The following is a 62383-nucleotide window of genomic DNA, read 5'->3' as shown; positions in this document are numbered from 1 at the left end:
TCCAGTAACAACCACCCTCACCACAGCCATTTGTGGAAAGGAGAGACAGCATCTACTGGGCGCCCTGCTCTGTGCTGGGCACCTGGTCAGGCCCTCCCACATCCACAGTCTCTGAGTCAGCAGCCACCAGCGCCTGGCCCCTCACCTCAGCAGGGAGGAAACTGAGCAAGTGAGGCCCCCACCCGGCCTGTGGGTGGTGAATCCCCACCCACCGCTCCTACTTCCTGGGGCTTCTGTTTACCAGTTACTCTAATTAGAAGATTAATAGAGGGGAAATAGGGGAGGGGTGGGGAGGCCCTTCCTTTTTCTGCTGTGAGTTCCTGGAATCTTCTCTTGACACAAAACATCAGGGAGGCAGGCCTGTGGATCATGACATGTTCCTCCCCACTGGAGGGAGGTGGCCTTCTGCTATTTTATCCTCCCCGGACCTTTAGCAGCTTCTGGGTGGACCCTCAGTTTTAGATTAAACAATCACCCTTCCTCTTCTCTGACTCAAGGCACTGAATGGGGTTGACCCATCTTGATTCCAAAAGGGAGGACATAACTCCGGTTTGGCCAATAATAGTCATTGTGATTGGGTTCAGGATGGATGAGCACGTGATCGAATTTGAGCCAGTGAGAATCAGCTCTAAAACTCTGGTTGGATCAATTCAGAAAGAACAGCTCTCTTTGAGCAGAGCTTAAGAAGCTCATAGGATGTTATTTTGGACCTTGCCATGAAAGCCACCCTGCAAACAAAATGGGTGCAGGAGAAAGCCGAGGCTGGAGACGGTGAGAATGGGCTCAAGCATCTTGTTATGCAGACGCCCCATTTGCTTTTTTTTTTTTTTTTGACAGAGTCTCACTCTATCACCCAGGCTGGGGTGCAATGGTGTAATCTCGGCTCGCTGCAACGTCTGCTTGCTGGGTTCAAGCAATTCTCCTGCCTCAGCCTCCCAAGTAGCCGGGATTACAAGCGTGCACCATCATGTCTGGCTAATTTTTGTACTTTTAGTAGCAATGGGGTTTCACTGTGTTGCCCAGGCTGGTCTCGAACTCGTGACCTCAGGTAATCTGCCCGCCTCAGCCTCCCAAAGTGTTGGGATTATAGGCGTCAGCCACCATGCCCCACTCCCATTCGCTTTTTATCACAGGAGCCAAACAACACTCTCTCCCTGTTTTTTTTTTTTTTTTTGGTTCTACTAAGACATTTTAAGATGAGTTTCTGTCATTTCCATTTGAAAAAGTCCTGAGTAGTTTACTCCCCGGAACCAACCAGAAGACACAAAGCAGCGCTCACCTTCCTGGAAATGGGCCCTTTACCCCCTCTTTTTTTTTCTCACCTCTAGTTTGGAAATTCTTTCTCTCTCCACTTCTGCCTGTCCCAGGCTTCATTGGCCAAGATCGTCCTCCATTGCTGGGTCTCAGTCTCCTCCTCCCTCCATAGATCTCCCCCTTTCTCAGATGAAAAGACCAACACCGAAAAGGCAACTGAAAAGGCAAGTTGATGTGCTCCGGCTTGCACAGAGCCCTGGAAGCAGAGCTGGGATTTGAATTCTGGGCTCCTGATTCTCTGTCCAGGGCTCTTCATTCTGGCAGAGCAGGAGATCAATTTCTTTTCTTTCTTTTTTTTTTTTAAATGACGCTTTTATACATAGCTATCCACATATGTACAAGCGGCTCTTAAGGCCAGAGAAGTTAATTCCAAATTTTAGAGCCATGGAGGCTCTACGGATCATAGAGTTTCAGCTAGTGATTAAATCTGAGGTAATAGCATCTGGAGGCTCAGCCTTAGCACTGAGGGGAGTTGGAGGGAAAAATTAAGCCGAGAGTAAAATCTTCCCGTTCTGAAAATAATAGTGGCATAACATAATACTCCTGGACTGTGGGAAACCAAATTGAGAGGGATATGATTAGAAGGAAACTTCTAGAATTCTACTAATTCCAGGTTCCTCAAATTGGTACAACTGGTGACAATCTCAGAGTCACCTGTCATCGCATCAAAGTTTGACAGAGAAGGATGACCCACAGGAGCAGCCTTGCTGTGCTTGAGGATTGTTGGACACTTGAAATGAGCGTCTGATCACTTCTTGGCTGAAGTCCGCCTGGGCCCCTTTGGTGAAGGCTAAGCTATCAGAGTCAACCACCACTCTTGCCCCACCCTGTTCAAATACCCTGCCGTCGGGGTTGATAACTGTATCCAGTGAACATCTGTATTGGAATCCGGAGCATCCACCTCCCTCCACCTGCAGCCTGAGGAATTCTGATCCTTTGGTGATTTCCAGAAGCCTCTGGACGCAGCTGTCTCTGAGGCGGATCTGCCCTTCGCAGGCCTCGGGGCTGGAGGACACGCCCAGAGTCCCAGGGAGGCCGCCAGGAGCCAGCCCCTCTGCCAGGGAGTGACCGCTCTCTGCCTCGCGGCCCTTAAGGACAACCTCCGGGCGGCAGCCATCTTCCTCCACCCAGGAGATCAATTTCTTTGTTGAAGTTCAACCTAAGGCTATAGCACTCATTCACTGAGGTTCCTAAGAAACCTCAGTCTATCCTAGGAAACCTCCTGCTGAGACCTGCCCCGCACTGACACCTGGTGGTAAGATATAAAAACACACCCTCCATGGTGGGATCAGATTGTGCGCCTGCTCCGCCCCCACCCCGCCCTCTCCTCGGTGGTGGGGTAGCGGGATGGTGGAAAGGGAACCGAGAGCTAGCTCCTAGAAGTTTAGGTATCTGGGATTGAGATTGGAGTGGGGCTACACCTCCTTCTCTGTTTTCAGTACCAGCCATAGCTCTGTGACTGTGCATCTAGTTTCTTTCCTCTTTGCAGACATTGGCCACTTGTGAAATTAATTGTATTCCCTCTTTGCATTGTCTTCCAGGACACCTGGAAGCAGTGTACAGTTCACTATTAGCAACTGGATAGAATCGTATGGCAGGAATTTAGAAGAGGAGCTTAATCTCTGAGTCCACATTCCTTCCCCTGGGCCTCATTTTCCTACCTTACTTTATATTTAGTTTTCTGATGATGTTCCGGACATCCTTCCAGCCACTTTTTTTTTTAATTTTTTTTATTTTTTGAGACGGAGTCTGGCTCTGTAGCCCAGGCTGGAGTGCAGTGGCGCGATCTCGGCTCACTGCAAGCTCCGCCTCCCGGGTTCACGCCATTCTCCTGCCTCAGCCTCTCCGAGTAGCTGGGACTACAGGCACCCGCCACCACGCCCGGCTAATTTTTTTTGTATTTTTAGTAGAGACGGGGTTTCACCGTGGTCTCGATCTCCTGACCTCGTGATCCGCCCGCCTCGGCCTCCCAAAGTGCTGGGATTACAAGCGTGAGCCACCGCGCCCGGCCCTTCCAGCCACTTTAACTCTCCTCTTTTTAAGGGACAGGAGGGACAAAGCAAGGTTATACATTCAGAAAGAGCTTGCTTACCTTCTGCAAGTCTCAGTTTCCTCCCCTATAAAGTGGGCACAAGAATCCCTGCCTTGGAGGGTTTTGTGTGTGTTTCAGGAGATGCTGGGTTAATATTAGTGTCCACCCTATTTCCCACGTCCCCAACCTCCAGGCTCTCTGCCACTTATGTGATGCAGGCTAGGATGCAAAGGAGATCAACAGCACAGATCACTTTTTCCCCAGCGCCATCTGTGCTCTGCAGGCCCAGTGGGTGCCCCTACTAGAGCCTTGTACCCTGAGCCCAGTCCCTACCTGCCTTCTGGAAGATGTTGGCTCCAGAATTCTCTGCCTCCCTCCTGTAGGCATTGTGGCATTCACAGCTGATTTGCAGAGAGCCCAGATGCATCTCATAAATAAGGAATGTACTGTTCTGCAGGACGGCTGTGGCGTGGCTGTGTGGGGGTGGGCAGGCTGGAGTAGACAGGAACAACGAGAGGCAGGGAGGACTGTACAGGGGCTGCTGACCAGGTGGAAGATGATGGGAGCCTCAGAAGGTGTCATGGGACAGGGTCAGGGAGAGGGCTGTATGCGGCCAGGATCTGGATGCAGATTGTTGGGACTGAAATTTGGCTCAGACCCCTTCTAGTTGTGTCTGTTTGTCTTCAGTTTCCTTGTCTATAAAATGGGGAGAGATTGTGTATCCCCGGCATCACTGGACTGTTAGTAGCTATTGCATTTATAGCATTTATCCCAGAACCTGAAACACAGTAAATGCTCAGTAAGTGTTATTATCTGCCCCAAACTGTCTTAGTGCTTTCCCCAAGAGCTTTGTGTTGTTTGCACTATGAGGAATAATGAGGGTGGTGTGGGAGTCGGCCTCTGTGTCTGCAGAGAGGACCACAGGCCACAGGAAGAGACAAGTAGATGGGATCAAGGTGACAGGAACAGATGTTCAGAGCAAGAGATGAAGACACCATCATCAACCCAGACAAGCCAGGTAAGTCCCTGAAAGGGGACTGCATTTCTGCAGCCATTTCAAGGTGGGCACTTGAGACATTTGATTGGCTTTTAAAGGAAAGACTGACCTTTAGAAGGCATAAGGAGCTGGGGTCCCTGGAGACCCTGGGATGACACTGTCAGCATGGCTGTATTGAAACAGAGACCTCAGGCAAGCCACCTTTCTTCTCTGAGTCTCTGTTCCATCTATAAGGTGGTTTCTGAGAAGCCCTCCAGAACCACAGCATTTGAAGCTTCAAGATTTAGTCATTCTTCTGGCAAACATACGTGGAAGGCCTCCTGTGTAGCAGACCCTTCACCATGCCCTGGAGATGCTGGGGTGCGACAATAAAGTAGGCTTCTCCTGTGATGAACCTCACGGGTTAGTTGTGGGGGTGATGGGGACGTGGGGGGTGGAGAGAGAGAGAGGGAGAGGGAGAGAGAGAGAGGGAGAGAGAGAGAGAGATTGGGTACAACAGAAAAGCAAACGGATATGTAATTCTAAACTGAAATCAGCCCAGAAGGAGAGGGGCCCCAGTCAATCCAGGGACCTAAAAGTCAGGGAAGTTTCCCTGGAGGCCATGAGGCTGGGCTGCTCCTGGAGGTGTGTGCCTGGGGTGGGAGCGTGCTGAAGGATGAGGGTGGAACCATGGGCTGGGGGCCAGCGAGGGCAGGGTAAGATTGCAAGGGAAGGTAAAGGTTGCTGTCCATCTTGAGACCAGAGGGGCTGTGAGCAGGGGAGTGATGAGGTCAGCTTTGCATTTCCAGAATCTTCAGGCTGCTGCAGCAAGGAGAACAGATTGGAAGGAAGCCCAGTAGGGGATGTTGGAGGCCGGGACCACGGTGGTGGCGGCTTGGTGGGAGGGGGAATGACTTGGCGAAATGCTCCAGAGCATCGATGGGGCTTGGAGTGCACTGGGTGTGGGGGCGTGGGAGAAGGAAGGGCGACTGCAAAACTGGAGGAAGGGTGCCTTTGTAAAGTCTCCTGCAGAGCTTGTCTTCCCCATCCCAATTCCTTCTAGCCCCATCTCTGGCTCTGTCAGCATCTGCCCATACAGGAAAAAAGATGAGACTCATCTCCTGTGGCTGAGAGGTGGCGGCAGGGGGGTGGGGAGGAGGGAAGGCAGCCGCTGTGCTGGCGGCTGTGGTCTGCACCTTTCTCTGAGCCGCAGCAGAAGCAGCAGCAGAAGCCGCTGCAGCAGAGAGAGGATGGCCAGGCTGCAGCACCTGCTGGGGCGACTGGGAGGGCGGGAGAGCAGGTGCAGGGCGTCTGGAGGGGGTCTGTTTGCAGATGGATGAGAGCAACACACACTCTGTCCCCCTTCTCTGTTGTCTGGACACAAAAGCCCAGACAAAGAAGCAGCAGGGATGGGGACACGGCCCTGCACGCACGTAGGCAAGCACACACACTGGAGACAAAAGAGAGGCAGAGGCGAGGTGCACGGAGTGGGGAGCCTGGGGGCAGGGGGAGGCTCCCTGCGACCTCAGGCAAGGTCTCCTGGCCTCCTGAGCCTTGCTGTGTGCACCATAAAATAAAGATGCTGGGGGAAACCAGTGGTCTTTGGACTTTGATAGTTTGATGGTTTTTTTTTTTTTTTTTTTTTTTTTTTGTCTTAATGGAAAATGGGTCATAGACTCCATAAAGTAGAGGATACATTTTCAGGTCCCGCCAATGGAGAAAAGACCTGATGATTTTTTTAAGTGCCACTAATGTAGTATAGCGTCTACACTACCCTGAATTATAGTCAAAGCAACAGCATCTGCTCAACAGAAAGAACAGCAACTGTGTCTGTGGACTGGACTTGATATGTGTGTGCACTGCAGACAGTGTTGGTGTCTGTTTAGCTTCTAAGATCCTTTATAATAACTAACCAGGTATAAGAACTCTAGGTCTTGTGGGGAGTCTCTAATGGCCTTGAGAGAGAAAGAGACAGAGAGTGAGAGGGAGAGAGCGAGAGAGTGAGACAGAGAGAGAGAGAGAGAGAGAGAGAGACTACCAGGCTGAAGTCAAATCACTTGCATGAGGCCCAAAAGCTGGGAGCAGGAACCACAGAATATTCACAGGAAGGAGGAAAAAATTCAGAAAAATAATAGTTCAAAGTCATATTTCATACGAATATGAGAGTGAGAGAGCGAGAGAGAGAGAGAGAGCGAGAGAGAGAGAGAGAGAGCATTTACTGAGCACTGAGACAAGGTCCATGTGTTTTCTGCACTCAGACCACTTAATTCTTTCAAAAGCCCTGCAAGTGAGGTTATGTAATTTCCATTCTACAGAAGAGGAAACCGAAGCCCAGAGGGTTGAAGTTCCCTGCCCAAAGTCACATGGTGGGTAAGGGGCAAGGGTGGGATTCAAATTTAGTTCTGTCTGACTCCTGAGTCCATGTATTTGCTGCCCACCCTGGCTGGGAGGAAGGCAGAGAAAGGAAACAAGACAGAGAGTCAGGTGGTAAAGACCCTGGCAGTCCCTGGTGGGTTCCTCCCCACTATTCCTGCAGACAGAAGGAGACCAGGCCCCGGGTGCTGCCCATCACCTCTCAAAGCCTGTTTCCTTGTGTGCCCAACGCAGACAACAGTGCCCAGCTCATGGAGGCTGTTGTGTCAATTGGATGAGGGCACATGCTTGGTCTGTGCAAGGGGCAGCCTGGAGGTGGCAAGAAGTTGATGTCCAGGCATCATCCTTCAACCATAAGAGATAAAAGTGGGTGGAGGGCAGGGCACGGTGGCTCATGCCTGTAATCCCAGCACTTTGGGACACTGAGGCGGGTGAATCACGATGTCAAGAGATTGAGACCATTCTGGCCAACAGGTGAAACCCCATCTCTACTAAAAATACAAAAATTAGCTGGGCGTGGTGGCATGTGCCTGTAGTCCCAGCTACTTGGAAGGCTGAGGCAGCAGAATCGCTTGAACCTGGGAGGCGGAAGTTGCAGTGAGCCAAGATCACACCACTGCACTCCAGCCTGGCAACACAGCAAGACTCCGTCTCAAAAAAAAAAAAAAAAACAACGGTGGGTGGAGGAGTTCCACGACATCCTCCACCTGGGGTAGAACATGTCAGGTGTGTCCGGCAGTCTCCCAGAAGACCTCAGCAGGACTGAGTTCTAGTCGCTAACAACTTGCTAATAGTTATGGAGTAAATTGTGCTCCCTCCATTCAAATTCTTATGTTGAATCCTTAACCCCCAATGTGACTACATTGGAAGATAGGGCCTCTAAAGAGGTAATTAAGGTAGAATGAGGTAGAAAGGGTGAGACCCTAATCTGACAGGACCGATGTCCTTATGAGAAGAGGGAGAGACACCTGGGTTATGTGTGCACAGAGAAAAGACCACATGAGGATACAGTGAGAAGCTGCCATCTGTGAATCGAAGAGAGAGGCCGCAGGAGAAGTTGACTCTGCTGCTACCTTGGTCTTGGACTTCCAGCCTCCTTAAGTTGTTTGTTAAGACACCTTAGTCTATGGTATTTTGTTATGACTGTCCTTGCTGGCAAGTATCCTCTTTAATGTACCTATTCCAGCTTTCTCTTCTTCCCTGTCTCCCTAACCTGCTCCCTTATCCAAGGCTTCCTGGTACCAATACCTCCGAAATAAGCAACTTACATTTGAATCCATGTCTCAGGATCTGTATCTGGGGTGATCCAGGCTTATATTCCCCATTTGTCCTTTATCTAGAGAGACTGCTGGCCTTCACACATTTAGGCGCCATGGGGGGCAGGACAGAGATAAGATTTTGGAGACCACTGAGCTCTAGTTGACCATGGCATTGATCCTGAGCCCATGCCCAGATGAACAGACCCTGGAGTGACCCAAACACGGCAGTGGGGTCATTGTTCAGCTGGCTGAGGGGTGGTGCATCCCTTCCTAGGGGAGTGAAGGATTCAGGATGATGTAGATGGGTTTTTAGAGAGGCTGAGGGCAGCTTCTGGAATCAGACAGCACTGGGTTTCTTTTTTTTTTTTTTTTTTTTTTTTTAAGACGGAGTCTCGCTCTGTTGCCCAGGCTGGAGTGCAGTGGCACAATCTCGGCTCACTGCAAGCTCCGCCTCCTGGGTTCAAGCCATTCTCCTGCCTCAGCCTCTCCGAGTAGCTGGGACTACAGGCGCCCGCCACCACGCCCGGCTAATTTTTTGTATTTTTAGTAGAGACGGGGTTTCACCGTGGTCTCGATCTCCTGACCTCGTGATCCGCCCGCCTCGGCCTCCCAAAGTGCTGGGATTACAAGCGTGAGCCACCGCGCCCGGCCTAGCACTGGGTTTCAATCTCAGGTTTACTACATTCTAGCTGGCTGACCTTGGATAAGTCACTTTCCCTCTCTAATCCTCGCTTTCCTTACCAGATGGAGATGACACCGATACTTCCTTAGAGGGCGCTAAGACAGAGTGTGGGTAAAGCACTTGGAAAGTCTGGTAAGTAAGTGGGCAAGGGGTCAAGTTCATTGCATCTGATGGTGATTACAGGGCCGGGGAGGGGGTGGCAGGGTAATAATTTTGTAGTTTCAGGGAATTGTTGAAAGGCACATTCCTTCTGGGCCATACCAAATGCAGCTCTCCTCTCCTCTGCTCTACAAACACTCACTGCTGAACTCAGGGAGCCCCATGCTCACCACAGGTAAAGATGGCCGCTTTGATGAGTCAAATGAGATTTTCTATCCGGGTAAAACCAGGAGCTGTTTGCTCAGGGAACAGCTGTCAGAAAAGAGACCCCCTGATCCCCTGATGGACCAGTCTCCATCAGTAACATGGCTGGAGGGAAGACAAAATTTGGCCTTTCCCAGAGCCCTTCCTCCAAGGGCTATGGGTGTGGCCCGGCAGACAAGTGGAGCTGGGAATATGGGAGGGTGTATGTGAGGAAGCCCACCTTGCTACTGACTCCATAATCCCTCTGACTAAGGCAAAGTGGGGGAATAGAAAAGGAAACGTGGAACAGAGGGGTATGTACCCAAAAGAACAGAAAAGAAGGATTCAAACAAATACTTGCACATGCATGTTCATAGCAGTGCTATTCACATTAGCCAAAGGGTGGAAACAACCCATATGCCCATCAATGGATGAATGGATGAATAAATTGTGTTCTGTTCATACAATGGAATATTATTCAGTCATAAAAGGAATAAAGTGCTGAGCCATGCTACAATGTGGATGAACCTCAAAAACATTATGCCAAGTGAAAGAAGCCAGCACAAAAGGTCATATATGACAATGGGCTGGAGGGGACACTGGGAAGTAACCGCTTAAGGGTGTGGGGTGTTATTTTGGGAGTGATGAAAATGTCTTGGAACTAGCTAGACCTGGTGGCAGCATAACATTGTGAATGTACTCAGTGCCACTGAATCATACACTTTAAATGGTTAGTTTTAGAGGATGCGACTTCCCTTTCTTTTCTGTTTGTTTCTTTCTCTTTTTGAGACAGAGTTTTGCTCTGTTCCCCATGCTGGAGTGCAGTGGTGCAATCAGAGCTCACTGCATCCTCTAATGCCTAGGGTCAAGTGATCCTCTTCGCTCAGCCGTCCATGTAGCTGGGACCACAGGCACACACTACCATGCCTGGCTAATATTTAAAAGGTCTCTGTAGAGATGCGGTGGAGCTGGGGGTCGGTCTCATTATGTTGCCCAGGCTGGTCTTGAGTTCCTAGACTCAAGCGATCTTCCCACCTCAACCTGCCAAAGCGCTGGAATTACAGGTGTGAAGCACTGTGCCCGACCTTAGATTATGTGAATTTCCTATCTCTCTCTCTCTTTATTTATGTATTTATGTATTTATTTTTTTTGAGACGGAGTCTGGCTCTGCCGCCCAGGCTGGAGTGCAGTGGCATGATCTCAGCTCACTGCAACCTCCAATTCCCGGGTTCAAGCAATTCTCCTGCCTCAGCCTCCTGAGTAGCTGGGATTACAGGCGCCTGCCACCACGCCCGGCTAATTTTTGTATTTTTAGTAGAGACGGGGATTTCACCATGTTGGTCAGGCTGGTCTCAAACTCCCGACCTCGTGATCTGCCCGCCTCAGCCTCCCAAAGTGCCGGGATTACAGGCATGAGCCACTGCGCCTGGCCCTCTCTCTCTTTTTTTAAAGAGGCACCCAGTGGGCTGATAACAGAATTGCAATGGGAACCCTGGCCTCCGGAGCCACTCTTGTTTCTCCAAAGGCTGTTCTAGGACTAAAGAGAAGAGAGGCTCAGGCTCCCCTTTCCTTGATATGTTGCCAGTGTCAGAATTCTCTTGGAAATCTGGGGTTTCAGAGTGGTATCATGCAGAGCAGGAATACTGACGTGTCTCTTTGGGGTACTCTTATCTGCTCATGGGCTCCTGGGGTCCAAGTTAGTCCTACACATGTTTCCTGGAAGGTGAGAACTCTTGGCCAGTTGTGGTGAGGATGATGTTTACCATCTCGGGGCATGCTCTTCCTAGCATATGTCCTAAGTCTACCCACAGGATAAGGTGAGAGTCACAGTTACATTGATGGGGAGGAGAGAAGGATGCCAGCTCTACTTCTCAAACCAGGCTTAAACTGCAAAGGATGTCCAACCCTCCGTAGAGCAATGGAAGATGCTAGGGAAGACTTTGCTCACCACAAAGGCACTCAACAAATGGGCAAAAGGAGGGCAAAGGACCAGCTGAATCCCCCAGGAGAGCTAGTCTGGTCTGCCCCATGATACAGAAATGTACCATGTCAGAGAACTGGGAGCAGAGGAGGCCCACACTGGTATTGGCATCTGCTGAACATGAGGGTCCACTCCCTCCTTGCGTTACTCAGTTCACGGCTTGTCCCGAGTCCATCTGAGTTAAACAGTCTATTTGCAGTGAGCCACAGTATCCTCTAATGGTCACCCCTTTTGCTCCCCTACACCACCTCCCCACTGCTTGCCTTGAAAAGATTTTGTAACAGCGAAACAGTAGAAGAACTAACATAACTAACTCAATTTTTGTTTAAGGGGCCTTTTTCCATTCCTGTACGTAGGCTAGAATAATTTTAGAGCACTGAGATAATATGCAGAAAAAAGCAATCATGTAGTTTTTAAAAACTAACTCTGGGATTAAAGGAGAAGTATGTAAATAATCTGTGTTTTGTTAAAGATTTATAAAAGCATTGTGACCTGACCAAGGGCAAAGAAGTTCTCAACCTTCTTGGACCCTCACTGGTGCCCAGGTGTCAGTGGTAATTAGTCATCTGTTTATCCCAATTCAACCCCCCTTCTCTTCCCCTCTGCTCTGTCACCCAGGTTGGAGTGTAGTGGTGCGATCTCAGGTCACTGCAACCTCCGCCTCCCAGGTTCAAGTGATTCTCCTGCCTCAGCCTCCTGAGTAGCTGGGATTACAGGTGCATGCCACCATGTCTGGCTAATCTTTGTATTTTTAGTAGAGACAGAGTTTCACCATATTGGCCAGACTGGTCTCGAACTCTTGACCTCAGGTGATCCACCCACCTCGGCCTCCCAAAGTGCTGGGATTACAGGTGTGAGCCACCACGCTCAGCCTCTTCCTCTTGATTTTAGCATAAAAACAGCATAACATTTGTACTGACTTAATATGACTTAATACAGTACTTTAGAACAATAAATAGTACATTAACTTATTGGTTTTACTAGCTCTTTAAGTAAACCTGATTTTCCTCCCATCAACCCATATCTCTGGTGTCTGGCTTTCAAGCAGTGAGCAGCCAAACCTAGGTTTGATTATAATATCTCTAGAACCAAAGACGCTTGGAGACAGGATCATAGATTCACTATTGCTCATCCTTAAGAGGCCCCAGGGAATAGGATGAAGTGTGAAAGTTTGGGGTGAACAGGTGGCTTCATTTTTTTCCAAGTAGATATTGGAAATGATAGACTGACACTCAGGAGAATTTGGGAATGGATTATGAAACAGGTGGCTTGGGAATACTTAAGAAAGGAAGTGGTGACCTCTATGTATCCCCTGTATTCAGTTAGAATGTGTTATGCCAAATTATATTTCCCTTTTTGTTTGTGTCTAGGGAGACTAGACTGGTGAATTAGGGGGAAGTCGTAGACCTGTGTGATGACAAAAGCTCAGGCAGGAGGATCCCTTGAGCCTAAGAGTTCAAGGCTGCAGTGAGCTACGATCCTTGTCACTGCACTCCAGCCTGGGCAACAGGGCAAGACCTTGTCTCAAAACATTTATTTATTTATTATTTTTAAATTTTTTTGAGACAGGGTCTTGCTCTGTTGCCCAGGCTGGAGTGAGTGGCGCAATCTCGGCTCACTGCAAGCTCCGCCTCCCGGGTTCATGCCATTCCCCTGCCTCAGCCTCTGGAGTAGCCGGGACTACAGGCGCCTGCCACCACACCCGGCTAATTTTTTGTATTTTTTTAGTAGAGACAGGGTTTCACCGTGTTAGCCAGGATGGTCTCGATCTCCTGACCTCGTGATCCACCCGCCTCGGCCTCCCAAAGTGCTGGGATTACAGGCGTGAGCCACCGTGCCCCGCCAAAACATTTTTAAAAAAGGACTTTTGTGATTACATTGGTCCCACCCTGATAGTGGGCTGCGTACTCTGGGCAATGCTGTGACCACACACTGCCTTGCCTTTTCTCTAACTCTTTCACATGGGTCTTACCACCTGGGCAAGACTGTTAACTCTGCCAGGGTAGGAGGCTGTGTCTAAAGCCTCCTTGGGACTCTCAAGCTTCCTGCAATGGTCTTGGGCTGGGCACATTGGAAATGTCTTATAGGTTTGTTGAACTGGATTTGTATTTTCTGAAGACCAGGGCTGGTCCCAGCAACAGATGTGTAGTCCAGAGAAAGCTGGGGAAGTTGGAATCTAAAAGGACAGGCTTAAATCTGCCTGAGTCCCTTACAGTGTCTGTGGGCAGCTCTTATTGCCTCTCTGAGCCTCTTTATGTGAACAATGAAGATGATAAACAATATTCACAGAAATGTGACAAAAGAGATGTTGTAGTTTAATAATATAAATGTCGTGAGTCCTTACTAGGTGCCAGGAACTGTGCTAAGCACACTTCCTTCATTTAGCCTGATGATGTGGATTCCATTATTATCTCTACTTTATGGACAAGTAACCGAGGAAGGGTGTGGAGCTTGCCTAAGGTCACATCTGGTCAGAGGCATGGGCAGAACTGAAATGTAAACCCAGAATAGTCTGGTTCTGAAGGTCGCTGGAATGTTCTAGCACAGTGGTTCTCCAGCTTGACTGTGCATCAGAATTCCTTGGTGGGCTTGCTGAAACATAGATGTCTGGGCCTTCCTTTCTTTCCCCAGGGCTCACTGCAGCTGGGACTACAGGCACACACCACCAGGCCTGGCTAATTTTTTTGTAGTTTTTGTGGAAATAAGGTTTTGCTTTGTTGCCCAGGCTGGTCTGGAACTCCTGGGCTCAAGCAAGCCTGTCCCCCAGGCTTCCCAAAGTTCTGGGGTTATAGGCAGGAGTGAGCCACCACACCCAGCCTGAATTGTATTTTTCTTTTCTTTCTTTTTTCTTTTCTTTCCTTTTTTCTTTTTTTTGAGATGGAGTTTCACTCTTGTTGCCCAGGCTGGAGTGCAATGGTATGATCTCGACTCACCGCAACCTCCGCCTCCCGGGTTCAAGCGATTCTCCTGCATCACCCTCCGGAGTAGCTGGGATTACAGGCATGTGCCACCACGCCTGGCTAATTTTGTAGTTTTAGTAGAGATGGGGTTTCTCCATGTTGGTCAGGCTGGTCTTGAACTCCTGACCTCAAGTGATCCACCCGCCTCAGCCTCCCAAAGTGCTGGGATTACAGGGGTGAGCCGCCGCGCCCGCCCCTGAACTGGATTTCTAACACGTTCTCAAGCAATGTGGATGCTGCAGCTCTAGAACCACTACTTCAGGACCACTTCCTAGCATCCCTACTCTAGAAAATAGTAGGTACTAAGAAGAGGGCAGTTAAATAAAAGACTAAGCCGGGCGCGGTGGCTAGCGCCTGTAGTCCCAGCTACTCCGAAGGCTGAGGCGGGGGCAGGAGGACTGCTTGAACCCAGGAGTTGGGGGATGCGGTGAGCTATGATTGTGCCGCTGCACTTCAGCCGGGGTGACAGAGTGAGGTCCCATCTCCAAAATAATAAGAATAAATAATAATAACAAATTAAAGATTAAACCTGTAAATGTTGTTAGGCCAAATGCTGTACACGCATGAAGTTAACAGTTATGGGTTCAAATCTGGACTCCACCATAACCATGTGCATAAAGAGGCATACACCTGAGGTCTTGCTGGTTAAACCCTTGGCACTATTCCAGGACAAGCGTCTTCTGTCCTCTTACTCCGGGGTTCAGGCTTCTGCGCCCCTGGTCCGCGGTCGCGCGCCGCCCCCGCGCCTCTCCAGCCCTGAGCTCTCTGCGGCCGAATGTGGCCGGGCAAGCGTTGCCATGACAGCGCGGCGGGTGGGGATGCGGGAGGCTGAGCGCGCCGGCCAGCTAGCCCCTTTGTGCGGCGGGGTTGGCGGAGTGCTCCCTCCAAGACCGGTTGCACCCCGCTTTCCTGGCCAGGACTCTGGGTGCGGGTAAGGAGGGGTTGGGTGTGGGGTTGTAGGGGCGCAAGGAGGCGGGAGGAGGGTGGAGGCGAGGGCCGGGGGTGGGACGCCTCCGCCCGCCAGCGGCTCCCGCATTAAAATTTCATGGGCGCTGCAGCAGCTACAAAGACGACGCCGGCTGCGCTCGCGGGACCAGAGGGAGGGAGGCTGCGGACGAGTGCGGGGAGGAGTTTGAGATGGGAGGCGCTTGCAGGGGCTCCCCCAGTTCTGCGCTGTGAGCCGGGGCACAAAGAGCCCTCTGCACTCGCGCCGCAGGACCGCGGACCCGAGGTAAGACGCCGCCCCATCCTAGCAGCCTTCCTTCCCAAATGTCCTTGTCCCCGAACGGGGAACAGCCTAATTCCCCAAGGCTGGGGTCGAGGGTAGGTCCCAGAGTCCCAGGGCTGGGTTCAGGGATGCAAACGCCGCCTGAAGTGTCCCGCATTGGATGGATGAAGAGGCTTTGCAGCCTGTAATTCTCAAACACAGCCAAGACTCTGGCTGGGATGGGGGGTGAGGTCAGGCAAGGGGAGGATGCTTTGGGAGTCCAGTGCGAATGGGGATCTTGCAATCATTATTATGACGGGGAACAAAGACCCTTTCCTTCTGACGACAGGAGACACAATTTGGGAGGTGGACCCGCAGACCTTCTCGGCCCACCAGGTTAGCAATTAACTGGCCAAGCCATGGGCAGAGCCCAGAGGGTCCCGGAAATGGAGGTGGGGGTGGGGTGGCGGGGCAGGGTCCTTGAGCTCCCCTTCCCTCATACTCAGCCCGCCCCCGCCCCAACCTTCCCAAGCCTGCCATTCCTTCACTTCTGGAACTCAAATCCCAGATGTCCGGCGTCAAATTTGGCTCCAAAAGGATGGAGAGGGCTGGTAGGTAACTCACCCTCGTTGAAAACAACAGTGACATCAGTTTATGGAGAGGTTACTCTACGCAGGGACGTGCTTGGTGCTTTGCAAGCGTTATCACAACAGTTCCACGAGGTGGTAAGAAACAACCCCATTTTAAAGATGAAGAAATGGAGATTCAGAGAGGGTTATCGACACATCCAAGGTCACACAGCCAGTGATTGTGAATCCAGATATGTAGGACTCTAAAGCCCATGTTGCATCTCCTAAAGGGTCTGGGGAGATCCCAGAACCCACCAGCTCGATTCTCCACCTCTCCTCGGCTCCAGGACACTCCCTGGAGAGGCTGGGAATTTGGGAAGAAGGGGCCAGACCTTTCCCCTCTTCCAGCGGAGGGCCCTGGGGTAGAGAAATTGTTTCTGGGATTGTGCAGGAAGAGGCCCCGGGGGCGCGCCCTGGATTCCCCACCCTCATCCCAGGCTCCGGATCCGAGGCTGCCCGGCGCCTGGGATTGCTGGCGCGCACACCCCACTGCAGTGCCGCCGCGGGGAAAACGCCCCCACCTGCTGCGGCGGGAGGGGAGGAAGTATGAGAGGGAGGACTGAGAGAGAACTTGAGGGAACGGCTTTATTTTTTCTCGGGGACAGGCTGGGACTGAGCACGGCTCAAAGCAAAACACTTGCTCTGGACTCAGTGCTTTGCAAAGCGCATTCCCATTTGGGAGCATCTGGGAGCGCCGCGATGGCCCAGGGAGGGAGGCGGGGGTAGACGCAAGGCAGGGATGAGTAATTCCACTTGACAGAGAGGGAAACCTGAGGACAGTGGTTCTCAGACTTTAGGGGCGTTGCTTCCAATACGCAGATGTCTGAGCCACGTGGCAAGGAGGATGAGTCAGCAGGTTTGGGGTGGGGCTGGGTATCTGATATTTACTCAGACCTCCTCATCCTCATCCTGCAGGTGGGCAGATCCTTGGTTGAGGGAAGAGTGCCCCCACCTCGCCCCTCACCCTTCTAGGCAGAATCATCCAGCAGCCTGGGCAACCATTTCCGGACACTTTGCCAGCTCCTAGCTTTGTGTGGCATTGAATTGATCCCACTCTAAGTTTGGTTAATTTCATGTTGAAAGCATTTTATGTAAACACCTTCCATGTCCCCCATGCCCGCCTATTTTACTATTTAGTGACCCTTGCCATTGAGAACTGTTCTGAAATCTACTCATTTTAAGCCTTAACTCCACTCCTTAACAGGGGAGAGTGGTGAAGCCTTCACAGTCCCCCAAAGCAACCATAACCCCTTACTGCCAGCTTTAGGAGAATCATTCTCTATGCTTGCATTAAAAATGAGAATTTTGGGCTGGGCACGGTGGCTAACACCTGCAATTCCAGCACTTTGGGAGGCTGGGGCGGGAGGATGGCTTGAACCCAGGAGTTCAAGCCTAGCCTGGGCAACATGGTGAGACCCCTGTCTCTAAAATAAATAAGTAAAAATAAATGAGAATTTTTATAATTTTTGCTGATTTTAAAAGACAAATTCAATAAGTTTAATAAAATGCATGATAACTATATAGGATTTAGAAAAGACAAAAGAAGAAGAAGAAAACTCCATTTTCTTCTTTTTTTTCTATTTCTTTCTTTCTTTCTTTTTTTTTTTTTTGAAACAGAGCCTTACTTTTTGCCCAGGCTGGAGTGCAGTGGTGTGATCTTGGCTCACTGTAACCTCCACCTCCTGGGTTGAAGTGATTCTCATGCCTCAGCCTCCCAAGTAGCTGGGACCACAGGCATGTGCCACCACGCCCAGCTAATTTTTGGATTTTTTGTAAAGCCGGGGTTTTGGCATGTTGGCCAGGCTGGTCTCAAACTCCTGGCCTCAAGTGATCTGCCCGCCTCAGCCTCCCAAAATGCTGGGATTACAGGCGTGAGCCACCACACCTGGCCTGAAAACTTCATTTTCATGTATTTCTCTCTGGTATATTTTCTATTATTGAAATTGGCTGGGCACGGTGGCTCACGCCTGTAATCCTAGCACTTTGGGAAGCTGAGATGGGTGGATCACCTGAGGTCAGGAGTTCGAGACCAGCCTGGTTAACATGGCGAAACCCTGTCTTATTAAAAATACAAAAATTAACTGGGCTTGGTGGCATGCGCCTATAGCCCAGCTTCTCTGGAGGCTGAGGCAGGAGGATCGCTTGAACCCAGGAGGCGGAGGTTGCAGTGGGCAGAGATTACACCACCGTACTCTAGCCTGGGTGATGGAGACTGTCTCAAAAAAAAAAAAAAAGAAGAAAAGAAATTGCATTATATGTATACTGCTTTTGAAAAGTTATATCGGATGTGTTTCTCCACGTTATTAAGACCTTTGCAGAAATCATTATGAGCGATTTCAGTGTTTCATGGAGGAGATAAACATGGTCTACTTCGTCAGTTCCCTATTGTTGGTCCTGCTAGTTGTTTCCAATTTTTCTTTTCTCCTGCGTCTTCATTTCAAGGTCCTTTCTCTGGCTGTGATCCATGCTTCTTCCCAGGGCAGGATTACACTCTTCGAATTTACTTATTCATCAAGGCAGTGCAGAGTGGTGGAAAGAGAAGCAGCTGAGAGTTACGCAGGTCCGTGTGCAAAGCCTTCTCTCCACCTGTGTCCACTTCAGTCAGGGAGTAATCTCCCTTTTCTGAACCTCAGTTTCCTCATCTATAAAGTGGCAATCACAATCCTGGTTTTAAAAAGCGGCCGTGAGGCTATGAACCAGTGCATGTTCGGTGCCCTGTAAGTGCTTAATAAAGCTAGTGAATGCTATTGTGCACTCACTGGGCGCCAGCTGAGTTCACTTACGTAGCACCTGAGTCTTGTATGGATACTTAGTGATTTGCTTGTATTTCTGTTGAGGCTGCTGGTTCGTCTCCTGGGTGATTATTAGCCTGTTTGAGCAGCAGTGTTTCTGGGACATTGGGTCCATTGTGCAGATTCAACGGGCTGGTGAATAACTTGTAGGCCAGTCCTTTGTTTCAAGAGGACCCCTTCCCTTGTCTCTGAGGCCTGACTCATCTGTCAGCTCGAGCTCCGAGGAACAATAGCCAGAGATTCTCAAGGGCAGAGGTGAAGTCTGGCTGAGAGTGACATCTGTCTCCCTATCCCATCCCATTCTGATCAGATCAGATGAGGCAGGTGTCCCCTTATCCCTTGTGGTGCCAGGTGGACCCCTCTGGAAGCTACCAGATGAGTCATGGAAGGGAGGCGGGTGCTGAGCTATTGTATACTCAAAGGTGTGGAGGAGATGGTGAGTAGTAACTAACCCCAACTACCACTTTGTTACCGTTTACCAAGGTTCTTGCTGAGCGCTGCCTCGTGGAGACTCCACGATAAGGCAGGGAATTAGGCATTGCAGGTGAGAAACAGGTTCAGAGAGGTGGAGTGATGAGCCCAGGGCCACACAGCGAATTAGCTGCGGAGTCAGGATGTCAGCCCGTATCTAGTTTGACTTTGAAACATGTGTTTGTAACTACTACACTCTGCCACTCTCCTAAAAGTGAACTCAATCATTTGCCTACAGACTGAAAGCAACCGGAATAAACTGAACAGAGATGATTTATCAATCATGGGCCAGTTTTCTCACAGTAATAGTAATGCAGATGGCCATCAAGTTTGCATTTTACATTTATCTTCCTTGGATCTTTTCTCATTTAATCCATATATATATGTATACATGGATCTGCTCTGTCACCCAGGCTGGAATGCAGTGGAGCAATCGCGGTTCACTGCAGCCTCTACCTCCTGGGTTAAAGCGGTCCTCCTGCTGCAGCCTCCCAAATAGTCACAGGCACAGGTACACATAACCACGCCCAGCTAATTTTTGAATTTTTGTAGAGGCAGAGCCTCGATCTGTTACCCAGGCTGATTGTGAACTCCTGGCCTCAAGCAGTTCTCCTGCCTCTGCTTCCCAAAATGCTGGGATTATAGCGTGAGCCACTGCGCCCAGTCCCTGCCCCTATTTGAACACAGCTTCTGCCTCTTTGGGGTCCAACAGGCCTGTTTAGAATCCCGGTTGCCTTATTTTCTAACTGAACCTCAGTTTCCTCATCTGTAAAGTGGGGATAATAAAACCCAGCTTGTTTTGCCATGTAGATAAAGACACTCCCAATTAGGATCTGTTCTTAATAAGTGTTAGTTTGCTCCCTTTCTCTTCTTCTTGGTTTTCTTTCCTCTCTCTCCACCACAGGGTTTCCCTTGTTTGAAGGAGATTTAAATTCCGAATTTCCTCTTTTGTGGACATTGTGTTTGAATTCATAAAGAAACAGCGCTTTATCCTCCTCTGCAGAAGCATCTGCTTCCCCTAGCATGTCTCCTGCGAGGCGCATGGCACATTTTCATTATTCCCTGGAGCTTCCGTTATCTCTGTGTGCTGGCTCATCCAAGGCAATTTGGGCCAACATCTCTTGTACGTCTCAGATCTCTGAGTAGTCATTTTATTCCAGAGTCAGGGAAAAAGACCAAAAACCCAGAGGGATTCTAAAATGCAACAAATGTATGTTTCCCTGGCAGCTGCCCATCCATTACTAAGAACAGTACATGCTGTTTAGGGGGAAAAATGAATATCTCATGGGTAGTGTTAATGAACTGTGTGGTCAGTGATAATAATGATGTGAGAAAATGGTAGAATTCAAGCTAAGTCTCATTCATCTTCTCATTTGATCCTCATGACAAGCCTGTGAGGTGGGCGCTATTATTATCCTTAATTTGTGGATGAGAAGACTGAGGCTCACTGTGGTAAAGGACTTGGTCAAGGTCACACAGTTTGCCGGTGGCAGAGCAGCACAGGAATCCATGCCATAAAACCCATTTAGGATGTATTGGTTGACACTGGCCTGAACAAAATACCTCCTTGTTTCCTGTTTTGCTTTTGATCTGCATCCGAGGAGATCAGTTTTGGGAAACGCTGTGATTTGAAACAGGACCTTAGCATCTATTCTCCACTGTACCCACAGGTATGTATTTATTCTCTCACTCCTGTCTCTTTTTCTCTTGACAGTTGGAGGCATCTGTCTACCCATGTGGTTCCAGACACGTTCATGTGGCCACCGTGACCTGGTCGGCATCACAGGAGTAACCAAGGTGATCCTCCCTCTCTTCCTGTGTCCACTGGGGATGGTAGAGACCAGCTTCATGCTTTGAGGTCAGATCCATCACGAAATCCGTATGTCCTGAGACCTCCTGAATCTTAGAGGTGGGAGAGACTTCTGATGACCCTCTGGGTTCCAGTTCCCCAATCATGGCTTTCCCAACTGACCTTGGCTTGCAGTGGGTGGTCTGTGTGGCCTAGTGAGAGCTGAGAAGATGAGGCCCTGGTGCCCACAACCGGTTCTTTGTGCGGCCTTTGATCTGGTACTTTTTAGTTCCAGTCCTCTTTCATCACATATAAATGAGTTTTGCAAAAATAACTTTATTGAGGTATAATTTACATACAAGGAAATGCACCCATTTAAAGCACACATTTCAATGTGTTTTGACAAATGTATACACCTGTGTAACCATTGCCACAATCAGGATGTAGAACATTTTCATCGTTCTAAAATGTTCCCCTGTATTCTTTCCCAGCCAATCCCCTCTCAGCCCCAGCCCCAGCCCCAGCCCCAGCCCCAGCCCCAGGAAACCACTGACCTGCTTTCTCAGAAGTAGATGATTGGATTCTTTTTTTTTTTTTTAATGTTCCATATATATATGGAAGCTTCTGTGTTCAGCTTTTTTTTTTTTTTTTTTTTTTTCTGAACGGAATGCTTTTGAGGCTCATCCTTTTTTTTTTTTTTTTTTTTTGAGACAAGATCTCACTCTGCTGTTTGGGCTGCAGTGCAGTGCAGCCATCTCGGCTCACTGCAACCTCCACCTGCCGGGGTTCAAGTGATTCTCCTGCCTCAGTCTCCCGAGTAGCTTGGATTACAGGTGTGCACCACCACATTCGGCTGATTTTAGTATTTTTAGAAGAGATGGGGCTTTGCCATGTTGGCCAGGCTGGTCTCGAACTCCTGACCTCAAGTGGTCGCCTCGGCCTCCCAAAGTGCTGGGACTATAGTTGTGAGCCACTGTGCCCAGCTGAGGCTCATGCTTCTTGTTGCATGTCTCAGTAGTTCAATTCCTGTCCTGTCCAATTTTATTGAGGCATAGTTTAAATGTCATATAACTCACCCATTCAATGATTTTTAATAAATGTACCAAGTTGTGCAACCTTCACCATAAATCAGTTTTGGAACAGTTCCGTTACTCCAGCAAGCTCTCTCATAACCATTTACTGTTCATCAACATCCCATCCCTAACCTCAGGAACCACCAGTCTATTTCTCGTCTCTGTGGATTCTCCTTTTCTGGATATTTTGTATAAATGAGATCATACAATATGTGTTCTGTTGAGCCTAGCTTCTTTCCCTCAGCATGATGTTTGTAAGGTTCATCCATGTTGTAGTATGTATTAATAGTTTGTTCCTTTTTATTGATGAGTAGATTCCGTTGTGTGGATAAGCCAGACTTTGCTTTTCCATTCATCAAGATAGGGGATTTTAATTTGATCAGTGCTGCCTAACTGTGGTATATACATATAATGCTACAGGATAAATATGGCTTATATTTCTGGAACATAAATATCACACACAGATTTACTTAAAGTTTAAATCATTGAGTGGTGAAAATAATTTTTGGAACATGTACTGTGTGCCAGGCACTGGCTAAGCTTTGAAAATCATTAACTTTGGACAGGCGTGGTGGCTCATGCCTGTAATCCCAGCACTTTGGAAGGCTGAGGCCAGCGGATTGCCTGAGGTTAGGAGTTCAAGACCAGTCTGGTCAACAATGGTGAAACCCCGTCTCTACTACTAAAAAAAAAAAAAAAGTTAGCAGGGCGTGGTGGCACGCATCTGTAATCTCAGCTACTTGGGAGGCTTAGGCAGGGGAATCACTTGAACCCAGGAGGCAGAGGTTGCAGCGAGCTGAGATCCTGCCACTGCACTCCAGCCTGGGTGACAGAGTGAGATCCTGTCTCCAGAAAGAAAAAGAAAGAAAGAAAGAAAGAAAGAAAGAAAGAAAGAAAGAAAGAAAGAAAATTAACTTTGAGTCACACATCGAGTACGTGGGGGTGAGAGAGCCACAGTTTCCTCCAGGTTTCTCTGGCCCCAAAGCCCATGCCTTCCTTTGTACCCTCTAAGACGGTGTCAGCTTCACCCAGGAACTAGCTAAAGGTCCCTTGAAACCTCCATCACCTTATTAATATCATGACTCTAGGTCCACAGAGCCAGGGGAAAGGGTCACTGTGGATCAAGCCAGGCTCCTCTGAGCAGCCCAGGGTCTATTTACAGACAGCAGCAAGTTCCTGGGACTGAGGAGAGAGAAGGGAATTTCCAGGTTCTTCAGGACGTTCACAACCACACTGGGAAGCATCCTTGCAGATAAGTATTTAAACTTACCAGCCCATAGTCTACCAGCCTGCCCTCTTCTGGTCTGTGCAGGGAAGTGTAGTATCTTAGAATACCAAAGTGGGAGGGGAAATGGGTGATGTAGCTCATTCTCTTTTCTACCTCTATGGAAGAAAGAAAGAGCCTGTCCCCATTTTGTGGGGTCCCAGAACGGGTGATTTTCACACTCCACATTTGACATTAGGGCTAGTATTTTATAAACATCACCGTCTGGAACTTTTGAAGGCTGAGTTAAATGACTTCATCTTGTGTACTTGTAGAACTGCTATTAGAAGGAGGCTGGGGACACCCGGATGATGTGAACCAGCTCTTCTCTTCTCAGTTTTAGCATTTTGTGATCATATTTATAAACCTTGGCTAGGGCTCCTTGGCCTTACAGTTAAGTGAAGACTTAACACTGTGACTTTAGATGTATTTTTCTCAGTGCAAGTGTCTGAGTTCATCTCCAGTTCTGGACTCGTGGCCCCCACTCCCAGGTGCTGACAGCAAGCTCTGAAGATGTGCTGAGAGGGCTCCCTGACTCTCCTGACTCAGGTCTGCCAGTTGATGAAGACAGCATAGTTGTTACCAAAAGCAAAACCTGGCAGATGGTCCTAGGTCAGGATTAGTGGTCATTCTCTGGTATTCTCCAGACTGGTGACACAGGGTGGTCTTAAAAGAGTCCTACTCCAGCCTCTGGCTCCCCGAATTTCCTCTGGTGCATGGGGCATCAGGAAAGGGCAGGGGAGAAGGAGGGGGAGCAGAAAAATAACGGAGGCTGGGCAGAACAGCCCCTTCCATTTCCCATCCATTGCTTCAAACAGTGGGTGATTATTGTGCACCTTGAGTGAATGTCAAGGCAGGAAGGGTCCCAGGGCCACCCAGTGTGGCAGGAGCAGAGCTGGGATCAGAATTCTGGATTCCTGACTCTCCGTTCAGCTGCAGTTCAGCTGTCACCAAGCTGCTGACTTTGTCCTACTTTCTCCCGGGTCGCATTCTGCTGTTGTTGGGAAACAGGGAGTGAGTGAAGGGAACCCGGGAACCCCTCTCCCCTCACCTTTTAAGGATGTTCTAGGGTGGAATAAAGGGAGGTTGAGGGTGCGGTGCCTGGGCCCAGCCTCCCTGGCTCCTGGTCCTTCTTTCTTCGGCAGGGAGTTCTGGCAAGGCCTGGGCCTGGGGAGGGGCCTGGGTGCAGTTTTCTCCTGCGGTGTGGTTGGCTCTTTTGTCTTCCAGGATGGGCCTGTGGGGTCTGTGTGGGAAAGGAAAGAGCTGGGAGCCTGGGCTGCCTGTGTGTCGGCTGGATGCTGCCAGGTAAGCCTGGGAGGGATGTGGGGAGGGAGGGAGGGAGGTTACATGGAGCTTGGTTTCATGGGGGTACGTTGTCCTCCCACCTGTGCCCCCTCCTCAGGCCCAGAATGCTCCTGCTCGTGAGAAGACGGCCAGGGAGCCAGGAGGCTGGAATGCTTGCCCTGTGTGGTCTTGGTGGGAGTGGGTGGGATGGAATCAAGACCACTGTGGGTGAGCTTGAGCAGAGAATTTAGCATTTCCTTCATTCAGCGCCGGCATGGACCAAGCAACTTCTCTGAGCCAGATGCTGGGGACGCAGAGGTGAACCCAGAGACGTGATCCCATCTGCTCAGATCTTCATGTCAGAACACGCTTTATTACAGTCTCGGCAAGGGGGTGAGCTCCTCGTCCTGGGAGCAGTGTGTGTGCGTGTGTATGTGTGTGCATGCATGTGCATGTGTGTGCATGTGCGTGTGTGTGCGTGTGTGGGGGTGTGTGTGTGTGCATGCATGCATGTGTGTGTTGGGGGTGGTGGTGTGCAGAGATCCTCCCAGTGGGAATGTTGTAAAATGAAGCCATCAAAGGCCTCTGAAGGTCCTTCCCACCCACTCAAACCCTTGCCCTGTCTTCACCCATGATGCTCCTGGAGCTTGCTATGGGCTCCCTTTACTGCTTTTCCTCTGGTCCCCTGAGCTAACCCTGCCTGGTGGGGTATTCTCAGCTTTCATTGCTTCCTCTTTTTAGGAAACTTTTTTTTTCCTTTTTCTCACAGACAGGATCTCACTCTGTTTCCCAGGCTAGAGTACAGTGTTATGATCACGGCTCACTGCAGCCTTGGCCTCCAGGGCTCAATACATCCTCCCACCTCAGCCTCCTGGGTAGCTGGGACTACAAGTGCATGCTACCATGACTGGCTTATTTTTTGTAGAGACAGAGTCTCATTATGTTGCCCAGGCTGGTCTCGAACTCCTGGGCTCAAGTGATCCTCCTTCCTCAGCCTCCCAAAGTGCTGGGATTACAGGTGGGAGTCACCATGCCTGGCCTAAGTTTCTTCTAAAAATTTTTGATGTCCAAAGCCCTCACTTCCACCCTGTGTGTGTGCTGGGGGCATGAGAGAGAGACTGGGGGGATCTCTGAACATGTGTCCCCTCAGATGCAGAATTAGGCTGGGGGGATGTGGGAAGTTGGGGATGGAGGCTGTGGCCTCATCCTCACTCCCTGTGTTTCCCTCCAGATGGCTCCATCTGGGCCGCATCTGCGACTCCTGGCCTGGCCTTCTCTTTGGACCTCGGTGACCCTGGATTCTGGCCACAGTGACTTAGTGGGCAGACTCCGGTGGTTTTCTAGCCCGCTGGGTGACTCCCTGAAGATCTCGTCCTCTTCACAGCTGTTGGGATGGAGCCTCCCGTGGATAGGAACTCTTCCTGGTTGATGCTCAGCAGACGACTGGATCTGGCTCTGGAGGACGGCTCCAGGGGTATGCGGGAGGCCTGGCAGCCCACTACTCCCTCCTCACCTGCTCGGGCCCTGCCTGCTGGGCCCTATTGTCTGGGTCTGGGGACCCTTTCCTGACCCCATGTGAACTTGATTCCTCCTCGCGTTTCTGCCGGTGACCAGACAGAGCCTGGCCTGGGCCAAGGCCACACTGACCACATTGTCCCCAAATCTGCGTCTCAAAGGACCCTACAGGATGGGGACAGGAACAGGGATGGGAGTCGGGGAGGGGCTGTCAGGCAGAGGGCAGATGCAGCTCCTCGGGTGGCGCTGGCTGGAGTCCTTTGTCTCCATTTGCTCAGTGTGTAATTGTCACTTTGTTGGTGGCTTCCTTGGTGGGGCTTTTCCATGCTTTTCCTCTCCCTGATGGTTACAAAGAGGAGACAGTCAGGATCTGGGAGGAGCTGGAGCCTTCCCCCTGTGCTGTTGAACTCTGGGAGGGGCAGCTAGAGGGGCTGAGAGTGCACCATCCTGAAAAGAGAGGGTCTTTAAGAGATAAGATCTAGGCTAGGGAAATTCACTTGACAGAGACAGGTGGCCCTGGGTTTTTTTCCTGCCATCCAAAGGGAACCAGTCTTACCCAAAGGCTTGAGGGGTCACCTTAGCCCAGTCTCAGGACACTCTTCTCTAATCAGATCGCTGCTTCTAGCTGCACTGCTCCTGGATTCTGTTCTTGGGGAACAGAAGGTGGCAGGACAGGCCCCACAATCTGCAATTCCAGCTCCCTCCAGAGGGGACAGTCCCAGGGTTTGCAAGAGAGCAGCTTGTGGCCTCCCTTAGGCAAGTTTAAAAGCCAGATGTCCTTTTTCCCAGAACGAGGAGTGGTGTGTACTATTCATCAGCTTGGGCTGCCACAGCACCATGCCACAGACTGGATGGCTTAAACATCAGGAATTTATTTTCTCCCAGTTCTGGAGGCTGGAAAGTCCGGATCAAGGTGTTAGAGCTGGTTTCTGGTGAGGCCTCTCTCCTTGGCCTGCAGGTGGCACCTTCTCGCTACGTCCTCACGTGGCCTTTTCTCTGGGGAGAGGGACAGAGAGCATGAGCAGGCTCTGGTGTCTCCTCTTCTTATAAAGACACTAATACCACCATATTAGGGCTTAACCCTATGACCTCATTTAACCTTAACCCCTTAAATGTCCCATCTCCAAAAACAGTCACATAGCAGGCTACTGCTTCAACATATGCATTTGGGGGAGGGGACACCATTCAGTCCTTAACAGGGTGGTCACCGCAAACATGGAAAGTCAGAACCATCTCCCCTTCAGAATTCCCGCCCCCACCCAGGGATGGGGAAGAGGAGCAGAGGTATGGGAAGCAGACACGGAGAGTGGCAGGTACCATGCTGGGGTGGCTCGGGAGTGCTTCGGAGGACATATGAAACTGTCAGGGCTCAGTGAAGGGAGGCGGAGCCCCTGGGAGAGCCGTGTCCTGAGAAGGGCCTGGGCTACAACCCTGGGCAAGTTACTTCACCTCTGAGCCTCCGCTGCTCTGTGAAATGGAAGGCATGTGCTCACCTGTCAGATGCAGGGAGGATTCTGTGAGATTGTGTGCCTAGCACAGTGCCTGACTCCCAGCAGGTGCTCAGTAAATGCTCCCATCCATCTGGGAGTATAGACTTAGGGTTTATGTTTTGTTTTGTTTTTTTTTTTCTCTTTTTGGCTCTCTGGACTTTAAAACTCAGCATCTTCTGAACCAGAGGCATTTCTGATTAGCCCTTCCCTACCTATTTTCCTAATATCACTCTAATCAGCTTGGGGAGGTGGCAGCATTTCATGGCCTCCATAGTAACTCACAATGCTTCCTGGGGTATTCTACTCTCTCATCAGCACTGAGCACCTACTTTTGGGCCCTTTCCCCTGCTAGCCATTTGGGGGAAATACAGGTGAAGAGTGGCTGGGGTTCGAACCTTTAGGATTTCACAGCCATGCTGGATGGGATAAAACCAGCTCACATGGAGAATCAGAGAATGGACAGTGCCATAAAACAGTCTACTGAGGCACAAGCTCTGAGTGCCTGGGAAGTGGTAGAGAGACCCCAGAGAGGGCTGCTGCAGTCTGGAACAGCTTGCTAGCAAGCTGTACCAAACAGGGCCTTGAAGGATGAGAAAGATCTGGCTGAGATGATACCCGACCCTCTAGGGAAATTCTTAAAGTAAGTTCTGGGAAATGTCATTGCTCCTTCGAAAAACAAACAAACAAACAAAAACACACAAAAAAAGCAGGTTCAAATTCAAATTCCGCTGCACTACTGAAGTAGTGCAGGACTTATCAGAACCTTTAAAATGCTAATGGCAATTTCAAATACTCAGGGACAGGGCATAGGATGAAGTGTTCCTTGACTTTTATGGCCGTAGAATCCTTTTCTCATGGAACATCGTTTAGAACTGTGGGAGATGCTAGGCTGGGGTTTCTATGGGAAAAGTACAGCAGTGATAGAAGATGGTATAATTAGGGTACACTTAGGTGCTTTGTAGCATTGGCTGAAAAGGAAGCAGATCGGGAGTGCGTGGGGGAGTCTCAACTTGGTTCCAGGAGCCAGGCCAGCTTGATGCAGGTTTTTTTTTTTTTCTAATGGTGGGAGGGCAGGCCAATAGTTGGAGCAACTAGAGGCCTGACAGTCGGTGATGGAAGAGATGTCTACTAAGCACGGTTGTCAGATCTTTTGCGGAGAGATGCTGGTGTGCGTGTGTCTATGTCAGAGTGTAACAGGATCCAGCCCTCTGGGAAGGGGCTGACCAGAACCAGGCAGGGGGTTTCTATCCAGGACAAGTAGGGTCCATTTTCAGGGGAGCTGAAATATTTGCAGGGGGTGCTCTGAGACCCACAGCCAATAAACAGGGAAGCAACATGCTTTTGGGCAGGGTCCATGTGGTTAGGGTTGATTTTGATGGGGCTGGGGGGCTTAGAGGTAGACCCCCTGCCCTGGTCAGGCCCCACTCCCTGGCTGGTGGGGGCGGGAGGCCTCTGAAGCTGCAGCTGGAGGGGCCGGGGCAGTGTTGCATGGTGTGATTAACCTACTAACCCAGGGCTCAGCCGGGACGCTGTGGCGTGTGACGAGGTGCCTGGCCTTCCGCCAACCAACTAACCCACTAACCAGGCCCGAGCATGCCCTACTAACCACCCCCCCCGCAGCCAGATCCTACTAACCGTGCAGCTCATGGGCCTTTCAAGGGGCTGGGATAAGGGGGCAGCCCAGGCTCCAGAAGGCTCTGCCTATGGGCTGGGATCTTTGTGCAGACCCACGTTCCAGGACAGAGAATGCAAATAAGACTCACCGACTCTGCCACTTCCTGTTGAGTGAGTTTGAGTAAGTCACCTCACTTCTCTCCACCTCAGTTTCCTCAGTGGTAGAATGCGAGTTCTGATACCTTACAGGTTGCAGTGAGGATTCCCGTGAATATAAGGGTCTCGGCACATGGCAGATACTTTAAAAAAAAGTATGAGGATGGAGGAAGGCCCCTCAAACCTGGTTGAACACGTCTGCTGCCTAGGCCCTGGCCTCTCTGGGTGTTCTGCACACAGATCCTTCTGCCTGGGGCAAGACACTTGCTTTGAATCCCTGTCACTTCCCCACATTCTTCCTCCGTCTCAGCTTTCTTTTCTGTAGGCAGCTCTTTTGTTCGATTACTAACCCGTCTAACTCCTGGGGTGCCTCAAGTGCACCCCGATCATCCCTTAACAAACTAACGGACCTGCGTGCGTTCTTCCTTTTCTCTTAGCGACTCCTGTTTGTGTCTGCTGAGGTGCCCTGTCCGCTGGTGCTGTGCTCTGACTTACTAACCCAGCCCCTACTAACCCTGTTTTCTCTTCTTACTAACCCCAGCCCTGCCGAGCTCTGGGCTCCCCCCGGGGGCTGGTCCCCCTCCTTTTGGCAAGCAGATGACTTGGGGCTACTGGCCCTGTAGACAGATGTCCCACTTTGCTGCCCCATATTGGCTATTTGTAAGATCACAGTCCACTGGGCCAGGTCTAAGGCAGGGGATGGCCCTATTAACAAGACTCAGAGGAGGAAGAGGTGGTCCTGTGGATGGGGGAGGCTGGACTCTGAGTATGACATCTCTCCTATGTGCAGAAGTCTGGTTGCCACTGGGAGTAGGTGGGACCAGGGAAACCTCTAGGACGTGAGTGTGGAGGCCTGTGGGTCTAGGCTCTAGACTGTGGAGCTCTGAGCTTTTGTGTCCTTCTCTGGAAGGAAGCTGGGGAAGAATCTTCTCCATTGTTAAGTGACAGGGATAGAAGCTGTCCTGCACAGGAAGTCACGAGGGGGGCGTATCCCACGAGGAAGGCAGAAGCCGGTGCCCGTCACCGGAAATTAGCAGAGGGGCGTGTCCCACACCGGAAATCAGAAAAGTGGAGCCTTTCTTACACCGGAAGTCAATGAAGCGGGTCTTTCCCACGCTAAAATCCACTGAGTGGAGTATTTAGTACACAGGAAGTAGGCCAGAGAAACAGTTCTCATATTTGAAGGCCGGGAAGAGGGACATTTCTGACACCGGAAGTCAGTGAGAATGCTCTTTCCCACACAGGAAGTCAGCTAGAGAGCCCTCTCCCCTCTCTGGAGCTGAGAGAGGCTGGTTTCCCCCACCGGAAGTAGACATAGGGCCGTGACCGGAAGTCATTGGGAAAGATCCGTCCCACTCCCGGAAGCTAGAGGGCGTTAGTTGTCGGGTTGAAAAGGAGGGTGGGGAGGTGAAGCAGCTTTACCCCAGGCTCGGAGTTTGCAGGAGAGAGAAGTGGGGAGCAAGAAATGAACTTCAGGGGCTCACAGGGTTCCCACAGATGCTCAGGCCGGCCAGGAATGCATCTCTGGCTCTCTGTTCCCACCCACGTCACTGCCTCAGCCAGCCTCCCCCAGAGCCCGCCAGCCGCTAAGCCGGGGCCACACCTGGGGGTGATTTCATGCCTCACCTCCAGTAGGCACCTTGGTTTCTTTGGGCTAATCTCTGGCTCCCTTGCACTAACTCTTGCTCTCACCCAGCTAATCCCTGCCTCACCCTGACTGCCCCAGGGGCTGACCACTAACAACCAACCTGGCCTGTCTGGGGGTTCCAGGCTCCTGGCCTGGCCTTACAGGCTCTTAATTAACCTTTCCTTTACCTTGACTAACTCCTGCCTTCCTGGTCTGTTCCTTTCAGCAGAAACTAATGGCTTGTGGATTTTTTTCTCACTAACAACAGGTCTAACATTCCTTGTTACTGTTAACGGCTTGGATGTTGGCATGGCTGGGAAGGGGCTAACACAGGTTTGAACTTGACTAACACAGGGAAAAGTGTAGCTAAGAATTTTGGACGTGGTGGCTGCTCTGAGTCAGAGCAATCAGAAGTCAGTAAAGATGGTAGTTTTCTAAAGGAGGTGCTAGGGCTCTGGTGTGGATCAGGCCTGATGGAACAGTGGTACCTACCAAGGTGGGGTCACTAGGGCTCTGGTGTGGATCAGGCCTGATGGAATAGTGGTACCTACCAAGGTGGGGTCAGAAGTATAGCCAGTCTTGCAAGGTTTTGGCCATTGGGCATATCTTCACTCCTCATAATCTGCATTTGGTTTCAGTTCTTTAAAAAATATAGCCTTATAGCTACAATAGTTTGCACAAGTAGATGCAGCTCGTATAAACCTTAAAATACCTGGCTGGTGTCTACAGAGCATATGCCATTTTGTATAGAGTCACCCGTCCCCAGGCCAGGGTCTAGAGTCTTCATTTTGGGGACTTTGTGTTTTGGAAATTCTAGGACCTAAAGCTTTAGATCAGAGTATTCAGAAGGGTTATAACTCCATCAGTCATTTACATGTTAGTAGTATAAATTAACTGAGCTTCCTCTTCTAACTTTTAGCTCTTCTAGCATAAACTCTTCTGTGCAATTTAGCTGCACCGAGGAAACGGGAGTTTTTCTGGAACGGACTTTTGATCTCTTTAGACTGAGGGAACGTCCTTTGGGAGTAGAGGGGCAGGGAGCATACACCAGGGATTCCAGGTGCGGGTAAAAGGTGGCACTAGTTCATGGTTTTGCTGACTCAGTCTGGTAGTCAGAGTCTGCAGGAGAAGACAACTCAAGGCAGGGCCTGGAGGATTGGATCAGTTTAGGGACAGGTCAAAGGCTGGCTTAGAGACCTTAGAGGCAGGTTGCTTGGGTCGTTGAATGCTAGTCTGGTGCTGAGAGCCTTTTCTCCGGCAACTGTGGACTCAGCTAACCAATTGTAGTTGGCAGTGGGGGCTGAAGGGTGATCCAGAGGCCTGAGCTGCAGAGGGCACAAGAGAGAAAAGATGTTTTAGGAAGAGCTTTGAGAACATGCCTTGGCTGCTGGCAGGGACCTTGGATGGGGTAGTCTACACCCGGAAGTGCCTGCCTGCCATCCTCTAGTGGCTGCCTTACTCCATTTCACTCAAAGCAGGAAGCTCAGAAACATCTCCTATTCCGGAAACTCCTCTTTGTTTAACTGCAAAGATTTGATGCTGCTAAGGATCTATTATGTGCCAGGCACTACTCTGGGCGCTGGGACCTGCACCTGGGCTTTGTCGTCATGGTGCTTTTATAGCCTAGTGGGAGAGTTGGTGAAGTAGATAGTGATTCAGTGAGATGGGTGTTATGATGGGTCAGGGGTCTGTGGGAGCACCAAGGAGACAGACAAGATTGATGTGCACCTACTCTGTGCCAGGCGTGTGCCAGGTATTGGGGACGTAGTGACAGTTAAACACCATTTGGTCTTCAGGAGCTTTAATTCTAATGTGTTGTGTGGGTACAGGGGGGTGGAATGGGGACAGAGAGACACCTAATCCACCCTGTGGTGGCTTTCTGGAGAGGGAGGCATCTAAGCTGAGCTGTGGCTGGGTGGAGTGTGGGTGGGGATGAGTTCCAGGCAGCCAGAGTGGTGGACACCAGTTTCTGGGGATCAGAGAGGATCCAAAGAGGTTCTGGAAGGTTCATGTGGAATGTAGCAAGAGATAGAGGACATGGACATGGTGCCGGGTCTGGTTGCTAAGGAGTTTAGATTTTATCCTTAGGCCTTGGGGAGCCATGGATATGATCTGAGAAAGGGAGTTAGTGGATTTGAGTTTTAGGCTGGCCATTTGGCTTTTCCAGCCCAGGTGGAACTCAGAGGAGTTTGCAATGGGCTCTGGCCACGTTTTAGACAACTGAGCAGAACTTTTTGAACTAGGAAGACCCTTTGGTCCACCTTTTGATAAACAGAATCCATACGTGTCTACCTTAGTTGGAAGTATCTCTGCAACGACTGGAAATTAAAGAGGACCAAGGTGAAAATAAAGGCTCGGAAGGGGGGCAATCTTGAAAACATGTCATCCCATGGTGGTGGGAAGCCCGTGGAGAAGATCAGGGGAAACACAGTCATAGGCTGCAAGTCTACAAGAGAATTCCATTGGGGAGGGAGCCCATTTGTCATGCGTGGCTGCAAGGGGCAGATACAAGCATGGAGTAAGCTCGCAAAAGCTGATCCTGGTCCCAGAGAGGGAAAAATATGCCTCGGTGGGTAATGAACCTTTTGTTCCCAGAGGCAGAAGGATTGGGACTAGGCCAACATAGAGATTGGTGATGGTTGTGAGAGTCTAAGAGTGTGTGTGCATCTTGACAATATTAGAGGAGGCTGAGCCCAAGCAGGCACATTCTCTTCACCCCTCCCTCATTCAGTCTGCTTTTGAGTCTACTGAACATCAGGCTTGCTATGAGCAGGATCTTAGAGCTGAGGAATTGGCCTCCCAGTCTGAACAGGTGTTGCAATCCTTTCTTAATAGGCTGTGCTGTGGACCCAATGTGAGGGCCGTGCTTGTGTAAATGGTGACATATTGAGCTGGGGGATGCTTTCGGGTTGGGGGGGGACTGGTTCCATTCCAACAAAGGCCCTCTTGAGAGTCTATCCAGGGACCCATTGTTTTACTTTAACAGACCAGAAAAGATGTTTGTTTTCCATGTCATTACCCCCAGGGGATGCCGAATGTGTGGGTAGAAATTTCTCTGTAGATTAAAAATCAGATTTTTACATGGATTCAGCAAAGGAATGTCACTTGGATTTTTGTTTTCATCCATGAACGTAGCTGCTTCTGTGTAAAATGCCATTTTGCTATTAAAAATCAATTCACACTGGAAACATGACTGTGGCGTATGAAGCAGAAGGGACGTGCTGTTTAGGGGAGGGGGGCAGCCAGTGCATTTTCAAGGAGCAGGGGTGGGCTGTCTCGGTGAGTCAGCCTTTCCTCAAGAGTGACCCTAGAAGTCAATATAGGGTATTTTATTTTTTAATTTTGGTGAAATAATCATAACATAAAACTTCACCACCATAATAATTTTTAAGTGAACATCTTAGTGGTATCATTCACATTGTTGTGCAACCATTATCACCATTGGTATTTATTTTTCTTTTCTTTTTTTAGAGATGAGATCTTGCTATGTTGCCCAGGCTGGTTTTGATCTCCTGGTCTCAAGCGATCCTCTTGCTTCAGCCTCTTGAGTAGCTGGGACTGCAGGTGTGCACCACTGTGCCTGGTGGTATTTTTAAAAAATAACACTTCTTTATGCCTAGGGCAGTGCTTCGAGAAATCCAGGTTCTTATTGCCAGGGAATTTTTTTTTTTTTTTTTTTTTTGAGACAGTCTCTCTCTGTTGCCCAGGCTGAAGTGTAGTGGCGCGATCTCGGCTCACTGCAAGCTCCGCCTCCTGGGTTCACGCCATTCTTCTGCCTCAGCCTCCCGAGTAGCTGGGACTACAGGCGCCCACCACCATGCCCGACTAATTTTTTGTGTTTTTAGTAGAGACAGGGTTTCACCGTGTTAGCCAGGATGGTCTCGATCTCCTGACCTCATGATCTGCCTGCCTCACCCTCCCAAATTGCTGGGATTACAGGCTTGAGCCACCGCGCCCAGCCTACCAGGGGGATCTTGTACTTCACTGGGGAGGCAAAGAGTTCCTTGGTGACAGAGAAAAAGATAGAGTTTAGTGTGTGGTCATGAAGGACTGGCAAATATAAACCACACACATTGCCATTCTTCCCTTCAGCATCCTTGACAGACATTGCAAGTTCATTGCTTATCTCTCTTTGGGAACTTGGGTGCATTTTCAGGCTCTTTCTCAGAATAGTGTTCTGGGCAGCCAAGTTTTAAAAGAACTTTGGAGTCAGTCTTAGGATTGAGACTACTGATAAACCTCAGTTTGAATCCCAGCTTTGCCACACACCTGCTGTGAGATCTTGGGGATGACTGCCCTTCCCTGAGCCTCTATCGGCTCTGTAGAATGGGGAGACCACTCCCACCTCATAGGGCCATTGTGAAGGTTCCCAAGGGTTCTTGCAGAGCTGAGACAGCACTTGATGCCCTGCAACTGTTCCCTGAAACCTCATTCTATGTTAGCACCAGATGACGAGATTGGGGGCCAGAGGTGCTCTGTTGGAAAGGAGGTCAGGAGGAGGTGGGGTGAGGGTGGGGGCAGTAAGGGATGGCTTTCTGAAAGAATCGAAACTTGAGGGGAACCTTGAAGGATGGGGAATAGTCAATAAATTAGGAGAAAATAGCGATGGTGCAGGGCATTTTGGGGTGGCTTCTCCAAGATTCATTGGACTGGTTCGGTAGAAGATGAGGATATTGATAGGATATTGGGGTGGGGGCAGGGTGGACACTCCAGAGGAGGTTACAGACTGAGGTAGGAAATGGAGGCTGATCTGTGCAGCAGCGTTCAAGGCGTGGTAAGAAGCGTTGGGAATCTCCCACGGTTGGGAGAACTTGTGAGCCCCCCCTGCCCTCCAAGGACTACAAGACCCCTAACAAGGAGAGAGCTTCCTCCCAGTCCTCCTTTCTCTTCCTCCTCTCCCTCTCTCTGTTCACCCAGCAGCTGTTTACTGAGTCCTTCTTGTATGGTGGGCACTGCCCTAGCCTCTGGGATGCCAGGTTGCTGGTCTTTCTGTTACCAGTGCACCTATTTGTTCTCGCCTGGGTACCTACCTTTGCACTGGCCTTTCCTATCATCTAGAATGTATGTCCCTCTGCTTTTCACATGGCTGACTTCTTGGTGGCTCTCAGCTGGACATCACTTGTTCAGAGAAGCCTCCCCTGACCACCCTGTCCACAGTACTCTATCACTGCAGTTCTCAAACATTTTGGCTTCAGGCTCTTTACACTCTTGGCGTATGACACATAGTGCTAGCTGATCGCCTGCCTATCTTTGAGAACTTGGGTGCATTTTCAGCCTTTTTCTCAGAAAAGTGTTCTGGGCAGCCAGGGCCAGTTGCAGGTTTTTTTTTTTTTAAGGCATTGTGGATACTGGCCACTGACAAGGCTCAACTGGCCCCTGCTTCATTCATTCAGCAAAATGTTGTTGAGTCCTACTGTGTGCCAAATACAATGCTGGGTGCCCAGGGCACAGCAGACAGGCATCACCCCTGCAGAGTGCAAAGCCCAGGAGAGGCAGCGAATGAAAACTAGATTTGGATGGGGGACAGGGACAGAAGGAAGCCATTGTAGAGAGACTCTGCCATGTTGTAAATTAAAACAGAGACGTTTTAAAAAGACTTGTTTATTAATTCATGGAAAAATCACAATAACAATAATAAACCCATTGCATATTAACAAAAATAACACATGCTTTATTACGAATAACCGTATTTTCCAAAACAAAATAAATTTAGTGAGAAGACAGCATTATTTTACTTTCTTTGGGTAAATCTCTTTAATGTCTGGCTTAATACAAGACAGACTGTGTTGCATTCTGCTACCTGCTTCTGCATTCAGTCTGTTGCATATCAGTGTCGTGTAGCTCCTGGAAGGGAGTCCGGTCCACTTTGTAGGTGTTCCGTGGCCCCGCCAGAGCTGTAGTTCACAGGAGCGACCAGGAGATGGTGGTGTTGCACCAAACCCTCGCTGCTTATTCTTGGAAACTGAGTTCCTCTCGGGCATTTGGGGCTGGATGCTCTATGGGATACTCTGGAAATCACAGAGTTTAGGGCATTGAGTAGGACTTGGCAGGAGTGGGACAAGGATAGGGACTGGAGAGAATGCAGCTGAGGACAGAAACTCTGGAAAAGCACTCTTCATTTTTGCCGAGGGCTCGTTTTCTTCTTTCCCTCCCTCCCTCCCTCCCTCCCTCCCTCCCTCCCCCCCTCCCTCCCTCCTTTCCTCCCTGCCTCTCTCCCTCCTTTCCTCCCTGCCTCCCTCCCTTCCTCCCTCCTTTCTTCCCTGCCTCCCTCCCTTCCTCCCTTCCTCCCTTCCTCCCTTCCTCCCTTCCTTCTTTTCTTTCCTTTCTTTTTTTTTTTTTCACGGAATCTCACTCTGTCACCAGCTGGAGTGCAGTGACACGATCTTGGCTTACTGCAACCTCTGCCTCCTGGGTTCAAGCGATTCTCTTGCCTCAGCCTCCCCAGTAGCAGGGGTTACAGGCACCTGCCATGACACCTGGCTAATTTCTGTATTTTTAGTAGAGCTGGGGTTTCACCATCTTGGTCAGGCTAGTCTTGAACTCCTGACCTTGTGATCCACCTGCCTCGGCCTCCCAAAGTGCTGAGAGTGAGCCACCATGCCCGGCCGAGGGCTCCTTTTCTTAACAGAGGTCAAGCCAAGTGACTTCCCCTCTCTAAGCCTCAGCTTACTCCTCCACAAAATGGGCAAAGTACGACTTTGGCTTCCATTCCACCCTACCACTCTCAGCAGGGGTCACTTTTTTGATAACACTGGCGTTTTCAGCAATGCAGGATCCCCCAACCATCTCCCTCTGAGGCCTAGAGTATTCTAAGAACTCGCTGATGCTGTGAGCTCTTCCTGCAGGCAAAACCGTTTCTTCTCTCTCCACCTCCAAACACATCTTCATTCACCTGGATTGACTTAAAGTGGCCGGTACTGTTTTCCGAGTGTTTGCTCTTTGCAGGCTCTGTGCTGAATGGTTTGGACACATTGATACATGAAGTGCTCAGAAATAGTTTGCAAGTTTCATTACCACCCCCGTTTTATAGGAGGAGGCACTGAAGCTTAGAGAGGTGAAGAAACTCACCCAAAGACACACTGTTGGAGGATGGAGAAACCTGGATTCAAGGTGGTCACCACACCCATGGGGCTGCATCACCCCAAAATGCTGACTCCATCTTGTAGGATCGAACCCAGTTACTCTCTTTCTATGCTGGTTTCTCTCCTGTCACTCCTTCTCCCTGCAGGGTGTTCATTGCCCTCGGGGATCTGAGCACAGTTTGTGATTTCATATTTATTGGCTCATTGACTGCTCCCCTGACTGTGAGCACCACAAGGGTAGGGGCGATGTCTGCCTGCTTCACAGCTGTACACTGGGTACCTAGTACTGCACTTGGCACAGAGTTGGGAGTCAACAACATTTTATTGAATGAATGAAACAAGAGCCAATTTGGCTTTTCTAGTGGGTGGTGTCCAGGCAAATTAGGGAGTAGCCAGATCCACCTCTCACTGGTTATGTGACTTAGGGCTGATGACTTCCCCTGTTTGAGCCTCAGTTTCTCCATCTGTAAAATGGGAATAACTGTGTTCCTTTCTTTTTCTTTTTTTTTTTTGAGACGGAGTTTCACTCTGTCGCCCAGGCTGGAGTGCAATGGTGCGATCTTGGCTCACCGCAACCTCCACCTCCTGGGTTCAAGTGATTCTCCTGCCTCAGCCTCCCGAGTAGCTGGGATTACAGGTGTGCATCACCATGCCCAGCTAATTTTGTATTTTTAGTAGAGACGGGGTTTCTCCATGTTGGTCAGGCTGGTTTCGAACTCCCAATCTCAGGTGATCCACCCACCTCGGCCTCCCAAAGTGCTGGGATTACAGGCATGAGCCATCGCGCCCGGCCCAACTGTGTCCCTTTCAATGAAGCTACCAGGATTTGGCAAGAGAGCATATGCAAAGTGTTCGCATGTAATGGGCTCTCAATTCCAATTTCATGTGTTGGTGGTTTCTCTTGGCCTTGGGCAGGTATGGCGCGCCAACAGGGTTGGGGGAAGGCAGAGTGGCCTGAGGATTAGATGGGGGAGCAACAGGACCAAGTCATGGAGCAAGCTGGCCGGCAGCTCTGGCCTCTTTATCCTCTGAGCCTGCCTGTGGTGAGCACTCAAGAAGCCACAGTCATGGCGGCCCAGTCCCTACAGTCACCTCTTGCCTGGCCCATGGCCTATAAACAGGTCCTCCCCTGCAAAGCACCCACAACAGTGGCGGAGCCGTGTAGCCAGGGGGACAGAGACCCCTGTGGGGAGCTGGTGCTGTTCAGCCTGAAACACTAGCGGTTTCCTAATCTTCACTCAAGAGGTCTCTCCTGTGTGAAGGAGGCTTCCTCCCAGAGGAAAGCTCTGGAATGTAAGGAATGTGCCAGAGCCTCCAGCCCAGGCCCCAGGAAAGAGAACGTCTTGGAGGCACAGGGCTGAAGGGGCATTTTCCCAGCCATCTCAGGGACGCCAGGCCACCGGGGAGCTCATACCAGACATCACCTTCTGGCACTGGGGTCAGGCCTCAACCGCCTTGACGCTTCCCAGGTTCTCAGGCTGGAATGATGGAGGCCCTGTGGACTCTCACGGTCTTTGATTTCAGCCTTTCACCCGGCACCTGCCCCCCTGGATCTGGGGCCAGACCTGTACTTAAGACTGAAGTACAAAGAAAAATGAAGGTGGCTTTTGTCTGAGCCAACTGGAGGTGGGACAGATCCAGTGTCAAGTCTGGACTCCCGTACTGTGTTGCCTTGGACAAGTCACGTCAGCTGTCTGAGCCTCTGTATCCCCATTTATAAAACGGGGGTAACACTAAGATCTTCTTTCTGGGATGGGGTGAAAGGCCCCCATGTTCCTGGCGCCATAAACAGAAGTTATTATTGTTACAAAAATGGCTATAACAATATCTCCCATCCCATGTGCACCTCTTATAATGTGACTTGGACCCTTGTCCCCTTGAATCTAGGTGGGTTTGTGACTTTGGTGGAAGCAATGCTATGTGACTTCCAAAGCTAGTTCATAAAATGAGGGAGGTGAATACTCAGTCTTGGAACCCAGCCACCATGGTGTGAGGAAGCCCAAGCAGCTTGAAGAGTCTCATGTGGAGAGGAATCAAGGCTCTCACCCACGGCCTTGGCTGAGCTCCTGGCAATCCTGTGGGTGAACCATTTTGAAGGTGGGTCATCCAGCTCTATTTGAGTCACTGCAGTGGATACCGTATGGAGCAGAGACAAACTGTCTGCACCAAGCCATGCTCCAATTGCAGGTTCCTGAGCAAAATGATGGTAGTTTTAAGCCTCTAGGTCTTGGAGAGGTTCATTATGCAGCAATAAACAAGGATACAGTTCCTTTTAAGAAACAATTTTACTTCTGTCTCAGCTGAACTCAGGATCTTTTTTCCCCAAATCCTAGTCCCTTCCAGCATTTTCCATCTCAGGAAAGTGCCCCACTCTCTCTGGTTGCTCGAAAAAGGAACCTGACAGTCATCTTCCTTTCCTTCCTCAATCTTTGTTACAGCCATTGTCCAAGTCCTGTCATCTTACCTCCTAAATCTCTCTCTCTCTCTCTGTCTCTCTTTTTTTCTTTTCTTTTTTTTTTTTTTTTTTTAAGACAGAGTTTTGCTGTTTCGCCCAGGCCAGACTGCAGTGGCACTATCTCTATCTCGGCTTGCTGCAAGCTCCGCCTCCCGGGTTCATGCCATTCTCCTGCCTCAGCCTCCTGAGTAGCTGGGACTACAGGCGCCCGCCACCACGCCCAGCTAATTTTTTGTATTTTTAGAAGAGACGGGGTTTCACCGTGTTAGCCAGGATGGTCTCGATCTCCTGACCTCATGATCTGCCCGCCTCAGCCTCCCAAAGTGCTGGGATTACAGGCGTGAGTCACCGCACCCGGCCTTCTTTTTTTTTCTTTTGAGACAGAGTTTCACTCTGTCTCCCAGGCTGGAGTGCGGTGGCGCCATCTCGGCTCACTGCAATCTCCGTCCCCTGGGTTCAACTGATTCTCCTGCCTTCCGCCACTATGCCTGGCTGATTTTTGTGTTTTTAGTAGAGACAGGGTTTCACCATTTTGGCCGGGCTTGTCTCGAACTCCTGACCTCAAGTGATATGCCCGCCTCTGCCTCCCAAAGTGCTGGGATTATAGGCATGAGCCACCATGTCCGGCTCTAAATATCTCTTCTCACTTTATGCTATCCCCCTGACATTGCCCCAGTCCAAACCACCGGCCTTCTGTTTTGGACAGCTGTGGCAGCTTTCTCACCAGCCTCACAGTTTCATAAGGAAAACGGGAATCTTGATATACGAATAATGTACAGAATAAGATAAATCATCAGTGTTCAGTTTCCTCCACTTCCAGTGCTGTGTCTCTGAGCCCTTCATTTGGTTTTGCCTGGACTGTTCCCTTTTTTCCCCACATGAGCCCAGGATAAGACCTCTCCGGTCACTACATCTTGTCTATGCATAACACCCTCCTTGACTAAGCCTGAGCGAGTTCGCTCACTGCTTTGGTCTCTGGGCAAGCAGGTCCTGTTTATTTTTTTTCCCCATCTAGACTTTAGATTTGGATTCAGTAGTAGATCAGATATGCATTGGCCACTGTCCATGTGCCAGGCTCTGTGCTAGGCACCTAGAATAGAGTGGTGAGAAGAAACTAAATGTCTGTCCTCATGGAATTCTCAGTCCAGTGGGGGAGACAGATATTCAGTATGAAAACAAGAAAGTTAAATCCTTTCTACCACTGTTTATTGCTGTGAAAAGAAGTATGACAGGACAGTGGGACAGGGTGGCCTGGGTGGAGTGGAGGATGGGCAAGATCAGGCGGTGGTCAGAGAGGGCCTCTCGGAGGAGGTGGCATTTGAGCTGTTAAGATGGAGTCAGCCATGCGACATTAGGAGAAAGTGTCAGCAGGGGAACAGCAGGGGCAAAGGGACTGAGGTGGGGATAAAGCTGGCCATGCTGAAGGGACAGAAGTAAGGCCAGAGCACAAGAGGCTGGTGGGATGTAATGTTGAAGTGGCAAGCTGGGATTGGATAATTCAGGGCCTGCTGAGCCACAATAAGGAATCTGATTTGACTCTAAGTATATTTGGAAGCCATCGGAGGGTTTTGTACTGCAGAGTGACACCTCTGATTTATGCTGTAAACACTGGCTTCCCAGCTGCTGGGTGCAGAATGGATTGGAGGGGGACTGGGAAGCAGGAAGCCTGGGGCGGAGGCTGTGGAGGAGTCCAGGTGAGAAACTGCATTTACCAAAGACACCATCCGCACAGGTGTTGTGGGGCTGAGGCTCCTCTGTCTCCACTGTGGCCCAGCTACGCTGTGCCTGTGACTTCCAGACACTTCTGTCTGTTATTCTTTACAAGGCAGTACCTCCTTAATTCTGAGGTGAGGATCTGCCTTCACAGACTCACTTCAGCATCCTGAAAGTCTTCCAGAAGCCCAGCCTGACTGCTTGAGTGAGGCCTTCCCAGCACTATGTTAAAAGCTGGGATTGAACCATTTGTTCAGACCCTGTAATCCTAACTGTGCCCTACCTCCCCAGCAACTCCATCCTCTTCAGAAGGGCTGTCCCCACAAATAAGGTGGCAGCAACACCGCAGTGTGTTGACATTGGACTTGTGTTCTTATCTAGATGTACCAGGGCTGTATGACCTATGGCAAGTCATTTTACCCTGTTTTCCCCTCTCTGCCATCTTCACCGCCTCTCCATATTGGTTCAACAAATGATGGCCCACACCTGTAATCTCAGCACTCTGGGAGGTTGAAGTGGGAGGATCGCTTGAGGACAGGAGTTCAAGACCAGCCTGGGCAACACAGTGAGACCCTGTCTCTACAAAATAAAAAAAAATAAATAAAAAAAATTAGCTAGGCATAGTGAGGCACACCTGTGGTCCCAGCTACTCAGGAGGCTGAGGCAGGAAGATCGCTTGAGCCCAGGAGTTCGAGGCTGCAGTGAACTATGATCATGCCACTGATTCCAGCCTGGGTGAGTGAGTGAGACCCTGTCAAAAAAAAAAAAAAATCAGTGAAGGGTTTGTGCATGGTGAAGTGCCACTTGGGATTGAGAAAGCAGCCAGGTTGTTAGTACTTTGAAAGAGAGAGACAGACACCCCTTCTCTCCCTGGTGGGGCAGATAACACTGCTGTGCACACCATTGGTGCCCATTAAAAGTATCCTTTTATGAGGGCAAACCGTTTTTGAAGTTCACCTTGGATATTCCTGCTCAGTGTGAACCTCACCTGCTTTATGAAGGCTTCCAGGTTCAGCTGACCTCCCGTTCCTTGTGTCTGGCTGGACTCTGGATAAGCTTCAATCCAAACACCCAAGACACTGATTTGTAATTTTCTTTGGGTGGATCTTTCTTCCTGATCAGGCCGATGTGTTTCGAAATGAGGCCCTCCAACCACATCATAGTTTTTAAGGTGGAATGGGTTAAAAATACAGACCCCTCTGAATCAGAATCTCAGTGTGTGGGCCCAGGAGTCTGCGTCTCTGTTTTTTTTGTTTTGTTTTGTTTTTTGAGACAGGATCTCACTCTGTCATCCAGACTGGAGTACAGTGACACAATCATAGCTCCTTGTAACCTTGAACTCCTGGGCACAAGGGATCTTCCTGCCTCAGCCTCTGAATAGCAGGGACTATAAGCACGGGCCAGCATTTCTGGCTATTTTTATTTTTTGTAGAGATGGGATCTTGCTATGTTGCCCCGGCTGGTCTTAAGCTCCTGTTCTCAAGCCATTCTCCTGCCTTGGCTTCCCAAAATGCTGGGATTACAGGCGTGACCCACGATGTCTGGCTGAATCTGTGTTTTATCTGGCAAGTGATTCTTGGGCTCACAGGTGTTTTAGAACCACTGCATCACAGAGTGAGTTCCTAAGCAGAGGGACTGCATCAGATACAGCACCATGTACCATGGTCCCCTGTGCAAATCTTACACTCAATAAGTATGTGTTGCTTGAATGAATGAGGTTTTAGGCAGGGATGTGGGCAGAGTCACTTTATTCCTCCTAGAGTCCCCCAAACTCGCTGATGGTCCCCATGTTGGACATGAGGTCTCACCACATTTTTCTGCCACTGGGAAACTTCTCCAGTAAGAATTCCCCTATGCTCCAATGTATAATCTTCTCATTAATACACAGTATTGTAAAAGTGATCTATAATTAGATGCTAACCGAGTTTGCCGTAAAATTGGGTGGGCGAGGTCAGTAAGGTAAGCTGGGAGCCGGCTGATTGTTATGATCAATCAATAACCTATTTATTTTCCAACATTTCTATTAACCTCTGCCAGCCAATCACAGTTTCAATTTGAAAGGCTGGGGTCTGCTTTGCTGACTGGAGAAGTCTGATTGAAAGCGGGCCCCTGATGTGACCCCAAGGGCAAAATCCAATTAAAATCATTTTCACTGGTAGATTAATATTTTTAGCATGTTCTACATCCTGGGATTCATCATTCCTGGCAATAACTAATGTCTTGTGACACGAGCAGGTGGATTGGCACTGCCATCAATAATAATTGTGATTAATTAGCTCATCAAGTCCTAGGATGGCTTTGGGGTGGCAGTTGGTGCAGCTTCTGGGAACTTCTCCCATCAAACCCTGGTTATGTGGATGTCTCTGGGTTATACCAATGTAACGGCCTTTTCTGAGTAGGAATGGCGTTTATCTGTCTCTGGGTCTGAAACTCCCTTGGAACTATGAGTTCCTTGAGGGCAGGTATTATTTCTCATTGCTTTCAGCAAGTCACTTATTGTTTGGCACACCCAGCTGCCCTTTTCTGAAGACTGTCCTTTACTTTCTCCATCCACATAGCTACAGTAGAAGCCACCATATTTGTGTAACATGGCCCCATTCCTGGCTGCTGTTGATTGAACTAGGGGTAGAGCCCATCTTAAGACAAGCCAATGGCTCCATTCTTGGATGCTCTTGATTGGACCAGGGGTAGGGCCCGACCCAAGCTGGGGCAATGAAAGCATCAAGGCACCACTTGTGGACACTGTTGATTGGACAAGGGGTAGAGCCAATCTTAAGCCGAGCCAATGAAAACCTTATGGCACCACCTCTGGATGTGGTTGATTGGATTAGGAGAAGGGCCCAACCCAAACTGGGCCAATGAAAGCCACACGACCCCACCTGTGGACACTGTTGATTGGACAAGGGGTAGAGGCCATCTTAAGCCGAGCCAATGAAAGCCTCTTGGCTCTACCCCAGATGTTGTTGATTGGACTAGGAGTAGGGCCCAACCCAAGCTGGGCCAATGTAGATCTTCCTTAGGAGTATGGAATTAGGTTGAAGGGAAAGGGTCCTACTGGCCAGCTTGAGTATTTAGGGGAGTTGATGGCCATTGTTTGTACCGTAAACAGGGAACTAGTTATGAATGAAAGTGGTGCTGAGAGAGGAGAAAGGATGAGGGACACAGAAAGTAGTACATCTTAGATTTCCTGGTACATCTCAGTTCCTGTTTCCAGGCCCCTCCTGAAACCTGACTGCATTCCAGCTCCTTGGTTCTCTGAGTTATCTCTGTATTTTTATAATAATTATTCTCCCTCCCACCTCCCTTGCTTGGGCTAATTTGAATGAATCTGTTACTTTCAACCAAAAGTATCCCAATGAATTTAGAGCCCAAGAGATGTCCAATGTCACACTGCAGGCCAATGAAAAACTATCCTCTTTCTGCTGACTCTCAGATGCATAGCTTTTGGGGGAAGAAAGAAACAAGGAAGAAAAAATAACTCACATTTATTGAAGGCCTACTGTGTGTTAGGTGCTTTGCAATGTCATCTATTTAATGTTTACCAGGCTGGGAGGTAGATTTTATTTTATTAGTTTACAGACGAGGAAACTGAGGCTCAGATATGTTGGATAACTTGTCCAGAGAATAATTGGGGGTTGTATTTAATTATTTTGGCAAATTCCATGATTGCTGAGCACCCCATGTTGTCTCTTAAAAAGAGGTGTGGCTGGGCGCGGTGGCTCACGCCTGTAATCCCAGCACTTTGGGAGGCCGAGGTGGGTGGATCACAAGGTCAGGAGATCCAGACCATCCCAGTTAACATGGTGAATACCCATCTCTACTAAAAATACAAAAAATTAGCTGGGTGTGGTGGTGGGCGCCTGTAGTCCCAGCTACACAGGAGGCTGAGGCAGGAGAATGGCGTGAAGGCAGGAGGTGGAGCTTGCAGTGAGCCGAGATCACGCCACTGCACTCCAGCCTGGGAGACAGAGCGAGACTCCGTCTCAAGAAAAAAAAAAAAAAAAGAGGTGTGCTGCTTTGCTGTAGGTATCAGCATGAGGCTGTTGAAGGATAATGAGGTAGCCAGTGGGGACCCTGGGAAGAAGTCAACCATCAGATTGGTGATCAGCCTCTTGAAGTCTTGTAGAGAACAGACAGAACCAAGAGTTGAGTCTTGACCAAGTCTCCCCCACCTTTAAAGACCATCTCCTTCTAGAACCCACTCACTGCTTTCTGATTGCTTCAGGACTCACAGGACCCACCCAGACAACCCCAGCTCCAGCTTCTGGAGACATCTCATTAGTGGATTCTCTGTAGCCATTCCACCCTTAGGAAAATCCAGGGCAAAACCAGATTTTCCAACAGAGGCTCTGCAATGGAGAAATCCCAGTGGGCCAAGGTGCATGATCTGCTTTGAAGCATTCAGGGATATTTGTCTTCTCCCACTGGGCTAGCTGTGGTGAAAGGTGCACCAGGCTCCCCTTAATGTACACATCTGGATTGAACTGAGATTCCCACAGCAGATTTTCCAACGAGGAGTGGATTACAACAGGGAAATAAATATAATTATCTATATGCATGCTGAAGAGTTTCAGCAGGTACCAACAGATACATTCAGGAGTCAGGAAACCTTGGGAAACTCCTACAGCCCCAAATTCGAATCTCTAGGTCAAGTTAGCTGACCATCAGAAATCAGCCTGGGAGGTCTTTTAACACTGCAGTTTCCTGAGCCTGACTTCTGGGGATTCTGATTCCTGTGGCATATTCGTCCATTTGAGAAGCTTCAGAGAGAATCCTGACAACCAGCCAGATTAGAGATTCACAAGGCACATTATCACATTAAAGGCACTAAAAAGTCCTGCAACAAAGACAGCCATGACATTTCATTGAACCAGTTTATCAAAGTTAAACAAACACAGGTCCCTCTTTCTCTATTTTTTGGTATAATACCTGTTTTTACAAGGTCTACTGCTCAGAGAGCTTACCAACTTTCCCCTTAATAATTATACACTAGGCCGGGCGCGGTGGCTCACGCTTGTAATCCCAGCACTTTGGGAGGCCGAGGCAGGCAGATCACGAGGTCAGGAAATCGAGACCACGGTGAAACCCCGTCTCTACTAAAAATACAAAAAATTAGCTGGGCGTGGTGGCGGGCACCTGTAGTCCTAGCTACTCGGAGAGGCTGAGGCAGGAGAATGGCGTGAACCCGGGAGGCGGAGCTTGCAGTGAGCCGAGATCGCGCCACTGCACTCCAAACTGGGTGACAGAGCAAGACTCCCTCTCAAAAAAAAAAAAATAATAATTATACACTAATATCATGAATCTAGTGATTTTTTTAATGCCCTTCCTACAATTTTATAGCATTGGGCTATTCTCTCCCTGAAGACAGGAATAGTGTCTGTGTTATTTGTAACATCCCCCACATAGAGTCTGAATAAATGAGTGAGTCTCTTAAAATTGTCTTTGAGTAGGGGACGTGGTCCTCTGCCCACCAATAGGAACGTTGATAACAGGGTAGGAGAAAGATTTAAAGCAGCTGGTCATAGTAGGAAAGCCTGCAGAGCCACATTTGGTTGACAGTTGTGGATGTTGAGTGCTGTCAGTAGTCCAGCTGCTTCTCCTCTGAGCTGTTTCTCCACTGCTCTGAGATCTGCCTCTTAACAACTTGGTCCCCAGGTACAAGCCCTCCTGAGACATTTGGTTAAGAAGAGGAGTTTCTCATTTCTCTCCTTCTCCTCCTTTTGGCCACCAGGGGATTGAAGGAAGCAGTGCTGAGGCCATTTAAATGGGCTTCTCTGCAGAAGGAACAAGCCCTTGTGTTGGAAATTGGGTTAAATTCAGCATGCATAACCATTCACAATGGCTCTTTACACCCCAGAAGCAGTAAGATCCCACTAATCTTCAGTCAAAACAATTAGAGCATGAAGGGTGGTGTATTCATCCCAAAGGCACTGGGCAACTGGGAGTTAGGAAGGGGTGGGACCACCCACATTCGGGTCTTCGACTTTCCAGCCGCAATGACAAGGCCGAAAGACCTGGGGGATTCGGAAAGCGGGTCTGGTCAGAGAAGTTGCTTCAGTCCATCCATCTCTTTCTCCACATGGTGGACTCTTAGCAAGTGCAAGGCACTTTAAATGCACCATGTCATTGCATCCTCACAATAGCTTTGCTACCATCATCTCCTATCACAGCTGAGGAAACCGAGGCGCACAGATGTTAAATGATGCACTCATCAGAGCCCAGCAGCAAATAGATGGCACAGTTAAATCAGTCTGGTTCAAGAAGAGTTTAATAAAGGTACCATTCAAAGAGGCGCTGACAGTGTGTTAGTTTTCTATTGCTCCATAACAAATAACCAGAAACTTAGTGGCTTTAAACAACACTCTTCTACTAGGTCATAGTCCTGTAGGTCAGTAGTTCAAGCACAGCATGGTGTTCTGCTCAGAGTCTCACAAGATTGAAATTAAGGTGTTGCTGGGGCTATGATGCCATCTGAGTCTCAAGGTTCTCTTTCAAACTCTCTCAGGTTGTTGGCAGAACTCAGTTGCTTGCGGTTGCAGGACTGAAGTCCCCATTTCCTTGCTGGTTTGTTGTCCAGGGATTGCTTTTACCTCCTAGAGACCACCCTCAGTCCACAGGCAATTCACAGCCTGGATGTCTGCTCCTTCAAGGCCAGCAAATGGCTGTCTCTTACTTGAAATCTTTCTGACTTCTAAGGGTCACCTGATTAGACCAGGCCCACCCAGGATAATCTTCTTTTTGATTAACTCAAAGTCAACCTAAGACAGTATGAAATCCCATCATACTTGCAAGTTCAGGCCACACTCAAGGGGAGGGGATTATTCAGGGTGTGTTCACCAGGGAGCTAGAATCTTGGCAGCCAGTTGAGTTTTCTGCCCTCCACAGACAGGTTGTAGGAAGCCACCAGGAATAGTGCACTTCCCTGGGAATAGCAGTGGTGGGATTTGATTACCACCCCTGGTTATGAATAGATGAGGAGCTGGGAGACACAGAAGGAGAGGGCTGTGTAGTAGAAGCTGGGACCTTTGGTTGAAGGACACAGCTAGTCCCTGGTGACTTGGCAAGGAGGGAGCTAGAGGAATAAATAGATTGACCTCAGTTTCCTTCCTGTCTTTCATCTTCTGCTGTTGCTCTCCATTGGCTGATCTTAACAAGAGGCTGGAGGAAGGGGCACAGCTTATTTATGCAGTCAGTAGAGACCAACTTCTTAGGGACTGGGTAGGTTGGAGGAGGATGGAGAGTGGATCAGGAGGGGTAAATAGATGATATGCTGCACAAGTAATTTCTTAGAGTCACACACCTTGTAGTGTTAGAGTTCAGATTCAAATTCAAGTCTCTTTAAAGTCAGATCATACCATGCACCCTTCCATTTCCTGACAATCTAACAATTCAGTGAGAGACACACTTATATTTCTATTTTGTAAAGGTCCAGAGAGGTTAAGTAAATAAACCAGAGTCACACAGCTAGCAAGTGGCAAAGCTAGGATTCTAATTCAATTCCGAAACTTGACTTCCAACCTCTCCACCTCCATCCACCTATATATATCCACTGACCAATCTATTCATTCATCAGACTTTTACTGCATGTCTTAAGCTATGCACTGTGTTCAGAGCTGCATGAGATTCCATTCTTTTTTCTCTTTCTTTCTTTCTTTCTTTCTTTCTTTCTTTCTTTCTTTCTTTCTTTCTTTCTTTTCTTTCTTTCTTTCTTTTTCTCTTTCTCCTTTCTTTTCCTTCCTTCCTTCCTTCCTTCCTTCCTTCCTTCCTTCCTTCCTTCCCTCTTTCCTTCCTTCCTTCCCTCCCTCCCTCCCTCCCTCCCTCCCTCCTTCCTTCCTTCCTTCCTTCCTTCCTTCCTTCCTTCCTTCCTTCCTTTCGTTCTTTCTTTCTTTCGTTCTTTCTTTCTTTTTTTTGACAGATTCCAGATTCTCCCTGTGTTGCCCAGGCTGGCTGGAGTGGAGTGGCATGATCTCGGCTCACTGCAATCTCTGCCTCCCGAGTTCAAGCAATTCTCCTGCCTCAGCCTCCCGAGTAGCTGGGATTACAGGTGCCCACCACCATACCTGGCTAATTTTTGTATTTTTAATAGATATGGGGTTTCATTCTGTTGGCCAGGCTGGTCTTGAACTCCTGACCTCAGGTAGTTTGCTCGCCTTGGCCTCCCAAAGTGCTGAGATTATAGGTGTGAGGCACCATGCCTGGCCAATCTGCCATTCTTATGTCCTCATGTTATTCACAGTCTGATGAGAGAAACAGACCTGTATACAGATTATCGTGCAGTGGAGGGGAACAGGAGCTTTGAGAGAGGAACGTACAGTGCTCATCAGTGGGCATATGGGAGGGAGAGGTCTGCTCAACTGGGGGAGCCTGGAAAGGCAGCATGCTTTTGAGCTGGGTTTTGAAGGATACATTAGATCCCAAGGGGATGGTGCATCTTGGAAAGGCAGCATATCTTTTTAACCCAGCTGCCTCTCCTTTGCTGGAGCTTCTTCCTTCCAGGGCATGATTTGGAAGGACAGAGTTTTGCTGTTATTGAGGTCACAGAGTTCTCTAAAGTGCATAGCCCAGGGGATGGAATGGAGCAGGGGATGTATGTATGTGTGGAAAAAATCTACCTTGGTTTGAATTCTTGTCTGGCCATTTCTGAAATATATGACCTTATAGGGACCCTTCTCTATGTGGTCATCTGTACTGGAGATATCATATCCCTATCCCACTGGTGTCAGGTTGGCCAGGTGACTTTCAGCCAATGGGATGAAAGTGAGTGGAGGTGGTATGTGCTACTTTTTGGCAGACACTGTAAGAACCCTTGAGTGGTCACCTTTTCCCTTCCCTTTTTGTGATGCTATGGGTAATTTTTACTATTTCCCAAGTGTTGTGCCTCACCTTCCCTTTTTACCTTGGCCTTGAGACGATCAGGTTTCCATATGGGTGTTGCTTCTTTAGCATTCATCCTGGAATGAAGTGAGGAGGGGCAGAGCAAAAACAGAGCTACAAGAGTTTGTCACATTCCAGAGGAATGAATGGTTAACATTCCAGAGGAATGAATGGTTGCTATCTAAGCCAACGAGAGCTTTGAAGGCATCTGTTAGTATCGCATAGTGTAGTCTAAGATGACCAAAACAGCAAGGAGTGTTGCCTTTCTGTGTGTTAGTTTGCTCATCTGTACAAGTGCGTTGATAGTTGTAGTTACCTTATGGAGGTCTGGTGAAGATTAGGTGGAATTGCTAAGTAAAAGCGCAGTTTCTAGCCTATAGTGTGTCTACACTTCCCAGATGTCTAAGACTCTTCTTCCAGTCCCTTGTTTCTGCCATACTTATTTCTACCCCAGGGCCTGTGCACATCCATGCTGTTCTCTTTGCCGGGGGTATTCTGTCTTTCCCTCATTCCCTTCTTTACTCAAAATCCCATATTCAGACCTAGCTCCTCCAGGAGGCCAGCTAAGGTTGGGCTTAGAGCCTCAGGAAAGTCAGGTCATGAAAGGGATGAAAAAGGTTGCACTTCAACAACCAGAATCAGGAAATCTAGAAGACAGTTCCTTTAACATCAACATGTGCACATATTTCGTGTTTTATGGTTTTGCATTGTTTTAATTTCAGTTTACAAAGGGGATGCAGAGGGGGCTCCCTCATCTTTTCTAAGCTTAAGGCTTCTGAAGATCTTTATCTGTTCCTGTCCACAGATAGCAGGGCCAGGAGAAAGAGTGGGGAGAGTCCCTCCTGCCACTGACCCAGGATGGATAAAAGTACCCCTTTCATAGAAGGAAGAAAATGAGAACAAAGGTGCTGCTGACCATCTGAGGTTGCCTGCATGGCAGTTAAGAACATGGACCTTTGGGTGAGGCTACCTGGATTTAATTGTTGGTTCTGCCATTTACCAGCTATATGAGCTTGGATGTGTCATTCTTTACCATTGAGCCTCACTTTTTACATTCATAAAATGGGAATAATTATACCAGCTTGTTGGGTCATGGTGAGGACAACTAAGGCAAGTGCCCATAGTGAAGCCTATATAAAGATGGCTGATTGTTCGGTCATTCCTTATTTATTGAATGTCTGCTATGTGCCAAGTTCCATGAGAGGCACTGGAGATGCAGAGATGACCAGGACAGACTAGATCCTTGCTCTCAAGATTATATATTTATAAATAAACATACAATAAGTCAGGTTGCAGTAAAGGGTATGGAGAAAAAAGTCAGGGTAATTGTGGAAAGTAATGGTGGAACAGATTTTATTTTATTTGGGTATAATTGACAAATATATTGACCAATACCCAAATATAATTGGGTAATGTTTAAGGGGTACAACTTGATGCTGTAATGTACATATATGTTGTGAAATGATCCTTATAGTCAAGCTATTTGACACGTTCATCGCCTCACATAATTGTCTTTTTTTGTGGTGAAACCTACCCTCTTAGCAAATTTCAAATATATAACATTATTAACTGTAATCACTATGCCATACATTAGATCTCCAGAACTCATCCATCTTGCTTAATTGAAACTTTGTACCCTTTGACCAACATCTCATTTCCCTGTCCCTCTGACCTCTGGCAACCAGTATTTTAGTCTATCTCTATGCTTTGACTCTTTCAGATTCCAAATATAGGTGAGATCATACCGTATTTATCTTTCTGTGTCAGATGAATTGTGTTTTAGAAAGGGAATTCAGAAAAGGCTTCTCTAAGGAGGTGACATTTGAACAGGGACCCATGCACCAACGCTACATAACAAATGGCCACAAATTTAAAGCAGCATATATTTATTATCTTATGATGTCTGGGGGCCAAGAACCTAGGCTGTGTCCTCTGCTTCAGAATCTCATCTGAAATCTATTGTCAAAGTATTGGTTGGGGCCGCAGTCTCACTTGATACTCAACCAGGGAAGGATCCACTTCCAAACTCAAGGGGTTGTTGGCAGAATTCAGTTCCTTGTGGGCTGTAAGACTGAGGGCCTCAGTTTCTTGCTGGCTGTAAGATGGAAGCAGCCCTTACTGCCTGGCTGGTTGTTGGCCAGAGGCTACTGCCACATGGCCCACCCCAGTGTGGTTGCTTGCTTCATCAAAGCCAGCAAGGAGAGTCTCCTAGGAAGATGGGCATTAATTACAGTCTTATGTTATGTAGTCATGAGAGTGGCCTCTTGTCCCTTTTATTGTATTCTTTCTTCTGTGGGTTTTTTTTTTTTTTTTCTGAGATGGAATAATCTCGCTGTGCCACCCAGGCTGGAGTGCAGTGGTGCAATCACGGCTCACTGCAACCTCCACCTCCTGGGTTCAAGCAATTCTCCTGCCTCAGCCTCCTGAGTAACTGGGATGGCAGGCACGCACTACCACACTGGGCTAATTTTTTTGTATTTTTAGTAGACACGGGGTTTCACCATGCTGGCTAGGCTGGTCTCCAACTCCTGACCTCAAGTGATCTGCCTGCCTCAGCCTCCCAGAGTGCTGGGATTAGAGGCATGAGTCACCTTGCTGGGTCCTCTTTACTGTGTTCTATTGATTAGAAGCAAGCTTCTGGTCCTGCCCATATGTAAGGGTGGAGTTTATACAAATGGGTAAATACTGAGAGGTGGGTGGCATTGGGAGCCCCTTTGAGTCTATCTGCCATGGCCTATGTGAGGTAGATGGAGTGAGCTGAGTGGAGACCTGGCCTGCCAGGTAGAGGGAGACAGCAGGAGCAAAGGCCCTGAGATGGGATCGTGCTTCAAAGATCAGCAAGGAGCTGAATGAGAGAGGGGAGGATAACTCATGTGGGGCCTTGTATGTAAGAGCTTGTCTTTTGGATTTTACCCTGGGTGTGCTGAGGAGCTACTGGGAGGTTTCCCAATCCATCTATTTATTTATGTTCCTAGATTTTAAGAGTTGTGGTGAAAGACACATAACCTAAAATTTGCCATTTTAACCTTTCTAAAGTCAACAATTCAGTGGTCTTTAGTCCTTTTACAAGGTTGTATAAGCATCATCATTATCTGGTTCCAGAACATTTTCATTACCCTGAAAGGAAATCCGACAACTATTAGCAGTCACTCCCCCTTGCCTCCTTCCCCCAAAACCTAGGCAACCACTAATCAGCTTCCTGTCTCTATCAATTTGACTATTCTGGGTATTTCATATAAATGGAATTGTACAATACATGCTTGGCTTCTTTCACTTAGCATGTTTTCAAGGTTCATGCATGTTGTCGCATGTATCAGTATTTCATTCATTTTTTTTTTTTTGAGATGGAGTCTCGCTCTGTCGCCCAGGCTGGAGTGCAGTGGTGCGATCTCGGCTCACTGCAACCTCCGCCTCCCGGATTCACGCCATTCTCCTGCCTCAGCCTCCCGTGTAACTGGGACTACAGGCACTCGCCACCACGCCCGGCTAATTTTTTTATATTTTTAATAGAGTCGGGGTTTCACCATGTTAGTCAGGATGGTCTCGATCTCCTGACCTCATGATCCGCCTGCCTCGGCCTCCCAAAGTGCTGGGATTACAGGTGTGAGCCACTGTGCCTGGCCTATTTCATTCATTTTTATGGCTAAATAATATTTCGTTGAATGTATATATCACATTTTACTTATCCACTCATCTGTTGATGGATATTGGAGTTGTTTCCAACTTTAGGCCACTGTGAATAATGCTGCCATGAACATTGGTATACTAGTATCTGTTTGAACACTTGTTTTTAGTTCTTTTGGGTATATACCTACACACACACATGTTGAATTGCTGGTATGTTTAAGTCATTGAGAAACTGTCAACCATCTTTTAAAGTGGCTGCACTGTTTTATATTTCTACCAGCAGTGTATAAAGGTTCCAATTTCTCCACATCCTTGCCAATACTTGCTATTATCTGTTTTTTTTTTAACTATAGCTATTCATAAGGGTGTGAAGTGAGATTTTACTGTGGTTTTGATTTGCATTTTTCTGATGAATGACATTGAGCATCTTTTCATGTGCTTGTTGGCCGTTTGCATATCTTCTTTGGAGAAATGTCTCTTCGGGTCCTCTGCCCATTAAAAAAATGGGGCTGTTTGTCTTTTAGTTGTTGAGTTGTAAGAGTTCTTCATATCGATTTATTTTTATTGAGCTATTATCACCGCTGTGGTTGTTTCCTCAGTAGGGCTCTGTCTGAATCCCCAGGCATCGTGAATGTCCTCTGCTTAGAAGGAAAGGGACTATAAATGCCCCTTCCCTTGAGTAACCCACTCACTGACTTGTCTCCGGCAACTTCCCTCCAGAGAGCAGAGCTAATAATCCCCTTTCTCACAGGCCTCAGCCCTCCTTGAAAATTACTCTGAAGGCTCCCTGGAGTCCTCTTACCTAAATGCCTCCCCCGGGGCTGCTTAGATGGTTTTGTGGGGGGCTCTCCAGCTGGGAGAAGGAGATTCTCTGGGGAGGAGCACAGGCTTCCAGCTCCCTAGACCTGTCTCACCTCCCACCCCTGGTGGGTTAGAGACTCTGGGGACTCTAGGATGAGCCCAGGGTTCTGCTTGCATCAGGCCTGTTTAGCCTCTGGCTTGTTGCTGGGGCTTAGGGACAAATTAGGAACTTAATCCAGCCAGGCAAACCTGTAAGCACTGTGCAAGGAGTCAGAGAGAGCCCTGTGGCTTCTTGTGTGGTCTGCCACCATGAGACTGGGGTTCCTGGACCTCATCTCTGAAATGGGCCTGCACCTGTGTTGGAGGGAACGTTTGAACCTTTCAGACTCAGGATTTTGTGATGGGCTTAAAAAATATTTTATTTCGGCCGGGCGGGGTGGCTCATGCCTGTAATCCCAGCACTTTGGGAGGCCGAGGCGGGTGGATCACAAGGTCAGGAGATCGAGACCATCCTGGCTAACACAGTGAAACCCCGTCTCTACTAAAAATATAAAAAATTAGCCAGGCGTGGTGGTGGGCGCCTGTAGTCCCAGCTACTCGGGAGGCTGAGGCAGGAGAATGGCGTGAACCCGGGAGGCGGAGCTTGCAGTGAGCCGAGATTGCCCCACTGCACTCCAGCCTGGGCGACAGAGCGAGACTCCGTCTCAAAAAAAAAAAAAAAAAAAAAAAAATTTATTTCGAATATCTCCTCCTCTAAGAAGCTCCTATCCCTCTAATTGCGTTAGGTGACAGCACAGCTACCTGAACTTATTCTGTGTCAGGTGTATCTTTTTGGTTGTGATTACTTTTTATACATCTCTTACTCTTATTTGATTGCCAGAGGGTGAAGCTGATCATTTCAGTTTTTCTTAGAATTCTTTGAGGATTTCCCATTGCCGTAGGGGGAAGACCAGATCATCACCTGGATGGGTTTTCACTGTCTCTCTCCTTTTTCTTTTTTCTTAGATGGAGTTTTCTTCTTGTTGCCCAGGCTGGAGTGCAATGGAATGAACTCGGCTCACTGCAACGTCCACCTTCTGGGTTCAAGCAGTTGTCCTGCCTTGGCCTTCTGAGTAGCTAGGATTACAGGCGCCCACGATGCTAGGCTAATTTTTTTGTATTTTTAGTAGGGATGGGGTTTCACCATGTTGGCCAGGCTGGTCTCGAATTCCTGACCTCAGGTGATCCACCCGCCTCGGCCTCCCAAAGTGCTGGGATTACAGGCATGAGCCACCGCACCTGGGCATTGTCTCGTTTTTCACTGTCACTTTGCATGGCACTACCCCTCGATCTCTCTAGTCCAGCCAAAAGGCTTGCCTTTGGGTCCTTGGTGCGTCCTACCACAGGGCCTTTGCACATGCTGTTCTCATTACTTGGATGCCTTTTCTTTCCCTCCTCATCTTCTTTACTTCTTTAGATTTTAGTGCAAGCTTCACTTCTTTAGGGAAGCCTTCCTGGATTCCCCAGATTAATTCAAATTCACGTTATCAGCTCTGTGGACCTCCCCTCAGAAAGTACTATGTTACCTTCATTTTAGGATAAATAACTGTTTCCCCTTATTTGCAAAAGCATCTGAGAGCAGGGACACTGAGAGCAGGGACTCTGAGAGCAGGGATCATGCCTGTTTGTCCTCCATTGTAGCCCCAGTGCCTCGCGCAGTTCCTGGAGGAGAGTAGTGTTAAATAAACCTGTGTTGAATGGCAAACAAATCTCTGTGCTATCAGAGTCTAGGTCAGGGCCTGGCATGTAGCAGGCACGAAACACCTGGTTCCATTTTTGTTGAATACATGAACAGTTTCTCTGAAATGCAGTGGATCCAACCTCTGCTTCTGTGTGGCCTCAACTGCTTGTGCACTGGAACGGACAGATCTGTATTTGAATGTGGGCTCCTTTACCTTCTAGCTGTGTTACCTTGGGTGCATCTTTTCCTTCTTGGAGCCCTTTTCTTGGTCTGTCCACAGGGGATCTTCATTAGGGGGTGCTGAAGGGATTTCACGGCTAATGGTTTTGTAGGCCCTCTGTTAACTGAAGCCCTTTGCAAATGCCCTTGAAGAAATGCTGCTTCTCCCAACATCTTCCACGGAGATTGGTGCTCAGACCAAGGTGGGTGCACAGCTGTTGTCTCCTCCTCTACCAGTGGTGCTTGAAAAATGGTGGCATGAGGCTGAATTTCCCCATGCTCTGAATGACTGGGGAGAGTGGCCACAAATATGAACAGCCCAGATGTAATTTCTGACTCTGGGCACCTGTGTCTTGCAGAAGGGAGGAAGGTGGACAGATTTAGCTGCAGGATGCACGGTGCGCTGCTTGGGTCCTGTCTCCCTGCTTTATGGGTGCAAAATGTGAGGCATGGTCATACTACATGCAGCCCCTCTTCTCCCCAACTGTGGGTTGGAGAGCGTCTGCCTCCTTGCAACTAATTTGTTTTCTTGTATTGTTTCTTCTAGCTTAATTGTAAAATAATGCATGTTTGTTGTAAAAACAAACCAAAACCAAACAGTCAAACAACATAGCAGTGTGTAAAATAAAAGGTGTTGATTCTTCCTGGCCCACTCAAATCCCATATTCTAGGGTAACCAGTGTAGAGCATGCCAGTGAACACCACCAGCTCCCTGTCTCTATAATCCACATCAAACATGTTAGCAATTTCCTGATTGATAGAGTCTGGCTCTGTGTCTCCACCCAAATCTCATCTTGAATTGAAAATCCCTGTGTGTGAAGGGAAGGAGGTGACTGGATCACAGGGACTGTTTCCCCTATGCTGTTCTCATGATAGTGAGTGAGTTCTCACAAGATCTAATGATTTTATAAGGGGGTCTTCCCCCTTCACTTTGAAGGTGACTGCTTCCCCTTCTGCAATGATAGTAAGTTTCCTGAGGCCTCCTCAGCCATGTGGAACTGTGAGTCAGTTAAACTTCTTTATAAATTACCCAGTCTCATGTATTCCTTTATAGCAGTGTGAAAGTGGGCTAATACACTGATAGTAGAGAGATAGATAGCAATAACTATTAGTTACAAATTGTGTACTATGGGACAGGCATTATGCTTTAAGTCAGGGGTCGCTAACCTCCAGGCCATGGACAAGTACTGGTCCATGGCCTGTTAAGAACTGGGCCACACATCAGGAGGTAAGCTGCAGGCAAGCCAGTGGAGATTCATCTATATTTGCAGCCACCCCCCATTACTCTCATTACTACCTGAGCTCTGCTTCCTGTCAGATCAACGGTGGCATGAGATTCTTATAGGAGAGCAAACCCTATTACGAACTGTGCATGTGAGAATTCTAGGTTGCATGCTCCTTATGAAAATCTAATGCCTGATGATCTGCCACTATCTCCCATCACCCGTGGATGGGACTGTCTAAATGCAGGAAAACAAGCTTAGGGCTTCCACTGATTCTACATTATGATGAGTTGGATAATTATTTCATTATATATTACCATGTAATATAGTGGAAATAAAGTACACAATAAATGAAACACATTTGAATCATCCTGAAATCATCCCCACCCTCACCGTCCATGGAAAGTTCTTCCACAAATTTGGTCTCAGGTGCCAAAAAGGTTAGGGACAGCTGCTCTAAGTTGTTCGAAGAATCAAATGAGTTAATTCAGGGCTGGTAGAGTAGTTGCACCCATTTTACAAATGAGAAAACTGAGGCCCCCAAATTTTTAGTAGCTAGTCTAAGATCACACAGCTAATAAGTAAGAGAGTCAGGATTTGAATCTTCTACATATTGTTTATATAATACAATATATATGCATGTGTGGCCAGGCGCGGTGGCTCACGCTTGTAATCCCAGCACTTTGGGAGGCCGAGGCGGGTGGATCGCGAGGTCAGGAGATCGAGACCACGGTGAAACCCCGTCTGTACTAAAAATACAAAAAATTAGCTGGGCGTGGTGGCGTGCGCCTGTAGTCCCAGCTACTCGGAGAGGCTGAGGCAGGAGAATGGCGTGAACCCGGGAGGCGGAGCTTGCAGTGAGCTGAGATTGCGCCACTGCACTCCAGCCTGGGCAACAGAGCGAGACTCCATCTCAAAAAAAAAAAATATATATATATACATATATATATATATATATATATATGCATGTGTACACACAAGTACATAGAGGCTTTACTGCAAAAATTGGGTTATATCATATTTTTGGTTCTGAAATTTTACTTAATAATACATTGTATTATTTAATAATATATAGTCTCATAATAATATGTTGTTTCACAATAATACATTGTTTAATAATACATTGTTTCTTTTCAGGTCAGTGTAAATAAACATACATTTAGTTTTTTTTTTTTGCTCTTGTTTTGAGCCAGGATCTTGCTCTGTCACCCACGCTGGAGTGCAGTGGTGCGATCATGGCTCACTACAGCCTCAAACTCCTGGGCACATGTGATCCTCCCACCTCCTGAGTAGCTAGGGCTACAGGCTATTTTTTTCTATTTTTTGTAGAGATGAGGCCTTGTTATGTTGGCCAGGCTGGCCTTTAACTTCTGGGCTCAAGTGATCCTCCCACCTCGGCCTCCCAAAGTGCTGGGATTACAGGTGTGAGCCACCACACCTGGCCGACATTTAATTTTTCAAATATTTTAATATCTGAAGAGGATTCTAGAGTATGGATGGGCTGAAATTTATATCAATCCTTCCCAAAGGAAAAACATTTATTTCTAATTTTTTGCTAAAATCTTAGTTATGGTGACCATTATTTCACAGATGTTTTTAAAACATTAAAAACATTTTTATGCACGTGGTAAACATTCAAGTAGTTTTTCAGGGTGAATAATCCCTGTCTGTCTCCAGGTACCCTCAAAAGGGGAAGTCATTGTTAGCAGTTTTTTCTGAATTCTTCCAGGTAGAGTGTGTGCTTTCAATTGTGTGTGTGTGTGTGTGTGTGTATAAATGTATATATATGTATGTATATAAATGTGTATAAACACTCACATACACACAGATACACACACATTTTTTGGTAGACAAATGATACTACTATACACACTGTTCTGCAAACTTGCTTTTTCTGTTTAATTATATATGGAAAATTGTTATGCATCTGTCCATATAGATTTCCTGCATTCGTATTTATGTAACTCTGAAGGGGTAATATACTCATTGTTCAAATACATATAATAAAATATATAAAGGTGTAATATAACTGATTATATTTGAAGGAATAGAGTGAAACCTTTCCTGCTTCCACGCCACCCCCCATAACTATGATTATTTTCGTATGATTATATTAGCTTTTTAATATCCTTCCAGAATTTTTTACATATATACATATATACAAGAAAATATATGTATAATCTTATTTTAAACTCAAGAATAATATAATCCATATGTATTTCTACATTTTGCTTTTTTTCACTGAAACGTGTAGATATTTTCATTTCAGTGCATAAACAGCTTCCCTATTCTTTATTTTTTCCTTTCTTTTTAAACAACTGCATATAGTACAGCATTCCATCCTATAGATAAATTAAACCATGTCTCATTCTTTTAGAAATTATTATTTTAATTCATTAAATAAGCAATGCATGCAAGGCACAAAACTAGGAAGGTACAGAGGAGTAGTCAGTGAAAAATAAAGTTCTCCCACTTCTGCCTCCAGGTCTTTCAGTTCTTCTATTTGGGGGCAACCACGGTTCCCAGTGTCATGTTATCCTTCTTGAGATGGGCCGTACATTGTGACCAAGTATATGTGAGGTGCATGTGAGCATGTACACACACACACACACACACACACACTCTTTTTCTTTCTTAATGGCTGTGTGGAATTCCACTGCCTGCATGGACCGTCGCTTCTGTAATCAGTCCTGTATGATGGGACATGGCATTATTTTCAGTCTTTTGCCCCCTCAAGCCATGAGGCTGTGATTAGCCTGCACAAACCCCTCTGTGCTCAGGTGTGGATGCATCTAGACACATGATCACTGAGTTCAAGAGCATGTGCACTGACAATTTGAGGCACATTGCTAAGTTTCCTTCCAAGGAGGTTGCCACATGCAGCTCTATAGGGGTCCCACAATGCCCAGGATCTGGGCTGGCTAAGAAGAGCTGGGGAGCCAAGGGAAAGTCAGCCAAGTTTTTGGTCAGCCTTCCCCTTTGTGTCTCTCCTTCCAAGTTTTCATGACCAGCCTTCTCTAGGCAGTGTGCTTGCTCTTGAACCCCCAACAAATTGAGGCTCTGTTAGCAGCCTTTATTATCATTTAGTCCATCATGCCCTAAAGGCTCTACTCTGGAACACACTTCTGTAGATAAATATGGAGGGTAAAAATTGCCTCCCTAATCCAGTGTGCCTGAGCAATACTGAGTTAAGTGATATTAATACAGGTGTTTTGTTGCAGGACTTATCAGAGCCTTTAACATGCTAATGAACATTGGGATATCTAAGAGGTGTTAGAGTGCGTGGAGTTCATCACATTGCTTTGACCACACAAGGTCAGAAAGGCTGATATGTTTTCACTGCTGCATTGTATTGAAAGGGAAGCTAAAGCCCAGAGAGGAAAGGTGAGTTTTCCAAGGACACACAGCAAGGGCGGTGACCTGAATTTCCAGTCCCACTGTGGTAGTGACACCAATAAAGTGCTCCATGCTCCTCTGTGCTAGCAGTTCTTAAATGTGGAGCACTGGGTATCTTGATGCCCTAAAGGGATGCCAAGACATAGGCAACACACCATCCTGGATTAGATCCACTTTAATGAAAAAACTGGTAAAGTCTAAATACAATCTGTAGTATTGTTAATTGCAGGGTACCAACGTCACCTTCTTAGTTTTGGTAAATGCACTGTGGTTATGTAAAATAGTAGCATTGGGGGATGCTGGGTGAAGGATGTCCAAGAACTCTTTGTATCATCTCTGCTACTCTTCTGTAAATGTAACATGATTTCAAAATAAAACCTGCATATATTATTCATGCCAAACCAAACACTGAATCATGTACTAGATTCAGCCATAGATAAACA

General features: G+C 48.3%; 1 long non-coding RNA gene and 1 pseudogene across 4 annotated transcripts; one reads left to right on the top strand and one right to left on the bottom strand.

Moving 5' to 3' along the window:
• Window positions 1-1979: 1979 nt before the first annotated feature.
• On the bottom strand, window positions 1980-2431 carry LOC129468418 (iron-sulfur cluster assembly 2 homolog, mitochondrial-like; annotated as a pseudogene).
• A 12342-nt stretch (window positions 2432-14773) lies between these two features.
• On the top strand, window positions 14774-34018 carry LOC129467751 (uncharacterized). 4 transcript variants are annotated; one of them, XR_010116925.1, is made up of 7 exons: window positions 14775-14850; window positions 14978-15150; window positions 15476-15522; window positions 20733-20815; window positions 23043-24449; window positions 24696-24821; window positions 25660-34018. It is a non-coding gene; the product is annotated as an uncharacterized lncRNA (long non-coding RNA). The 4 variants fall into 4 exon arrangements; XR_010116926.1 differs by lacking the exon at window positions 14978-15150 and having other exon boundaries at window positions 14778-14850; XR_008652460.2 differs by lacking the exon at window positions 15476-15522 and having other exon boundaries at window positions 14778-14850.
• The last annotated feature ends 28365 nt before the right edge of the window (window positions 34019-62383 follow it).

Source organism: Symphalangus syndactylus, chromosome 18, assembly GCF_028878055.3.
Source record: "Symphalangus syndactylus isolate Jambi chromosome 18, NHGRI_mSymSyn1-v2.1_pri, whole genome shotgun sequence".
Lineage (NCBI taxonomy): Eukaryota > Metazoa > Chordata > Mammalia > Primates > Hylobatidae > Symphalangus > Symphalangus syndactylus.
The sequence above is the reverse complement of the archived record's forward strand: the minus strand, read 5'-3'. Positions and strand labels throughout refer to the sequence as shown.